This window comes from Wolffia australiana, chromosome 14 (assembly GCF_029677425.1).
Source record: "Wolffia australiana isolate 7733 chromosome 14, ASM2967742v1".
Classification (NCBI taxonomy): domain Eukaryota; kingdom Viridiplantae; phylum Streptophyta; class Magnoliopsida; order Alismatales; family Araceae; genus Wolffia; species Wolffia australiana.
Window position 1 is genome coordinate 14,169,120 of NC_135848.1, and position 71,293 is coordinate 14,240,412.

Genomic DNA, 71,293 nt, shown 5'->3' on the forward strand with positions numbered 1-71,293 from the left:
AGCTCCTAGAGAAAGCACCTAGACACCAGATAGTCTTGAAAGCACCTGCAAGAAGGTGTCGTCTACCCATTCCATCCATCATATCAGTCGAGTCGATCCGATTCGTTCTTATCTATAGATAATGCAAGAGAGAACTTCTGACCTCGCGGAGGGAGAGAGATTCTAACCCCCCGTATTCCTATCAATACTTTGGTTTTCAAGACCGACTCTTTCAACCACTCAGACATCCATCCCTTCGCGCTTCGCCCGTCCTATCTATCTGCGCGCCGGCAGGTAGGGGCAACTCTATGTGATTCGCTACGCTTGCGTACTCCCCACCCCACTTATGTTAAAACATAACCTGCCGGTTAGCGACTTCGGTAGTACGAATTGCAACGCTTTGCTTATTTCTATATGATAATATGCACCGTCCATCGGTTGCTGCGCTCCCTGCAATAACAAGAGAGTGAAGAACGAATGATCCTCCAAGATGGAATCCAACTCAAGCGAGTGAGTGAAAGGTTCTTATTTCTCAGAATGAAATAAACGCTAATTCTCTTTATCTCAAAGAAAAAAGATATATCTCTTTTACTAAGGTTCTGTTAAGGAATTAATAGTTTAGTTCAGATTTTTCTAGTAAAAAAAAGGGAGGGGACTCTTTATTTCATAACCTGATCGAAGCATATCCAATGGTCATTGGTTCTGCAAGAACTTATGTCTTTACTTCTGGAAGAATGTTTATTCACTTTGCCCCTTCGCTCGCGTTGTCACTTCTGCTCATAAATCGCTCCTAAGCGCCTAAGGCGCGAGTTTAGGAGCGGGGATTTTATTCAGAAGTCAAGTGTTAGAAGGTTCTGAGGCGCGAAAGCAGGAGCGACGAAGGTGCGAGTTTACGAGCGGGTTACAAAGTCAATGAAGATGAATGTTACGAAGTCAATTCTGATTTAGATTCATCATAAGAAGGTGATGCTAATCAACATTATCCAGCGGATAAACAATGAAATGTTCTGTAAAGAATGATTTTTTTTCATTCCCGAGGAATCTTACCAGGTTATCTGAAGGATAATGGTCCGGAACAATAGTATTATAGGAGTGGATACACTACTCACTTTAAATACAAGAAGCCGAGTAGGTGAAGTGGAGAGAAAAAAAGTATTGAACTAATCTTTCTGGGGATATCCATTTTCGTGGAGATATCCATTTTCCTGGAGAGACAGATAAGATATCCGCGACATCGGCATCTTGATACCACAGGGAATGGGAAAAATTCATTCTAAGGTTCTGAGGTTATCCAACATTATGAAGTTAAAGAAGAAGTCAAATAAATAAAATAAAATTTTCTCTATGTCATTATTTTTCCACAGGATCTTTTGCGTATATATATAGTATGCCTATTTTTGTATATAGAGTATTCCTATTTTTTCTGGTTCTAGGACCAGTAGGTGGCTCTAGGGATCGACTCGGTTCTCTCAAATTGTTTATCATAATTAAAAAAAGTCACGAAGAAGTTTTATTTATAGCAATAGTAATTAGTAATTACCTTTTTTCAAGATCTACTCACTTGGTAATATAGATTTTTTCACTCAAAAATTGACAACTCATGTTTATATATAAAGTGATATCCCCACGGAAAATGCTTACGAAAGGATCGCTTGGGTTTATGAAAGGGTTGCTTGGATTTCTCGCTCCGCACCCGCTCATAAACTCGCGCCTTTACTTTGTAACTCTTCATTAAGCCGAGTTTTCTTTCTTATTTCTTTTATATATATATTATAGAATATTATGATTTCTAAAACTGCGCGTTACCTTGGATTGAAAGAATTTCCCACACGCTCTGTTCGAACCATTTATTTCTGATAAATTAGAACCTTTCATTGTACTCTTGTTATAATAGCAAAACATGTGTTAAATTATTATAGACTGGTCGTGTCGATTCTTTTGAGCTGGAAATACCCAGAAATTCCTTCACTATTTCGGACACAACTGGTACATTCCACACTTTGACTCCGCCATCTTACCATTGGCCATTGACCTCCTTTGCTTTGGATTTTGGATCGACCCCACTCTTATATTTTCGACCCGAACCGAAGAGGTTCTGCAGGAAATAAAAAAAAGAGAAAGGCACGAGTTTACGAGCGGGAGCGAAAGGATAAACACGAATAATTATAAAATAAGAAATAATTAACTAATACAACTTTTCTAACTAGCGTTTTTGGTCTAATCATAGTACTTTATGTATTTTATATTATTAATTTTTTGTTTCTTTGACCCAATTTTATATTTATATTCTACCAAATAAATTCGATCTTAGACCCTGGGGCCCTTATACTCTTTATCATTTTTCCTATCCTAAACAACTGAAAAGAAGGGGGGGGGGTGGGGGAAATTACTCACATAGAATTCTTTGTATCTCTTCATTTCTTCTTCCATATCAATAACAATAAATAGAATTTAAAAATGTTTGACCTGAAATTCCGATGGCGCGAGAGCGGGAGCGACGAAGGTTCTGCAAGAAAAACCTGATAAAAATCCAAACCTTAGAATAATCAGCAGAAGCAGGGAATGTTATTATATAACATAACCTGTGTTTCCTTCTTTATTGTAATACATGTATGATTAGATGCTGGAACTGAATAAAGGATCCCTTGCAACATTTATAATATAACTAAAATGTCTATGTACCACTAGTAGATGGGATTTTGCTTGCCCCTAAAAAAAAGACCCCACCAGAACCAAATCATTATTTATTTTTGATCATATCAAGTATATAGTTTATAGTATATTCAACAAAAAAGCCAAAATGGCAATCTTCTTCAATGGAAGAAATAACGATGTGGAAAACAAGAAAGGAATCTCTACAATGACACTGTAAAAAGGGGAATGTAGCGCTGCTTGGTAGCGCATTTTGTTTGGGTAAAAATGCAGGAGCAGGAGCTCGTAAACACACAACTACCAACGGTTCATTGGTGCGGCAGAAGAATGTTCCCACAAGTGGGGTGCAAGATCAAGTAATTTAGGCAATGAGATCCAACATGCATCTGATATTGATCTGTTAGCCCATTTCACAAAAAACCTATGTTGACCACCTTCTGGAGTAGACATAAGTTGGTCAGTGATAATATAATCAATTTGCTCTTTCTCACTTAGACGGAGTTTGTGTCACTGTGAAGAAAAAGGGAAGGCTCAATCAACTAAGAATATTGGACAATCTGTTATACTCAATTAAATCAGACACATTGAATGTGGAACTCATACCCCAATCCTCCGATAGATCAATAACATATGCATTTGTCCCTAGATACTTCAAAAATTTTAAAGGTCCAACTCCTCACTAATGAAGTTTATAATATAACGTAGGCATCCTTGCTGGATTTAGCCATATCATTTCAAGATCACCCTCTTGGAATTCTTTAAAACAATGATGGGAATCTGCTAATTTCTTATGAATCTCATTTGATAAAGATAATTTCTTTTCAATCTCAAGATGTAAGGCATGACTATGTTGTATATATGATTCTGCAGAAAAGATGTTTGATCATGAATGATTTTTGGATTTATATCTATTGGTTTGCGAGGTTTAAAACCGTTTCTCAATTTCAAAAGGAGTTCATAGATTGATTTACAGAGCTGTTATATGCAAATTCAACACGAGAAAGTAAAGAATCCCAAGTACCATGATGTTCATGCAGAAGACACCGAAGAAGATTTCCAAGACTCTGATTAACAAATTCAGTTTGAGCTTCGGATTGAGGGTGAAAAGCAGATGTAAAATTTAATTTGCTGCCCATGTGATGCCACAACATCTTCCAAAAATAACTTATTAATTTAACTTCACGATCAGAAACAATGGTTTTAGGAATACCATGGAGACCGACAATTTCATCAAAAAAAATATGAGCGATGTGTGTGGCATCTGAAGTTTTGCGACATACAAGATATTTTGGTGAAAAAGGCAATCACAAGTTTACCATTGGTATTGTACATATGTTGATGGCAACCTTGTGATATGGCACTCTGGGAAGCATAAGGTGGTAGCTTACTATAGTGCTGAGTACAAGTATTGCGCCATGACTAAGACATCACAAGAGCTGGTCTGGCTCAATTCACTCCTCAAAGGCGTTGACATGTCATCTCCTGCTACATCGCCTATGATAATCAGGATGCCATCTTCATCATTGAAATCATATGTTACATGAGCTGATGGAGCACATTGAGATCGACTGTCATTACATCTCAGATAAGGTAATCTCAGGAGTATTCTCTACTTTGGATGTTAGCTCATCATCACATCAACTTGAAGCTGTCTTCACAATGAGATGTGAAGTAAGTTAGACATGTTTAACTTTTACTCTCCCAATTTCAGCGATCATAAGAATAGGCCCACCAAGCGCACTAGGCCCTTCATGGACTTATTCAACCCACATCCCTGTTATTTCTCCACTACATTCATTGTTCTATCTCTCTCTCTTCTCCTCATTTATATATAATGACATGTAATCCTCTGTCATTCTTTTCATAAACATAAAAGGTAAAACCAATCATTTTCGTTTCATCATGAATTGAACTTCAGAAAAAACCATGAAAATTATCACAGGTATTTGAAATCATCTTATTACAATTATTGGAAATATTTAAGCGTATTCAGAAATATTCAAGATCTATTAAAATAACACATTAATGTGTATATAAATATCTAAGGTTGGTAGATAAGTCAAGGTTGACCATCAAATTTCACTAGTCAGATGTTGTCTGATCAACAGAAATAATTCGTCAATGACATATCATTGCATCATATAAATATTTAGTATCAATTTGATGATTAGGCCCATTAAAGGGATGGTCAAATATTTGATGTCTTCATATACATAAATGTAATTATCCAAAGCATGTGTGAGCTGCAGAGTTTAAACCATCTATATGCGTGCTCTCTATATACCATGTTGAATGTTAACATCAAACACTAAAAAAATTAAATCAATTTTTTCTACATTGGTCTTATGAGGTCAATCAAAATATTTAAGGTAATAAAGGAAAATTTTATAACCATGAATAATATCAATCCATAAATAAAAAATGAGATTAATTAAGGATTAAGGCCTAGTGTAGTTCAGCGTATTTCAATGCAGTGCTCTCTATATGCATGTGTCATGAAATTAATAACAATACATTAGATAATTTTAAACTCATTGGATGAGGGTTAACTTGTCATTATCCACTTTGAACATTCATCAAAACACATACTTCATTGAAATGCACTGAACTGCACTAGGCTTTAATCCTTAATTAATCTCATTTTTTATTTATGGATTGATATTAATCATGGTTATAACATTTTCCTTTATTTGTCCAAATTTTAACTTAAATATTTTTGATTGACCTCATAAGACCAATGTAGAAAACATTGATGTAACTGTTTTAGTGCTTGATGCTCTTGAATCCACATGGCACTCTTCATATTACCACACAATGTTAACATTCAACATGCCCAAAGAGTCAATTAGTTCAACATTAATAGCTAGGGATAATAACCTGGAAAATTAAGATTATAATTACACGTGAATACCTGTTAACATTCAACATGCCCAAAGAGTCAATTAGTTCAACATTAATAGCTAGGGATAATAACCTGGAAAATTAAGATTATAATTACACGTGAATACCTATGTCATGGTTCTCTAAATTGATGCATTTTTCATTTCTTCCCAAATTTTACTTTTTGCATTATCCTTGTTCATGGCTCTCAGAATTATAGTGCAATGTAATTAGCTAGTTTGCGCCATATTATGAAATTTTATTTTTATGGCACTCTTCACCATGGGGCATCTGATGTTCAAAGGGGAACGCCGCAGGTCAATGATGATGTTGACATCTTGAAGAAAAAAGTGAATAGTTATAGTGATGTAGAGGATATAATTCATGGAGCTAGAGAGCTATATTCTATTTGAAATGACAAGAAATCTCCACGCTATCAACTTTAGAGTGGAAAATCTATAGTCTGACATAAATATTTGCAAATTACAATGTACATTATAATTATTAAGTTTTATACTTCATATCTTCTCAACAAATACATTAAAAAATGTTTAAAATAAAATTTTATGTCCGTGAATGTTTACCATCAACAGAAGTGTCATTGAACTTATGTGACTTTCATGTCTCAGTTCTATCCGTTCACGAAATTCAGTCAAATGATAAAAAAACCTTTAAACTAAACTATCCCCGATTCATTAGGGTTTTATTCAACACTAATCAATATTATGCTAATGGTGAAATTTTGTGGCAATGATTTAAATCGCAGATAGAACTTAAATATTCATTTAAATTAAAATATATACCATAGTAAAACATTTTATTTAATGAGACAATGGGCTTAATGAGAAAATTAGAATTATTCAATGGGGTTCATGGGCTGATCAGATTGAATCTATGGATCAATTTCTTATCAGTCTACCATATTGATTGACCAATATGATGGTTCTGCATCACCTTTGGATCAACCGATCCAATCTTCAAACAAGATTTTAATTCGATCGGATTACTTGAGCCAATCTCGAACCAGCAGATTTGATGCATTGCAGAGAGAAGATGCAGACACTGGATCGTATGGTGTAAAGGTAGATAAAGATAGAGAGATGATGATGAATAGAGAGAGAGAGAAAAGAGAGCGAGGGCATAAAGTGACATAAAGAGAAGACAAGTGCGAGATCTTACAGCAAAATCTGCCAAAAACAACAAAAAGATGTATTAATAAATATCAATTATGTGAAGAAAACATTGATAAACTTTCCCTTCTATGAATAATAATAAAAGTATTGTCAGATGTGAACGGCCGCCTCACCTTACCACTTCCTTTGCAGGTTACACATGATCGAGAAGCTGAGCACTTGCTGCAATAAGCCCATTTCTTTGGCAACCTTGACCATCCATAAGCATCATTTAACTTTTATTCATACAATTGATTGTAGAAACTTGTAGAAAAGTAAGTTTCTCACCCAGCTGTGTAACGGGTGGCTGCGTTTGCAGCCGACAACCTTGCTTTCTCTGCGCTCTCTTCGGAGAGTTTTTTTAGCACGAATCCTTCTCCTTTGCACTGAGAGCACACGCCGGACCCGCCACAGTCTTCACATGTGGCAAATGATATCTGACCACCAAAACATAGGAGTTTAATGAAATAATGCCTCGACATTAAGGAATTCACATCTTTGGGATACAGATAATTAGAGCTTACATTCTTGGTTTGGGAAGCGTCAGGAGATTTGCTGAGAAAGACGGCGGCTGCACCCACGGCCATGGCTGCTGCAATGGCTGTTACGGCTGTTTCTGGTATTGCTTTTATAACCAGGGATTCCTCTCGTTTACTTCGTGGGCATGGTCTGACGGGATAACTGATTGGATGCCAATTTTTCTCTTTGACTCGGTTAACGGAAATATCTGCAGAAAAGCAAGCCAAACCCTCATTTCACTGAAGAAAGAAAAAGAAAATAAAAATGACAAATAAATTTTTATGATAACTAAATAACATAAAGATCTCAGACTCAGCGGTTTAATTTTTTTGGTTAGTACTTTTCAGACAACAATTCATATTTTAGAGTCGACCTTCAACTTCTGGAAGGTTTTTCGGACCTTCTCCACGACTGGTTCATATTCCAATGATGAATTTCTGGCGCACTAGTGAATGATACTTACAAAACCCCTTTAAATGCAAGGGAGAATCTGTATCCAGAATCCACACTGAGTGCTTGGATAGAACATGCCTTCTATAGAATAAGGACACGGAATCTGAAAGACTCAGTTAGACTGACACAAAGGGCGTCAAGCTGGCAGAGTGGAAGTGTACAGAACCAGGCTCATGGATGGAAAAATACATAGACTGAATAAAGGGATAAGAATAGGTAACAACAGCCAATGGAACTTTATCATGTAAATACACCTATAATAAAAATCTCATCCTCTGTCACCAAAGACAAAGGGACTACATCCCAAGACATATCTTAAGGACACCCTCCAAAGAAACCTCTTTAGACCTCTCACTGGAACTCCCTCACAACTCTCTTTCTTTCATAACGCTTACTGATTAAGCCAAGAGAAATAATCAAGGTTTACCTATCTAATAAGCTGTGATCACCATGGTAGAGGCTGTTGAAGCCAGACAGAAGAAGTCACAAAGATAGCCGGACATTCTCAGCCTTGTCATTGCCGCAACGGTAGAGAGGGAGAGAGAGAAAGAAGACAGCAAGAAGAGCCAAAAGACAAGTCTATGAGCTGATACTTTAAGACATATTTGAAGTGTGTTATTGATGTGTTCTATTTTTTTATACAAGATTATCTCCAAATCTGTATAGGGAATCATCTTCCAAATGAGGGCACATTGGAGTTATTTGAGATTTTCACAGTCAAAAGAGAGCTTCTGATGGCAAGGCACTGTTCTTGTGGATAAGTTTTTCTTCCCCATCAGTATGTATATGATGAATTAAGCCCTTTGAACTCAATTAGATGAGAAACCGTATTGTTAGAAGTCAGAAGCTCATTTCCAAGTATGTCTTTCTTCTTTATTTTTCATTTTACCCTCCGTTTTTTGTTTACTTTTACATCCAACATAAATTCTATTTTTTCATGACCATACTAAAGCACTCGGATTCCAATCTTATGAAAAAACCACTTTGTACTTTGTAAAGGGATGTTGGCCCTAACTAAGAAACAAGGCATTTTTACACTCATGTCTTCTCTTCTCTTCCTCCCACCTGTTGCCCTAAAACTTCTCCATATCAGATTGGCCAGAGTTGATGGTGCATTGAGGAGCTGACGCTGCACTGTGTCAACACACCCCAACAGAATGGGATGGGTGAAAGGAAGAATCATAATCTACTGGGGGTTACTCAGGCCCTGAGGCTTCAAAGTCGTGTTCCTATTTTCTATAGGGTGAGGCCCACCCACTGGTACACATTGGAGTAATCAATGGGACACTAAAATGTAATTTTCTGGGTTATTCACTGAAATAGAAAGGACATCTGTGCTTTGATCCTCTCGAAAGCAAGTACGATGTTACTAAAGACATCAGTTTTGATGAACGAAAGTAATACTATGGACCTTCAGATGTTGAGTGCACTGGGGATGTGAGAGACAATGGGCAAGACCGCCTGCCTCATCAGGAATCCTTAGATATAGTCTTACTTAACCGCCCATATCGTAGGAATGCATCTCACACTACAATTCCCTACCTATTGAGGGGGAGAGTGGGTCTGCTGTCATGGCCACATCATTAAGCCAAGCTTCCCATGGAGAAGGGGCTGTCATGTCCAACCAGAACTCTCCTCAGACGACGTCCGGGTCCATGGCCCGTTATGGACAAGTCTATTACCAGAAGAAGTTGCACTTACACAATCCACCCTATACTCACCCCTTATCCAATTTCTGGAGGGAAATCTCACTACCCTATTCACCACCACATCTCACCACGTCACTTGTCTGTTCAAAAGTAGGGTCCATCGAGATCCCTATCGAATATCTGAGGCCGAGCAGGATCCAAATTGGGAGTCGCAATGTACACATGGATAAACGCATTGACTTTGAATGCGACATAATCACTTATCCCCTTGCCCTCTGGAAAGAAACCTGTGGGCTATCGCTGGATATTCATTGTTAAGTATCAACCGGATGGGAACACAGAGGTATGAAGGCCCCATAGTAGCCTGATATAGATGGAGGAAAACCAACAAATTCCACGCTATGTCGATCCGTGAATCGACAATGTAGCTTGATTAACCAAAATGAAACTGAAGGAATACATCAAAGTTGATGAACAAGAGCTAGAAAAAGAGACGATAAGAGATCCTGTCGGATCTCTTCCCCAACTGGCCGCTGGGAATTCCCTTCCGACTGCTCCAGCTCTCGCTCCACGATGGCTTGAGAAAATGAACAATGTCCTCTTTGCCCCTTCTCTGCGGTATTATTTATAGCCTCTTGTTTTCAATTTTCTTCTGTTGCTCCTTTTCCCGCGTATTGGTACTGCCGTCTTCTATATGCCTTACTAAAATACTTATCATAGCCTAAAGATTTACGCAACAATATGGAATTGTCTACTGGTAAACATTTTCCCCAGAAGCCAAGTCAAATACTGTTGGCATACTAATCTCCCAGGAAGCCATCGACCGTTGGGATCTTCACCAGGCGGAAGTTAAGAATTCCATTCACACGAGCATCAAGAGGAACACATATATAAATGCATACCCCACCCCATCCCCCCAATTCAAGAATGCAGAAACCATCACCTCGTAAGAAAATTTAACAAAGCCTTGTAAGGCCTAAAAAAATCACCAAGAGCCTGGGTCGGCAAACTCACCAAAACTATGAAATCCATAAATTATTTGTAAATCCAGCCTAGGTTGGTCTTAATGGAGATCATACCCTTTTTATAGAACATACTCCACAGGTCATAGACTTTTTTTTTTGAAATATCAGGTCATAGACTTATTACTCATGTATGTTGATGATATGATCCAGACATGGAATAATCAAGAAGAAAGTCAGAAGGTGGACTCTCCCAGGATTTCGAGATGAAGTGGTTGGGCTAAATACAATACTTTTGAGGCCTACTCACCAAATAGGATTGTTTTATCACAGCTGTTTGTTGGATTTATTGAAGGACACGGGTTTCTAGGCTGTACACCATCCCCTACAGTTGACTAAGACTGTAAGCTGGGCCTTGGTCAAGACAGTAACCCTGGTGACTAAGGGAGATTCTGAGACCCATGTAAACTAGTCTATTTGAATTACATAAGGCATGATATCTCCCATGCCATGGGGCTGGGCTGGTCAGTTAATTTATGCAGGATTTCAAGGAATTACATGAATGTGCGTGTTGCATAACCAAATACCTGAAGGGTACACCAGGACTCAGAATAGTTTTTAAATCTACAGGTAATAATTTTTTGAAAAGACCTACAGGTAACACTAATCTTCAAATCCCTTTACTGATGCTGATTATGTAGGTAAATATTATCGACAGAAGATCCACTTCAAGCTACTGTGCCTTCCTTTGGGGTAATATCATCTTCTGGAAAAGCAAGAAGCAGCCTGTGGTGTTGCGATCTAGTGCTGAAGCAGAGCTTCGTGCATCTGTGAATCCTTATGGATCAAACACTTGCTGGAGAAACTCAAGATATCTTGTGTGGTCGTAATCACAAAGCTCATCATGTTGATGCGTGAGAATCAGTCTGCCATCAAAATTGCTTACAATCCAGTCCAGCATGCCCAAACCAAAGCATGTGGACGTTGGCTGTCACTTCAGCACGCAGAAACTAGAGAACGGCATCAAATTTAACACACTTGTCAACTCAATGGATCAATGTGAGGATTTTCTGATGTTGAAGAAATTTGTCATCAAACTAGGAATGATAAATATTCATCCCCAGCTTGAGGGGGAAGGGGGGGTTTAGAATTTATAGCCCCCTCAATTTTTATTTATTTTTATGCCCATGGAAACAACTATTTCTTTCATGACTCTTCTAAAGCACTCGGATTCGGATCTTAAGATCCCATCCCAGTATGTACTTTATAAATGGCAGTTTTACATTTATGTCGCTTGACTTCTCTTCCTCCCGCCTGGTGCCCAAAACCTTCTCCATGTCAGATTTGCCGCAGCTGAGAGTGCATTGACCTGACAGAGATTCCATCACTTGCTGCATGGAATCCAGTTTATACACCCAAAAATGTATGAAGCTCCCTTTCTCAATGTCCAAGTATAGAATGCTAACCATAAGGTAAAGGGTTTTCATCGGAATTCTAGGCTGCATTTTTCATTCTAATTTGGTGGCGTCAAATTTGACCCACAATTGAAAGAGTCTGGTCACAACGTAAACCGGACAAGGTTTCGTCCAAAGGTCCAAACTTTACTTTTGCTAAAAGGAGAAGCTAATCACGTTATTCAAGAATTGGATAGAAGGAAATAATTTCAGGAGCTAGCTACCAAGATGCATAGCACAACGACTGGACAGTTTCCCTTTCTCTTTTCACAGAATCAATCGCTAGTCCAATGAACCTCCGATCCTTGTAATCCGAGGTACCTGATGAGATCCGCTTTTACCGTTTAACATCTTATTGACACTATGAATGAAGTTACAGACGTGACGGTTTCTGACATTTGAACTTTGTGGAAAACCTGTCCCCCCGGGCAAATCAGCCGTCTTTCCAAAATCAAGAATTCCAAGAAAGAACTACAGAATTATCTCAGCCCGTACAAAAAATCAATAGTAAAGAAACATCGGCCAAATCGACGAGTACAACTTCAAATTGAGAGACGACAAGAAGATTTTTTCCTCGCATCGAACGAAAATGATTACCACTTTGTATAGAACAGCTCGAGGCCGTCGCTGCAGAAGCAATCCTCATCGCCATATCTAATATGGCGATTCAAGCCTGCTTCCCGCGTCTTAGCTACTCTCTGTACAAAATAACGAAAAACGAAACCCCTGGCATAGGATTATAGCCAAAGGAGGTATGATGGTCCGCCATTATCATATAACTTAACGTGGTTTTACAATAGGATATCAGATACATTCTCTACCTCTATTAGGCTTGTAGATAAACGATGACGTTGACGGACGGACGACGAAATTTCGACGAAAATATCAGCAGAGTCTCTGATACTGGCCTTGTCAACGTTGACGGGACGGGACGGTTGAGAATTATTCCAGGGAGGAAAGACAATCTCGTCCAGGGCCTCAGACGTTAGACGAGACAGAACTTTGTCTGTGGAAAGGACGAAAAAACCGGCCCGTCCTCACGCAGTTGACAGGAAGATGGACAAATGTAGTAAATTTTCATCTATGACTTCTTTATTCAATGTTAAAATTTATATGAATCTCGTTATTTGAACGGATGACGGGACGTCATCCGTCCCGTTATTCGAACGGACGACGGGGATTAGGTTAGGAGTATGTTAGGAAGGGTTGTCCCGCGGGACAGTGGAACGATTCCGCGACTGTTGAGTGGGGGAGGCTGGCTCTTTGTGAGAGAGCCATGGCTGAAATATAGCTTCTTCTGACGGCAGTCCGTTCAGATCCAGATCAGGTCTCTCTCTGCTTGCTCGATCTTCGCCTCGCTCTTCAGAAAGCTTCGTGATCGATCAGATCGAGCGTTCTAGTTTGCGCTTCTGGCGGATTTGCTGGTTCTTCTCGCAGATTGTTCCAGTTCTTCGATGTTAACCGAGAATTTTCAGGATTCTGGTGCTTGAATCGTCGCTTCGTGATGTATCGCGCGTAGTGCAGAAGATGGACTCGTTGCCTTCTCAGCCGAGAAGGCTGGCATCGTCTTCGAAGGCTGAGTCTGCGAGATTTACTCACCGGGATTCAATCTCAGTAGGACGAACAAATTCCACGTCGAGTGTTGATTCTCCTTCATATTCTGGAAGTCTTGATGGTATTGGAAGCCAGAGCTTGGCGTCGATCCTCAACAATCCTCATGCTGGACGTTCCGATGCTTCGTGGTCTACTTGGTGGCCGTCTGTTCCAAGCATTGCGCCAGACCTGCCTCCGTCTATCGTTCCTAGCACTTCCATTCCTGAGGTTAATTCGGCGGAATTTCAGCCATACCTACTATCAATATCCGAATCTTATGCAAAATTTGAGGATGTTAGAAATCATAGTAGCAAAGAGGACGCGAATGGTTCAGCGATCAAAGGCCAGGGTGAAGCTCTCGTTAATTGTCTGAGGGAAGTTCCTTCGCTATTCTTTAAAGAAGATTTTGCACTGGAGGATGGTGCTACATTCAAAGCAGCCTGCCCTTTCTCCCCAATTGGCCTGGAGAATTCGGCCCTTCAGGAGAAACTGTCACATTACCTGGATGTGGTTGAACTTCATCTTGTAAAGGAGATTTCTCTTCGGTCTGATTCCTTCTTTGAGGCTCAGGGCCAGCTTCAGGGCTTGCATGGGGAGATTTTGGAGGCTTGCATGAGGATAAGGGGACTGAAGGAGACCATTAAGATATTGAATATTGATCTTGTAGATCCGGCAAGGCAGGTTCAGGAACTTAATGCAACTCGAAATAACCTTCTGGTTCTGCAACAAAAGCTCACTGTCATACTGTACGTTAGCCAGTCACTTGCGGCATTGAAACTGGTAGTGTTCTGTTTTCCATCTCCTGCTGTCTTTCACATATTTTATTTCTCATTCAGGTTTCTTCATTCACACATGGTGGTAGTTTTAGTTCATAGGCGGTGTATCGTTGATGTAAAATTGATGAGTTAAAAGTACTCTTAACATATCCTAATTGGTGCATGGATTGTTTTTTTTCTTGTCACAGCTTGTGTCATCTGCAGATTGTGCTGGTGCCCTAGACGTCATTGATGACTTGCAAAACTTGCAGGTACGTTAGGACTGCTGTCGTTGGACAAAATTTTTTCTCCTTGTGAAAGTGAGAATGCATTGGTGAAAGTCTGGAGGATTTACAATGAAAAAATTATAAAGCTGGAGTGATGAGCAATTTGCTATTTTATGATAACTTTTTGTATTTTTCCGTTTCCTTCAGCCCTGGCCTGTAACTAACACAATAAATAGTCCTTAAGAACCGAGGATGATATGAACGGTACTATATTTATAGACATTTCATCTACCCTTTCCATGGATCTCATAGCCATATTTTTTTCTCGCGCAACTTTTATCATATTTTAAAACTTTTATCATATTTTTTTCTCGCGCAACTTATAGCCATATTCCTATTCAACAATGGTTTTCTTTTATGGGCTTAAAGCTGATTTTACCTAATGCATTCTAGTACTTTTAGATGATACTTGTTCTTTCCAAGCATTTCGGTAGTCTAACCTGCCAGAGTCCAAAAGCTGCAAGTAGAAGATAGGCATGCCCATCTAATTCAAAGTCCTTCACTTCACGTCTATATGATTTGTTCCAATTTTTTAAAGTTTTAAAGTTATAAGGATTTGTGTACCACAAGGCCTTTTGTTTATACTCGTGCCTCATCTGTTAATTCAGCACCCTTTGCTCCAAATTCTGGGTGTCCAGAAAATATGGAGGATATCTGATTCAAGATTGTTACTGGATTACATGTGTTAGATGTCCCGTTTAAGCATTCATGCTCAGGAATTATGTCTATGGAGACTGGATTACAAAATAATATGAAAGAAAATAAATAGGGAATAAAATAATATGAAAGACTCTACCAACCCTGCAAAAACTTGATTCAACTTCTGCAACTAGGGTGTATAAATTTGATGCAGCTAACACACATGCTGTCATCTAAACATTGGAAACTAGGCCATGAGACCTCCAAGTGTAATATCTGCCATTCGCACTGATGTTTGTACAGAAGTCTTGATCATAAATATTGTGTCAACTATTGGTTGATCGGACTAGAGGGATAGAAGGCAGGAAAACGGGAGGAGCCTGCCATCCCGGGAGCAGGGAATAAATCCCCAGAAAATAATTTGAAATAGTTCAATATCATTCACAATCTATCTGCCTTAAAATTGGCAGATAAACTGTTGCATTTTTTCATGAAACCCCGTAAGAAAATAGGGACGTAGCAAGCTAAAAATTTGCTTGAATATTTCGTCTAATCAGTTTTCTGTCTTCTATTATAAGTTTGGTGAAGTTTGGTAAAGTTTCTCAGGAATTCCCTGTATCCTGAATAAAAAAATCTGCAGATCCACTTTCCAATTTTGTAATGACACTAAAACAATCAGAGGTTCACGAGGTCAAAGATGAAAGTAACAAAGATGAACAGCTAAAAGTGGTGAAGGTTGACACTCCCTTTGAAGTTGGTCCATCGATAATGTCCTTCCCAACTTGGATTGTTGCTTGTGATGAAGCACTTAGTAAGTGCTACTTCTTACTGGAGGATATTTAAATGATGTCTCTATCAATATTTTCTTCAATAAAATGCATATCATCCTCATGCGTTGGGTTCCATTGTTTGCGCTGGGTTATGTGCAGTCTAAATGGCAAGTTTACTGATGCAATATAATAGCATGTGGCTTTAGGAATGGACTCTTCATTCTTTCAATGTACCCCTGATCTGTGGTGCTTCTCCAATACCTCCTGTCATGGCCCAGGATTCTACCTCATCTCTAGACCTTGCCAAAACCTTTTGTATTTCTTTTTTTTTTTTTGAATAATATAGAAGATCACCCAACTTGGTGTTCCTCTGTACACACGGACGTGGAAGGGTCTAGGCCAAAAAGCATAAGCCCATCCTTCCCCCCATATCCATCACCTCATCCAGGACCAAACCAACAAAAAACCAGTCTCTCTATATCATTTATAGCCCTTTCCACCGACATTGCCACCCCCTTGAAGACGACCTCGTTGCGGTGAGACCATATCGCCCAAAGCACCGGGAATCTCAGCCCCCGCTCCTTGTCAATCCCATGCTGGCGCCGCGGCAGTGTGGCTCATAACTGCGAGCTCGACGTAACCTCTGCCAGCCCTTGGCTAGCCCATAGCGCCCGAGCAAGCCGACAATGGAAGAAAAGATGCTCGCACTCCTCTTCCTCCTCCGTACACACAAGGCATAGTGAAGATTCAGCCGGAAAAAACCTTCACCATCTCACGCGGGCCATTGTCCGCTTCCTGGCTAGCAACAATGCAAACACCCTGACCTTTAAAGGAATCTTTTGCCTCCAGATTGAGTGACATGCCCTTAAAATGATTGGGTCCTCATAGTGGTGTGGTCTCAAACTCTGGTAAACACCTCGGCTGGAGAACGAACCCGATGCCCATACCCACCCATCTGTCATCCCCTCCATTGGCCTCCAGTTGTTCAGAGTTTGCTGAAGGCTTAAAAAATCCTCCACCCGCTGACTAGATAAGATGGCCGCAAAAGTTGGACACCACACTCCATCCCAACACTCTTCTACCAAGGCATGCCGGTGACGGGCAAGGGCATATAGGCGATGGAACAGATCACGGAGTCGTCCATGCGACGACCAATTGTCCATCCAAAACTTAAAACCGGCGCCATTCCCCAATTGGGCCTGGAAAAACTCCCTGACCAATGGCCACACCTTCCTCAGCCCTCTCCAAAAAACCGACTCCCCCCTCACACTACGCATCAACTTCTCCCAATCCAAATTGGATCCGTATCTGTCCCTCACCACCTCCTTAATCAAGTCATCCTCCGGTCCCACGATCCGTCTAACCCATTTCGTCAATAGCGCCGCATTCAGTGTATTTAGGTCAGGCACCGCAAGTCCCCCCTGTTTAGTTGGCGTGCAGATGTCATTCGATGAAACCAGCGCCATGACACGTCCTTCCCCTGCATTTGCCCCCTTCCAAAAAAATCTCCGCATGATCCCGCTCAAGCGTTTCTCAACACCCACCCACCGGGATTTTAAATTACGGATAAATAAAAAGTTGGAATTGCTGATAATACCGATCGCAGCAGCACTAGTCTCCCCCCTCGCGACAAGACTCTTTGCTTCCAATCCTCCAACCGTCTCTCCACCTTCTCCACCTTCTCCACCACTGGTTGCCAGTCTGCTTGTTGTAGGCTATCAACAGATAGGGGTAGCCCCAGGTATATCATAGGCAATGAACCCACTCGCGTTTCAAGCACACTGGCACACTGGGTCTCCTCCTCCATCGATAGGCCGAAACCCACAAATTCTGATTTTCCTCTGTTGATGTGCAGTCCCGAACAATCTGTGAACACCCGCAAGAGTGCCGCCAGATTCTTGGCCTCCTCTACCGATCCCTCGATGAAGAACAGTGTATCATCGGCATACTATAACAGAGGGATGCCCAATGGCTGGCTCGGCGTCTGAAAACCTCTAATACAACCCCTTCCACATACCAAAGAAGTACTTATGGCTAGTACATCAGCTGCCAGAACAAAAAGCATCGGCGCTAGTGGACACCCTTGTCTGAGCCCTCTCTGCGGTCTGATCCACCCCCCTTCTGGGCGTCCATTTACCAACACGGCAAACGACTGAGACGTCGCGCATCGCTTCACCCATTTGATCCATTCCTCCCGGAAACCCCGCCTTCGTAGCGCTGCATATAGGAACCACCAATCCAAAGAATCATATGCCTTCGCAAAATCTACCATCTACATGAACCCCTTGGTCCCATTCTTCTTCCACGAAGCAATAATCTCCCCTGCCATGACTGCACAGTCACTAAGCTGTCTCCCCGGAACAAAAGCAGACTGAAACGGCCCAACTAAGTCCCCAAGTACCCCTTGTAATCGATTAGCCAGTACCTTTGCCACAATGAGATATATGGAGTTGGATAACGATATGGGCCAGTAATCACCTATATTCTCTGCTCCTTGCCGCTTCGGTAGTAAGAATAAGAAGGATTTGTTTATCCTTTCCATATTTGCTCGAGGGTTCCTGAGCTCCCTCAATGTGGCGATCACATCATCTTTAACCTCACTCCAGAATTCCTTGTAGAAAAACATCGGTATGCCGTCCGGTCCTGGGGCGCCTTCGCCATTCAGCCCTGCCATAGCTGCCCGAACCTCCTCCTTATCAAAAGGCCGCACCAGACCATCTCTCTGCCCTTGCGTTAACTGAGACGCCCCTTGGCCCGTCCACCGCCAACTGTTCCGACCCCCCCGCCGTGACATCGACCAAAAGTGCTCCGCCATTGCTCGACCCACTGCCTGTGTCCCTGTAACCCTTTGCGATCCGACCTTCACTGATAATATCTGATTCACTCTCCGTCGTCCATTTGCTACAAGGTGGAAAAACCTCGTGTTTGCATCCCCCTCCTTTAACCATAGCTACCGGGACCTTTGTCTCCAATCCATTTCCTCCTTCCTATCCTCCTCTGCCACCACACTTCTCCAAAACCTTATGTATTTCATTTGAAGGATGTCCAGGATATGCTTCTTCTAAATATGAAAATCCCATTGCTTGAGTAGGCTACTGTCATGCCGAAACATATTATGGCCTCGCCAGAGCTTTGATCTCAAACTGCTCAGAGAGATCACTTCCTAGGTCCTCAATCTCTTGATGGTCGCTCCCAGTCATGATTGCATCATCAAAAATAATAATAATAATGGGACTAACCCGAAGTCTAAATGCTTTGTAAAAAATTCACGGTGTCATAGGTTTCTTTGCTGGTAAAAATTAGTCAAAACAGCAACCTAGGGATTGAGTCCACAATATGTCTGCTTCGTGCTCCAGAATATGGTTCTTGACTTCACAAAGTCTCCGTGAGATGAGTCCGTTTAGAGCTCTTCAACAAGACCCCGTGAAGGAAGGTGCTCTTATGATCATATCTTGCTTTTCACATACAGAAATCACAATTCTGACCATATCTCGCTCTTTCATGGGAACGTTTCAAATTATTCCACCATTAGATTAGGTGAAGTCCTTTGCCTCATGTCTTGCGTTGTTGTGTTTCACTGGAAAAGTAGCTTCACCAAGTCCCTGATTATTGGTTATTAATGGTTCTGTTAGAATCCCAGTTTAGGGTCATATTGGCTATAATTTACGCTGACTCAAAAACGAGTATTTTTTATCTCTGATTGGGGATTGGTAGGAGAGAGAGAAAGAGAGATAGCTAGATTGATAGATAGAGAGGGAGAGAGAGATTCAGAGGCAGAGAGGGAGAGACAGTAGAGAGGAGAGTTGGGCGTCAATGTGCAATGGAGTGGCCTTCATTGGTGGAGAGAGAGGGGTCAATGGTGGGACAGGCTTCGCTGTAAGAGGATCAGGTATTACTGGATGTCACCAAGAAAGAAATTTCACAACATTCATGTTGTCTTCCTGAAGAGTGGACCACAAGTATTTTAAAAGGAAAACTCATCAAAAGGAAAAAATACAATTGAAGGGTTGGGGTTTGCATCAGCCTTCATCTCTACTACACTGCATTTCTCATCTTTTTATATACCAATCATTGCTTTATTGATTTTTTCTGGTAGTCCATGGAGTCAAGATTACAAAGGAAGGATGCAGATAGTTGTGAATGTGCAAAAGGATAACCTGTCGGGTTCACCTGTCTTTATTTGGCTCATTCTGTTCTGTAGTGTGATGGGTTCTGCAAGCTAATAGGGAGATTGGTCTCTGGTATATTTGACAATCGATGTCCACACTGCTTCTTCCTCTAGAATATGAGCTAAACGCAAGAGCAAGACAAACCCACGGATGCACTGATCAGTGCAAATGGTGGCAGACTGATTTGACTTCGACAGAGCTTGAATTGAAGCTGACTCTGACAGATCTTTAGATTGTCAGTGCTACATCTGGATATTCCTCTCTCTGATTACTACCTAGGGCTTTCCTGAATTTCCTGAACATTCCTTTGTTAGTCAGTGTGGAATTATCCATTACACGTCCACTGAGCATATGACTATGAATCCGTGAATGCGACCTTTGCCCCTCAGATAGATCATTGAGACCTTATCAAACTCATAGACCCAGGGGAATTGTGTTTTCCATTAAACTAGTGATAACGGTCACAGTGCCCCTAGAGGCTTTGCCAGGGCCAGCTCATTCGGCCACCTGCAGAAACCCTAGCGAAGGGAAGGAGGAGAACGAACCTGTTTAGAAAGTTTTTGTAGAAACTCATCTAATGCGCTTCCTCAATTATATTGTGAGTGGCATCATCTGAGTCAGGACTCTTTTCCGTTTAGCACATTATCAAATGAAGATGCATATTATTATTATAATCTAAGCATTTCTTTCTTCAAAAAAAAAAAGAATCAAACCATTTAAATAAGCATTGAACATGATTAGAACAGTTTATTGTGAAGTCATTTCTAACAGATTTTTTGTCACTGTCTGTTTAGGCATTGTATAATCGGGCTTCTTGTTTCTTGCTGGGAGATATATCATGTCCATTTGCATAGTTGATCTCCACAGTCCTAGTTTCTAACTTCTGTTGAATATTACTGAGTGCACGTGCATATAATGGACCATTATATCTTGGGACTTCTTGTGGTTGTATGACGCTTCTTTAGTTTTGTCCAGTCTTCAAAGCCACCAGAGTTGGAAAATTCTAGATTTCCGGGAATCCTTTGTTGAGAATGGTGGATTTTTTCCATATCTATACTATTTTCAAAAAATATATGTATTATTTGTTGAGAATTGTTTTTTTTCAGAAAAAAATGAATCAAAGCTTGAATTGATGAAACTTGACCATCACTGCTGCATAAAAATAGAGCTTTTCTCACTTTATAGTGTGAAAAATCATTACGAGAGATAAAAATATCAATACGAGAGATATCACTGTATACTGTGCTTCATTCAAATTTAGAATGTTCATTTGCATCTATTTGTATGTCGTATTACTTAATGAATCATGTGGTGTCAGTATTTGTGTCTCAAATCTTTGACATATCTTCTTTTACATGCAGAACAGTGACGACCTTGCTGGTCTCCATTGCTTTCGTCATCTTCATAATCAGTTGTCATCATCCATAGATTCAATAAACAGGTGGGCTTCACAGCAAAAGTGAAAGTGGACATCTTCTTAATGTGATAATTAAGTTGAAAGATCTCTCTTACATTTTTCAGAAACACCAGACACAATGTGATTAGAAATACATAGTCTTTCTGAGTTTGAAATTCCTAGTAGAGGAAATTTGACATTTTGGTTTTAACACTCAGTGAAACAAGATCATTAACTGCGTGAAACAGGCTAGCTAAATGTATGATGTCATGGTTCACTTAGCATCAAATGATTTGGGGAAGGGAGATTAGCTGGATACATTTTCCACTCCGTGTTTTTTTTGTTTCTTGCTGACTACCACAATGAATGTATACTTGATAATGCAAGGGAAAGTTTAAATAAATCTGGAATAAGAGATAAGAAATAATTATCAAGATTGCCATTTGTTTAGTTATCTAGTTTTCTGGAAGGATTTCTGTAATTCGTTCTGATATCTCTGCATTTTTATCATGGATATCATGTAGTTTTATGTTCTGCTGAAACAAAGCCTGTTATGTTCTCAAAGTCGCTAATGTGTGTTTTTCAATGACGTTACTTGAGGCTCAATAGTTCATGGGAATTGATGATCTCTTTCTACCGGTCTTTTTTTTAGCAAATGCTTTCTTATTCATAATGATTCTCATCTTTGTCGTGTGGATAGAGAATATAGATTGAGGAATTTGGTTCAATGTGACAGAGAATAAATGGTAACACCATGAGACCTTGCGGACTGACTTATATTTGTATTTGTTGATATTTTATGGCTCTGCTTGATATTCCATGATTATTTGGGATGTGCTGATTTTTCTTGAAATAATCATGGAATGATTATTGTATTACCAGATCAAGCAATTCTCATTTTTTGTATTACCAGATCCAGCAATTCTCATTTTTGTATTACCAGATCTAACAATTCTCATTTTTTCACTTTCTCTTGCATTTGGTTCGGCTGAAGTACAATTTGGAATCCGGTTCACATCTCTATTCTTTTCTCAAATTTCTGCCAATGTTTTTTGTTGAATGAGATTCTTTTTATATCCTTTTTTTCTTTCTTTTCTTTCCTTTATACCCTATTTCTCCTTCCTTGTCTCTCCTCCTATAAATGTACCTTCTTGCAAGAAACTATATAGAGAAGTTTATTTTTCCTTCCACAATTTCTCTCTCCTCGAAGCTCCCTTCCCCCTTGGAGCTTCTACATGGTATCAGAGCTGGAATCCCCAGCTTCATGTCGCAGATCTCTTCACGATCTTTATGTCACAGATCTTCGACGCAAAAAATTTGCATCGCAGATCTTGTTCCTTCAACGAATCATCGTCGATTCTTCAAATCTTCAGCGTTCTCGGCATTCTCAGCGCCGACTCTCAAGTCTTCGGCGCTCTCAGCGACGACTCTTCAAATCGCCGGCGTTCTCGCCGTTTGGTGTTCTCGTCGTCGATTTTTCAAAGATCCTCGGCGCCGACGATCCAGATAGTCGTCGATTCTTCAATTCTTTGGCATTTCCAGCGTCGGCATCTCCAGATCTCGGCGTCTCCAGATCTTGGTGTTGGCGTGAGCAGCCTCCACGTTCCTTGGCAGATCCGTTCATTCAGCTTTGGCATCTCCAGATCTCGGCGTCTCCAGATCTTGGTGTTGGTGTGAGCAGCCTCCAAGTTCCTTGGCAGATCCGTTCATTCAGGCAACTGCGGTCATAAAACCTGTTTGACCCACATTATTTGTGGAATCCTTGGCGTCAGCGTCTCCAGATCTGGATCCTCTGCATCGTGAGACATCTTCATCATTCCAGGCAGGGGAATCAACGCCATTCTGTCATTCAGAATTTGTGATCATGGCCTCTACCGACTCCTCTACTTCTACTGCCATTCAGCCACCGGGACTTACTCCTCAGTCATCTGAATTGAACGCTTGGCACTACTTGCCACGTATGCCTACTGAGTTCAGATTCACTGGATTAAATCTTCTCCAATGGCGCCAATATGTTCAAATTACCTTGAAAGGGAAGCTTATGAAGCACCTTGTTGAAGAGCTGCCGTCTCCCACAGCTCCTCATTACGAACACTGACTTGATGTTGAAGGTGTGGTTCACAGGTGGCTACTTGACAGTATCAGTCCATCGTATGCAGCTGAGTTTTTATCTCTTAACTCTGCCAAGGAAATATGGGATGCCGCTCAAGAATCTCACTCGAAGCGAAACAATCTGGCAGTTATCTATGAACTTGTGACTCAATCCACTAATTTGGTCCAGGGGCAGCGACCTGTTCGTGCTTACCACCTGGAATTATCGTCTCTCTGGGCTGAGTTGGACCACTACATGCCACCCGACCCTCACTCAGTCGATCGCGGGTATGTTCTCCAGCTCCGGGTGTTTAAATTCCTCATGGGATTAAATCCAGAGTACGAGTCTTTGCGTGGGCAACTTCTTCACCGCAAGAAGGTCCCTACCTTGAAAGAAGCCCTTGTGGCCGTTCAAATGGAGGAAACTCGTCTTGGAATATTCCACTCTGAGCCTGTTTCTGTGATGGCGGTTCAGCAGCTGGGAAACCCACGACCTACATCTGCTCGGGGTGGATTGCCTCATATGCCCTCTCTTAATATGAAGCCACTTCACATGCATCCCATGGTATCAAAAGTGGCGCCCACTGTGGGAGGTTCACATATTGATTCTTCTCTTGTCTGCAACTATTGCAAGAAAAGAGGTCATACCAAGGAGACTTGCTACAAGTTACTGAGGAAAAATGCACATCAAAGTCACTTGGTGACTCATATTTCGTCTGCCGGCGGGCCATCCATGACTACTCCTATGTCTCTTCTAGAGCCACCTCAACCAATTGTCGAAGCCACATCTTCACTAGGAGACCAGCTTCAACGTGATGAGATTGACCAGCTCCGGCAGCTCCTACAGTCAAAATTGATGGACTCTACCTCCCTCGTTCATCAAGGTACACCTTTCTCCTCTTCCACTATGCAATGGATAGTTGACTCAGGTGCCACAGCCCATATGACTCCTATATCCCAATGTTTCCTTACCTACGCCCCTTCTCCTAGTTCTCATACAGTTAGCACTGCCTCCGGAGACTTCCTTCCCATGGCCGGAGTGGGATCTGTCCAAATCTCCCCCAATCTCACTCTCACCCATGTTCTTCATGTCCCTCGTCTTACCCTGAGTCTCCTCTCCCTCCATCATCTCGTTCAAGACCTTGGTCAAAATGTATTTTTTACCCCTAATTCTTGCTTCTATCGTGATAAGGTGTCGGGGCAGATGACTACACATGCTGAGGAACGAGGGGGCCTTTACATCCTTCACCGTTCTCCATCCATCTCTCCTTTGGCCCCTGCCATCGGCGTGGCTCTCTCCACCGCGGCGCCGGACCCCCTTTGGCTCCTTCACCGTCGCTTGGGACATCCTTCCTTCTCTACTTTGAAATTCATGTTCCCTTGTTTGTTTCATGGACGTCCTGTGGACGGGTTTGTTTGTGAACCATGTCGGTTAGCTAAACATACTCGGACGACATATCCTCTTTCTGATCCCTCTTCTCGTTCCTCCTCTCCTTTCTCACTCATTCATAGCGATATATGGGGACCTGCTCCTGTTCATAGTGCGTCGGGCGCCCGATGGTTAGTGATCTTCGTCGATGACTTTACCCGTGTTACATGGGCCTATCTCCTAAAGCACAAATCAGACCTTTCCCAAACTATAATTTCATTCTATTCCCTTATCCAAAATCAGTTTGCTACCTCCCTCAAACGCTTCCGCTCCGATAATGCCCGTGATTACGTCAACTCCACCATCTCTACCTTCTTCACCTCTCACGGCATTGTTCATGAAACATCCTGTCCATACACACCCCAACAAAATGGCCTTGCAGAATGCAAATTTCGTCACATCTTTGACACCACACGCTCTCTTCTTCTTCACATGAACATGCCAAAATATTTTTGGGGGGAAGCCTCTCTCACCGCAATCCATCTCGTCAACCGACTTCCCTCTCGAGTTCTATCCCACCTTTCCCCACTTGACGCTCTCCATAAGGCCTATCCCATGGTTTCCCTGAAAACTAATCTCACTCCCCGTGTCTTTGTCTGCATCTGTTACGTAACTAACCATCATCCTTCTCGAGACAAACTTGATGCTAAAGCACTCTGATGTGTCTTTGTTGGTTACTCCTCTCACCATAAGGGTTATAAATGCTACCACCCTTCTACTCAACGCTTCATTGTCAGTAAAGACGTCACATTTGATGAGTCCACTCCATTTTATCCCTTTGAATCATCTTCCACCACTTCCTCTTCTACTTCACTTGATGAGTCCCTTGATTTCCTGGTTCCACTTACGTCTCCATCCTTGTCTCCTTCCCCTGACTGTCCATCCAATCCAACCTCCTTGGCTCCTCCACAAAGATTTGATGGGACCACGTATCATCGCCGTCCACGCCCTACTCTCATTGTCTCCACACCACAACCTACAACACCAACCCCCCCTTCATCCAATGACGACCTCCCTATTGCCCTCCGGAAAGCCCCTCGCTCATGCACTTCCTCCCCCTTGTACCCTTTGGCCAATTACCTTTCCTCCCACCGGCTCTCCTCGACTTACCGTGCCCTTCTCACCCGACTTGATTCCATCATCATACCGAAGACTATGGTTGAAGCATTAGTTTCCCCTGAATGGCGACGTGCTATGGAAGAGGAGTTGGCTGCCTTGGATAAAAATCAGACATGGGATCTTGTTCCTTTACCTCCGGGGAAGCATTTAGTTGGCTGTCGGTGGGTTTATACAGTCAAACACCAGTCCGATGGCTCCCTTGAGCAGTATAAAGCCCGTCTTGTAGCTAAAGGCTATACTCAACAATTTGGTGTTGACTATCTGGAGACATTTGCCCCAGTTGCAAAAATGAATACTGTGCGTCTTCTTATAGCACTTGCGGCTCATCATGACTGGCCTCTTCAACAGTTTGACGTCAAAAATGCCTTTCTTCATGGTGATCTCCATGAAGAGGTTTATATGGCCCTGCCTCCCGGTTATGCGGCTCCTTCTTCGACGCTTCCCTTGGTATGTCGCCTCAAGAAATCTCTTTATGGTTTAAAGCAGTCTCCTCGCGCTTGGTTTGGTCGCTTCACGCACCCCATGAAATTATTTGTCTACTCCCAGTGCAATGGAGTCCATACGCTGTTCTACCGTCATTCCACGTCCGGGGAAGTCACCCTACTTCTTGTGTACGTGGATGACATTATTATTACAGGGAATGATTCGCAGGCAGCGGCACAATTGGCATCTCATCTTGCCAGGGAATTCGATATTAAACATCTTGGCTTACTTCGCTACTTCCTCGGAATTGAAGTGGCATATTCTGCAGCTGGCATTTTCCTTTGCCAGCGGAAATATGTTGTTGATCTTCTTCAAGAACTTGGTAAGGAAGACTCACAACCTCTACCTACTCCTGTTGAAGCGAATCATCGATTATCCCTGGCAGAGCATGAGGAGGTTGTTGATCAAGGAAAGTATCAAAGATTAGTGGGTAAACTGATATATCTCACTCACACTCGCCCTGATATTGCTTATACTGTGGGCGTGTTGAGTCAATTTATGCACTGTCCGAAGGTGTGTCATATGCATGCTGTCAATCGTGTACTTCGCTATCTCAAAGGTACTGTTGGACTTGACCTTCAGTTCAAGCGTAAAGGTGGTCTTCAACTGGATGTCTACACCGATGCTGATTATGCTGGTTCTCACGTTGATCGTCGCTCAACAACAGGCTACTGTACTTTTCTTGGTGGCAATCTTATTACATGGCGCAGTAAGAAGCAAGTTATTGTCTCTCGATCCAGGGCTGAAGCTGAATTTCGTGCCCTGGCACAAGGTCTCTGCGAGGCATTATGGATCACTAATCTCCTTACAGAGCTGAAACTATCGTGCCCTCAGCCAACTCAATTGTTTTGTGATAATAAGTCGGCTATCAACATCGCCCATGATCCAATGCAACACGACCGCACTAAACATGGAAGTTGATCGACACTTTATAAAAGAGAAGCTGGAGACAGGACACTTTTGCCTTTCATACATTCCATCTGCCCATCAACGAGCTGATATTCTCACCAAAGGACTATCTGCTCCACGTTTTCAGGAATTATGCGGCAAACTGGGAATGGATAACATCCACTCACCAGTTTGAGGGGGACTGTTGAATGAGATTCTTTTTATATCCTTTTTTTCTTTCTTTTCTTTCCTTTATACCCTATTTCTCCTTCCTTGTCTCTCCTCCTATAAATGTACCTTCTTGCAAGAAACTAAATAGAGAAGTTTATTTTTCCTTCCACAATTTCTCTCTCCTCGAAGCTCCCTTCCTCCTTGGAGCTTCGATTACCAGATCCAGCAATTCTCATTTTTGTATTACCAGATCTAACAATTCTCATTTTTTCACTTTCTCTTGCATTTGGTTCGGCTGAAGTACAATTTGGAATCCGGTTCACATCTCTATTCTTTTCTCAAATTTCTGCCAATGTTTTTATTTGTTTGTAGCATTCTATCATCGGAGTTCCTGCGTGCTGCCATATATGATGTAAAGGGTATGCGCACAGCAGTTCTGATGAAAAGTACATCTGGTGTCAACAATCTTGCTGGTAGCGTACTCGAAGATGTATGTGCACCAATCTGCAACTTGTCTTTGACGATTATTCTTTTCTTTCTTTTGTTTTTCAATTTCAATTCTTCAGGCTGACTAGTTTTATTGACTTCATTTGTTTATTATGACAATATAACTTACTATCAGGTGAAATTTGATGATGAGGAGCTGTCCAATTTCCGTGATAGACTTCTCCCTTTGATTGTTGGTCTACTTAGAATTGTGAGTACCTTTAATTTACTACTGCCCTTTTCTTATTGCCCATTTGATATTTATTCAGAAACACCTCAAGTTATTATAAATTTGGCGTCTTTAATATTTGGTTAACAATTGTCTTATGTCGATTTAAGCTGTGAAGGACAAAAGACTACGTGGTTCTTGTAATCCTATCATTTCTGATAGGAGTATTATCTTTTCGCATTTTTTTTGAAGAAAATAGGTCAGACCACCCGGAACTGGTGGCCCACCTGTTACCATTATAAAGACGATGTTATGTACACAACATATACAGACATGGCCACTAAGGCCTTCACTTTACCCCCCTAACCCCCAAAAAGATATAAACACCTCAACGTCAGGGTTGACGCTCTCTACCGAAGCCTTCACTCCCTCGAACACCACTTCATTTCGGTGCAGCCATACCGCCCAGAGAACTGCTAGTATTCTCCTCCATTCTGCTCTCCTCCGGTGTCTACCAGTCGTGAATGATGCCCAGATATCGGTGTCTGAGGACATATCCACCCCGGAAATCTGCTGCGATGCCCATACTCCCCGGGCAATAGGACATGTGAAGAACAGGTGTGAGCTGTCTTCCTCGCCCCCGCTGCACAGAGGACAAAGGACAGACTCCGTCGGTGCCCATCTACGACGATAGACCAGCGTGACCAATCTTCGCTTCCTCAGCAACCAACGGAAAAGTCTCACTTTTAGGCGGAGCTTTTGCTTCATTATTATATGGCATGTATTACTGGGTGTTATGTCGTCCCTCACTTCCCCTTGGATTTTCAAGTATGCGTCCTTTGCTGAGAAAGGCGGCCCCCTCCAAACCCACCAGTCCCGAGAATCTCCCAAGGGGCTGAGAGGTAGGAGGATCTCTTGCATCCTCAACAACTCTGCGAACCAAAAATCTGATAGTGTCCCAGAGAGGTTTACATTCACTGACTGTGACGTTGGGGTTCCTTGCCAGAGCAAATAATCTTGGAAACTGCACCTTCAAAGGGCCGTGCTTTGACCAGTTATCGATCAGGAAACGGAAGCCTTCCCCGTCCCCCAACTTGTGGTCAAATAATTCTCGGTTGTGAGGGATGGTTTGACGCAGGCTACGCCAAAAAGGGGACTCCCCCCTCCTTCGCGCTCACCCCCTCTCCCAATCCATTGCCGGGCCATATATGTCTCTTAGCACATTGAAGACCAGCCCCTCTGCCGATGACATAATCCGTTCAACCCATTTGGAGAGCAATGCCAGGTTCATGGAGTCCAAGTGGAGAATTCCCAGTCCTTGTTTCACAGGCCTACAGACCACGTCCCATGCGACCAGGGGTATCCCTCCTTGACCCCCTTCTCCATTCTCTCCCTAAAAAGACCGTTTCATTAGTCCTTCAAGACATTTTGCCACACCTAACGGCACCTTAAACACCAAAAGATAGAAAATAGGGATTGCTGAGAGCATCTATCTCAAAAGCACCAGGTGACCCCCTCGTGATAGCACCCTGGCTTGCCATCCCTCTAACCTCCGCTCCACCTTATCTATCACTGGTTGCCATTCTGCGGTTAAGATCCTCCTTCCCGTGAGAGGGAGCCCCAAATAACTCATCGGTAGCGAACCTCGGGGTGTGCCTAGCGCGCAAGCGCATTGTACCTCTTCCTCCGAAGATAGGCCGAACCCCACGAACGCTGACTTTTCTTTGTTGAGACGTAGGCCCGAGAAGTTTGCAAATAGCCCCAGCAGGGACGATATGGTAACAGAAATAAATGCGATCGATTATGTCTTTCCAGGCCAAAATTGGCCCTCCGGAACTTGTCCAAGGTATCCATCACGTCTGGGCCTACAACTTCCCGGAATTCGCTAAAGAAGAAGACAGGGAAGCCGTGAGGGCCCGGAGCTCCTTCTCCATTCAAGCCATTGATCGCCGTCCTCACCTCCTTCTCAAGAAAAGGCTTCACTAGCTCATCTTGTTGTGCTTGTGATATCCTGGACACACTTCTACCCTCCCATCTCCCCTGGTTGCGGCCTCCCCGCTCAGTTTCCGTTTTGAAATGAGCTGCTAGTGCTTCTCCCACCGCTTGTGCCCCCACGAACTCTTGGTCCCCCACTTGGTGTGATTCAACCTCCGCCTTCCATTTGCCACCATATGAAAGAACTGAGTGTTGGCATCTCCATCCTTCAACCAAAGCTGCCGCGACCGTTGCCTCCGATCCATCTCGAGCTTCTTATCTTCTTCCTCCACCACCTCTCGACATGCTTTTTTTCCTTTGACTTCGTTGTCTACCAGGCATTTTGTATCTTCTATGGCGTCTAACTGTTGGACCCATGATAGGGCTTCATCTCTTCGTTGGTGTCTTCCTTCTCGTATCTTTTTCTTCCCCCCGATGAAGTGTTGACACAGACCCGCCAGCTTGGTGGCCAGCCTCATCATGGCTGAGCCCTGTGCAGAGTAACCCGTCCACCATGCTATCAACTCCTTTTTGAATCCCTTCTCACGTAGCCACAATCTGTCCAATTTAAAATAAATGGGCATATTCTGCCCAACATTATCCTGCCACCACTCCTCGCCTCCCTTTGTCCCGTAATCCTTGTATATTCCACGATATACACTTCATTGATAAGCCGATGGTTGCCCCCCCTGCACCCTCTCCGGAGTTACCTCCAACACCTCTGCCAACTCAAACATCGTCAGGTGTGTGCCATGGACTTCCGCTGTCGCAGTGTCCCCTATGTGGCTTGGGGACTCTACAGTATCTTTTCCTTTGGTTCCTTGACCCCTTGGTGCGGCCCCATTTGACTTTCGACGAGATGCCATCTTCTTATATCTTCCGTCCGCGATCAGCATAGCCTACCGTTATGCCCGGGCACCACCCTACCATCCGCCTCCGTCAACGCCAATTTCCCCCTTGGGTAACCACTCCCTTAAACCCGCAGAGATCGTCATTAGTTATCTGTCTCACCCTCTTCCTTCTGGATTTTGATCCTCTCGGTCTTCTTGGTCTTTATCCTTCGTGGTTAAAGACGGCGGGATGGCCGATGATATGCCTTCTCCCTGGACATGTACCCCACTTACACCTTCATGTACTGTTTCCTCCATGGATGCTATGTCCGCTGCTACTCTCGTGAGGGAGTCACCCTCCCCCCCGACCACATCCTGATGAGCATCCCGTCCCCTGAATACTCCTGGTGCGGCTGGAGGGGTCTTGGGTCTTATTCTTGCCTTGAATGCCCTCATGTATCCATGTACCCTGACCGCTTCGGTTAGCGCCTCCCCATCTATCACTTCGACGTCTAGTAGCACCACATTTGGATCCCCGAATTCCAACCCCGTTGAGATGATGTTCTTTAGTTGTCCGAAAGGGGCGACCAAATTTGCCAATGTCACCTCTTGACGGTGCACCAATGGGACCCCATGCACCTCCACTACTATCCTCATCTTTTTAACTCTGTCAGCCCCATCGAAAGGGAGTACTCGCCGCCACCACACCTCCATGGTATCGGTGACCCATTGCTTCCATCCGCATACCGCGACATACGCGGATACTGAAGCCCCTCGAAGGAGCAAAATGTGTGTATCTATCCTTTGCACCTCCGCCTTGTCCAACTGGGGGAATTGCTGCCATAAGCCGACGCAAACGTTCGTGATATCAGGATTGTCCCAAACACATCGCCCACCAAGCACTTTCGGAGGATGTTGGTACATGCATCCCCCCTTTCTGTTTCAACTACGGCCGTTTGTTGACCTGGGCTTCGGACTGGTTGTCTCATTTGTGCCTGGCGACTGCTACCTTCTCCTTCATCTTGACGGCACTCAGATTGGCGGTGCCCTGTCCTTCTGCACAGGCGGCACCACCGGATCCCGGCAGAAATGCACGTAGTGGCCCGACATTAAGCATCTGAAGCATACGTTCCTCTCTCCGGATGGCCTCTGATAGACAGAGTTATGTTGACCCCTCTTTGCTCGACAGGATCTCACCTCCACCCATCCATCATCTTCACCTTCCACGTTGGCCTTGACTTTGTGTACATCCGGCTACGTTTCTTGCCGGCTTGCTCCATGTGTGCCTCTACCTGCTACTACAGGGTCCTCTTGAGCTGCCCCCACTTTGGTTGTGTGCTCGAGGGGATGGTGCTCTCTTGCAGGGATCCTCCTCCGCTCCCTTTCTTGCGGTGTGGGGCCTCCGTCCACCTGTCCCTTATGGGTGATGTTGCCACCCCGTTACTTTGGCCCTTCCCCAAGATGCTCATGCATGGGCCTCTTTCCACTCTCCTCATTCATTCTCGTCGTGCCAACGTTGCGCGCTTGCCCATCCCAGAGGAGTGTATTTTGTTCCGGGTCTGCTGTGACTTGGGACGTTCTCTGCTTCGTGTCCGTCTGGTCAGCCTGTCCTCCCTTCACCATCTCACTCCAAGTGGAGGCGCGTAGGACCCTTTCACAATAGATGCCGTGGGGCCCTCCATGATCTCTATGGAGCCGTCCGTCGGGATGCTACTGCTTCGATTGAATGTCAGAAATCCAAGCAGCTCTTTGCGAGGATTCCTGGGCGCTGTGGCGGTGCTCCTCCAACCGGATTTCGCCACCTGGATAATCCCGTCGGTATCTTGCTCCTTCTAGGTCACGGGTTGACCTTCCGTGCAGGTTGGGGGGAAGCCGCACACCTGAGTGGCTGAAAGGCTGAGGCTCGATGCGTCGCCCTCCACTGCGTCGCAAAGGCCGTCGAACACCACCACGATGGTTGTCCCTTTCAGAAGATTCCCTTCGGAAGCCTTCTCGGTATGATTTTCCCCCCAAGGGAGCGCGTCAGGCCCCCCTTTTGGCACGGCCGCGCTGAGCAGCGACGTGTCTTTTCCCTTGGAGGCGCTTGTATCGGTCGAAGTGGTCGTGCTGATCCTCGTCGCTCCAATCGTCAACGAAAATTTGGGCTTCGCAGTACCATCGACGCGTCCCGCCATCCCGGCGCTCGTATCACCCGAAACTGCGCCTCGGTCTGCGCGCCTCATCTATGGCTGCCCCTGGAATGCAACAGGAAGAAGCGCACGGCAGCGCCACCGAGCCTCCGATGAACAGAACCAAACTCTATAATCAACCAACTGATAAGAACCAGGTCCACGACCGTTGGGTTCCCGACATAGTCCGAACTCACTCCCGCTCCCAGGGTTCCACTCCTGGCGCTGTTGGCCTCTGTTAGTGTGGACTTCTTCCCTATTATGTACTCTCTCTCCTACTTACTCTCCTAGGGTATAAATACCCTCTATGTACCCCTTTGGGTCCTGGATGTCATGATCTTCTTCCTCCTTCAATCTAGGATCTTCTCCTCTCCCTCAACCCTTCTAGGGTTTCACATGGTATCAGAGCCCTTGGGCATCTGAGTATAGGGCTTGACATCACCCTAATCCCGGCGGAACTCCGGTGAACCAAAGCCCTGTTCGAATCTGCAGGAAGGGAAACCCTAACTTCCTGCAGAATCGACCCTGGTTCCACCGACGACCACCGTTTTTGCCGAAGACCGTCTCCCACCGCGGAACCGCCGCCCGAGCCGCCAGATCCGAGCGGACCAGCCGCCCGAGCAGCAGCCCAGCGGACCAGCCGCCCGAGCCGCCAGTTCCGCGCGGACCAGCCGCCCGAGCAGCCGATCCGAGCGGACCAGCCGCCCGAGCCGCCAGCTCCGAGCGGACCAGCCGCCCGAGCAGCCAGCCCCGAGCGGACCAGCCGCCCGAGCCGCCAGCCCTGCACGGTCCAGCAGCCCGAGCGGACCAGTCGCTTCCGCGCGGACCAGCCGCCCGAGCAGCCGATCCGAGCGGACCAGCCGCCCGAGCTGCTAGCCCCGAGCGGACCAGCCGCCCGAGCCGCCAGCCCCGAGCGGACCAGCCGCCCGAGCCGCCAGCCCTGCACGGTCCCGCAGCCCGAGCAGCCGATCCGAGCGGACCAGCCGCCCGAGCCGCCAGACCCGAGAGGACCAGCCGCCCGAGCAGCCAGACCTGCACGGTCCAGCAGCCCGAGCAGCCCCGACCGCGGAACTGCCTGAGCAGCCAGCCCCGAGCGGACCCCTGACAGTCAACTGCCTGCCTGATGGCGGACGACAGTGTTGACCCTCCCGTCTCCGGCAATGCCAGCACCACAGTGGCCCCGCTAGTGCCGACGCCTGCTAGTGATTTTTCCGACGCTGATTTTCAGCGGGAACCGCTGTCGCACAAGGTGGTCCATCCTCTCCCGATGGTCCCGGAGTCGACCCTTCTCCGCGGCCCGAACATCCTTAACTGGCGTCGGTACATCGAGACCACCCTCAAGGCGCGCCAATTGTTCAAACACTGCATAGCCGGACCGCTACCGCCGACCCATCCACACTTCGCGGCATGGGAAGCCGAGGAAAATTTTATCATGGGCTGGCTGTACATTCACACTCTTGCTCCCGAGTTCCGTGACAAGTTCCCGCACCGGACGACTGTGAAGGGTTTTTGGGACCAGGCCGCTGCCTACTGTGGCCGTGATGGCGACAACTGGCGCCTGTTTAGCCTTGTCCAGCGCGCCCAAAACCTCCGTCAAGGCCAATTGTCCATTTCGGACTATGCCTTGGCCCACAAGAAGCTGTGGGAGGAAGTTGACTACTACCTGCCAACGGATGACCCGGCTTCCGTGTCCTATCAGAATACACTCCGCATCCGGCTCCTGGGATGCCTAACCGGCCTCAACAAAGAATACGATGACATTCGCCGTCGCGCCTCCATCGACGCCGAAGGACTCCCGTCAATCGATGATCTCGCCAAGGAACTCCAGGAGGAGGAAAGTCACTTCCAGCTGCAGCAGGCTTCCGTCGAGCCCTCTCCCGACTCGACGGCTCTTCTCACTCGCCATCGACTTCCTCCTCCACTTCCTCTTCCGCCTCTACTTCCGATCCGCCGCCTCCGCAGTGGTATGCAACTACTGCAACAAGCCCGCCACCGCAGTCGTTTCTGCCGCGCCGCAAGTTAGATAACGAAGAAGAAGGCAGCCGACCGAAGGCCATGGTCGCAGCCACTCCGTCCTCCACGCCACCCATGGATCAGCTTCAGGCTGATGTGGCCCTTCTCCGCGAGCAGCTGGCCGCCATGCAGTCCCAGTCTTCCGCCCATTTTGGCGGTTTCGTGCGCATCTCCTCTCCGGTGTCTGATCAGTGGTACTGTGGTCATACGGCTCTCCACTCACCTCTGGTCTCGGATACAACCTGGGTGCTTGATTCGGGGGCTACCGATCACATGACCCCGGTCAACGACCGGTTTGTATCCTACGAGGGGCATAGTGGGAGTCGTGACGGTTCTCACGGCCGGTGGTGGACGCCTCCGCGTGGCTGGTATCGGGCAGTCTATGTTGACGGCCCGGTGTTGTCCGCAACGCCCTTCACGCCCCCGACCTGCGAGCCGTCCTCATGTCACCGCAGCGCCTGGTTGATTCAGTTTTTGTTCGTTTCACCTCCAACCTGACGGCATGTTCCTTTCTGACAAGGGGGCGGACTACAGCCATTAGACGCGAATGGGCTGCTGCTGGTGGACGGCGGGGGCCGCTCGCAGTGCTTCTTGGTACCTCGTAGCCTCCGTCCGGTTGACGAGCAGCGCCGTGCACGGCTCCAGTTGGCTCATCAGCGCCTGGGTCATCCTCCGTTTTCCACTTTGAAGCGTTTATTTCCGTCGTTGTGTACTGGACTAGACCTACAGACCGTTGTTTGCGAAGCTTGTCAGTTGGCCAAGCATCGACGATCCACGTTTTCTCCGTCTGTGTCCCACAGCTCGACGCCGTTTTTCCGCGTTCATAGTGATGTTTGGGGACCGGCCCCACAGGCGAGCCTAAAGGGCCATCGCTATTTTTTGATTCTCGTCGATGAGGCGACCCGCTACACGTGGACCTACCTGCTGGCGGCGAAATCTGAGGTTCCTGCCTCCGTCCGTCACTTCTGTGCCGTCGTCCAGACTCAGTTCGGCCGCGGCATTCAGCGATTCCGGTCCGACAACGCCCGCGATTTCGTCAATGCCGATCTCGCCTCCTACTTTGCCGAACGGGGTATTCTTCATGAATCCTCGTGTGTGGCGACCCCGGAGCAGAACGGCATGGCTGAGCGTCGCATTGGCTATGTCACCTCCACGGCCCGGACACTCTTGCTGAACTACCAGGTACCCTGGTCGTATTGGGGTGATGCGGTGTTAACGAGCACGCAACTCGTCAACCGCATTCCCTCCGATATCTTGGGGTTCCACAGTCCCCTTGATCGGATGATTGAGGCCTTCCCCGGCGTGCCTCTTCGGACCGGCCTGCTCCCTCGCGTCTTCGGCTGCACTGCCTATGTTTATGACACGTCTCCTTCCCGCACGAAGCTCGACGCTCGTGCCCTCCGGTGCGTGTTTGTGGGTTATGCCTCCCTTCAAAAAGGCTACCGGTGTTATCACCCACCTTCTCGGAGGTATTTCATCTCGGCAAACGTCACCTTTGCCGAACATGAGTCCTATTTCGGTGACCCCTCATCCCGCCTCTCGTTGGATGAGGCTCTTGCGGCTCCCCACTTAGAGCCGTTTCCTATTGCGGGGCCCACTGCTCCCTTGCCCTCCTCCATTGTTTCTCCCCCACTTGATCGGCCTTCCATTCCAGTGGCTTCTTCTCCTACGGGGTCGTCGGAGCACTCCTCCACTTCCCCCTTGCCCCTTCCGGCATCCTTGCCACCCTCGCCTACCCCGTTAGCGGTTCCGCCACTACCGCCGACACCTCCCTCCCCCGCGGCTCCCCTCTCCCCCGGTGTGTCGTCATCCACACCTCTTGGGGAGTCGCCCTCTCTCCCTCTTGCGGATTCTTCTCCATTCCCCGAGGAGTCTCCGTCTCCACTCGCTTCCGCTCTACCATCGGACGATCCTTCCCTGTCTCCTCCCGATGATGACGATCAGTTGGGATGGCCTATCGCCTTCGGAAGGGGGTACGCGAGTGCACCCGCACTCGCGCTATCCCCTGTCCCACTATATCTCCTTCGACCGGCTGAGTACTTCCTACCGGCTGTTTCTCTCGCATCGAAGTCGGACCCCATTCCACGCCGCCTAGCCGATGCTATCGCTTCTCCTCATTGGAAAGCGGCGATGGACGAGAGATGCAGTCCTGCTCAAGAACCACACTTGGGATGTTGTCCCACTCCCTCCTGGCAAGCGGGCGGTGGGTTGCAAGTGGATTCACACCAAGAAACATCATGCTGATGGCACCCTCGAGCGCTACAAGTCGCGTCTCGTGGCCCGAGGGTTCACTCAGTCCTACGGCGTGGACTACTTCGAGACATTCTCACCCGTGGCGAAGATGGACACCGTCCGTCTTATCTTGGCAGTGGCTGCTCACTTCCACTGGGGTATCCGACAGTTCGACGTGAAGCACGCTTTTCCCCATGGCGGCTTGACGGAAGACGTTCACACGCAGCCCCCTCCGGAGTATGTCCTCCGCCCTCCTGGCACCGTCTGCCGACTGCGGAAGTCTCTTTATGGACTCAAGCAGTCTCCGCGGATGTGGTTCGGACGGTTCTCTTCCGTGATGAAGACCGAGGGCTACACCCAGAGCAACGGCGATGCGTCGCTGTTCTTCCGCCATTCTCCCGCCGGCGTCTCCATCCTGGCTGTATATGTTGATATTCTTATCACCGGCCCGAATCTGCAGAGGCGACTCGCCTTGGTATTGCTCTGGCCAAGGAGTTCGAGGTTAAGGCCCTTGGGCCTCTCCGCTACTTCCTCGGCCTTGAGGTGGCATACGCCCCCCGGGGCATCTTTGTGTCTCAGCAGAAGTACGCCGTTGACTTGCTGGCCCTTGCGGGCATGACGGAGTGTGCGCCAGTGAGTACTCCCATTGACCCAAACGTGAAATTGGGTGCAGGGGACGACTCGCCTGTGGTGAATTCCTTCCAGTATCAGCAGCTGGTGGGAAACTCCTCTATTTGACGACACCAGACCGGATATCAGCTTCGCCACAATCTTCTCAGCCAGTTTATGCACTCACCGCGGGAGATCCATCGCCAGGCAGCATATCGGGTACTTGCGTACCTTAAAGGTTGCCCCGGGAAGGGATTGCTCTTCCCACGGAGTACGGATCGGACAGTGAAGGTGTACACCGACGCTGATTTCGCCGGTTCGATTGTGGATTATCGCTCCACGACTGGGTACTGCATTTTTCTGTTTGGCAGTCTTGTCACGTGGAAGAGCAGCAAGCAGGACAAGGTGTCCCGCTCCAGTGCTGAAGCCGAGTACCGGGCACTCGCCGATGGGGCCTCTGAGGGCCAATGGATCTACGGCATTCTCCATGACCTTCGGGTGGAGTACTCCGGCCCGATCCATTTCTACTGCGACAACAAGTCGGCGATTGCGTTGGCCCAGAACCCTGGCCAGCAGGGAAAGATCAAGCACATGGAGCGCAACCGCTACTTCTTCAAGGAGCGGATGGACGAAGGCATCTTCGACCTTGACTTTGTTGCCTCCGCGGATCAAGCCGCGGATGTCCTCACCAAAGGACTGTCCCGGCCCCTGCTTCAACGTGCGGTGTCCAAGCTCGGCATGGACGACATCCATACTTCGCTTGCGGGGGGGTGTTAGTGTGGACTTCTTCCCTATTATGTACTCTCTCTCCTACTTACTCTCCTAGGGTATAAATACCCTCTATGTACCCCTTTGGGTCCTGGATGTCATGATCTTCTTCCTCCTTCAATCTAGGATCTTCTCCTCTCCCTCAACCCTTCTAGGGTTTCACAGCCTCCGCTCCTGGTCCAGCTAGGGCTCCCGGCATTCCACCGTCCAATGCCATTGGCCTCTGCTCCCGCTCCAGCTAGGGCTCCCGATGCTCCACCGTCCGACCATATTTCTTTTCACATTTTAGATAGTGATTATCATCTTTGGTTCAAAAGTCAATTATCCGGATTATGCTGTCACTAAAGAAACCTTAACCAAAACAGAGCTGTTGTGGCTGGATAAGAGAGAGAGGCGATCAACAATATCATCTTAGAAGTCCACTGAGAGGTTGTCACCTGCAAAACTAGCAAACTTTATTTGAGATAAGAAAAAGGTCTGCTTCAGGTAAAAAAACTAGAAGAAATATAACCTTTATGTTGTGTGGATTCAACCAAAGACAAGAAAGCCATGAGGAGAACTACTTTTACGTCCACCTCACATGCACAAAAGTTCTGGTTCTGTGGCATCGGAGTTTCTTATCACCTTGGAGCGTCCATATCTCCTGCAATCTCGAAGTGAAGACGAGCTTGGGCTCCACGATGTGAGATCAGAGTAGAGGGCGGGAAGAGAGAAAATTTTGGGAGAAAAAACACTTCAACTTCATTGTTACGGGCGAATACCCTTATGATATGTTCAAGGGGTTGGGATCTGAATGTCCGAACCTGATAGCCTTACAACAGTCACATTTATTAACCGTTGCATTGGATACAAATACAAATATACATCAAGTATGGTAAAGGTGTAAATGCTAACATCTAACACTTGGTGTATGGAACCTTTTCATCAATGATAGGTGAAGACGCCAGGCATGGTGAATGAATGATGTATTTCACGAACTCAGAGGGTTCCCGTTTGGATACAAAAGGTTTTATAGAGGAGGGATAGGGTTATTGGGCATGCCCAATAATTAAGATTGACGATTCTTCTGAGTACTTGGATGTAGTAAGAAGTTGAAAAACAACAACGAAAAAACTTATCTTCCATATGCGATTACACAGTATTTAAACTGCCGCTCATAATCGGCTAGTTCAACGGCTAGTAACGGCTAGTTTGACTAGCCGTTACTTACCCGATAATGGGCCTACCTGATATGGGCTAATAACCCGATCGGGTACTAGGACTTTTTGCTTATACAAAAACTCGATATTTTTACATTTATTCAACAAAGATAAAAGATTTATTTTGAATAAATAATTAGGATAAAACTAAATGATAAGATATATGTAGAGAAAGAGAGAGAGAGGAGCTGCTTCAACTTTTGGAGCTAAAGCAATCTCATATAATGTGTACAAGAAATTTTCAATATTAATTTACTGAGATCAGTAGAAACTTTGCAGTGGCTTTGACACTGTGACACTTCTTCAAATGATTCAGGCCATGTCGTTCTATGCCTAATTCTTTTAAAAGACATTTGATCATACCCTCCATAATTGATCTCATTTTGCTCCTTGATTCATTCCTCCTATTTTTAGTTATTTCTTGCATGAGTTATATTTTTTCTTCATTCATTGACCTTTTGGTATATCCTTCCTTGACATTCAATAAACAAATGTTTACAATGTTTATTTCAGGAAAAACTTCCCTCTGTCTTGAGGGTTTACCGGGAGAACCTTATCACTTCTATGAAAACAGACATTAAAGATACAGTAGCTGAATTAATTCCAGTTCTAAGTTGCCGTTCTTTGGATTCAGAATTAGTGGGGACGGAGCGAACGGCTGATGCAGACAGTATGACTGTTCATTGAATTTGTACTTTTATGTATAAGTCATATTATGCTGCGTACGTATACTATGCATAATTGTATATTGAATTTTTTAATAGGTGGATCATCATTGGCGAGTAGGTTAAGAAATCTTTCATGTGAAAGCTTTGTAACACTTTTGACAGCTATTTTTAGAATTGTTCTGGTGAGTCTTCCCCATATTGAAATTATATTTTGCTTTTATTTTTGGAAAGTATCATTTTTCATTGATAAACCTTCAAAACTGTGTAATTATCTCTTAATCCTTTTTCCTTCGCGAACATTCATGCACAAATTTTAAGAGAAAAGCTCCCCTCAATTATTCTCTATCATACTTTGGTTAATAAAGATGATGGAACTTTTTTTAATGGAATGAATTTCATTTAATGTTACTTTACTTGTTTGATGGTTTCCCTATCGGAGCAATCTCACCGTGTAGTGAATGCAGGCTCACTTAATGACAGCAGCTGAAGTTAAAAAAGTGATCGAGTGGATCTTTGCCAGTGCTGATGGCTATGCTCCTGATGCTATTGTTTCTCAAGCAACTGTTTCCGATACTTTGATTGGTCACAGCAACAAAGTGTTTTCTTCACATTCTTCACTTAGCACTTCTAAAAGTCCGTTGTTTTATGGGAAATCCAGTGAAAGAACTAGTACGGCCAAAAGCTTTCGGTAATGCCAACTATGTGATCTAGACCAATTTAGTTATATTTCGTTGCATTTTATTGTGTTTGTTTCCCTTCCCTTATACGTTTCGATCAATCGTTATTTTTATCCTTGACTTAAATCCATTCTGGGCTTCAACTATTTGAGCTTCATGATATTGTGTTAGCACAATGGCCCCTGAGATGGTAGCCTTGTGAGTCTACCAAAGGAGGAGGTACTGGGTGGCCGATTGCTAAGACAACCACCAAGAGGAGCTTCAGGAAACTCCTACTAGTTTCTTTCCTTAAGAAATCAGTATAGATATGACCTAGAGGAGGGCGTTGGGGAACTCTCTTTATTCTGTTAAAGAGGAGAAATCCAACTAATTGTATGGGAGATCCTGCCAGTTCTGTCTGTAGACCGATCTCAGTAAATCCGGCTCTTCCTCATCTTTCTCATGGATCTTCATTTGAGTATTGCGAGAGGCTTGTTATTGTTCAAACCCTTCCTCATAGGCATGGGCCAGTCCCCCCCTCCCCACCCCCCCCCCCCAATCACTTTGTAGCCCACCTGTAAACTCGCCTATTGGATTAGTCATCTTGAAGATAACCTTGGATTAGTATGGAGATACTAAATTGGACATATTTGGTTCTACTCCCCAAGCAGCATGGTGCGGAACGAGTCGAGGACTTCAGACCAATCTCCTTGTCTAACTCCATATACATTATCATTGCAAAGGTCTTGGCAAACTTATTGAGAGAGGTGATTGGGGAACTTGTAGGACCCTCCCAATCAGCTTTCATACAGGGCAGATTACTGGTCGGCAGTGCCGTAGCTTCAGGGGAGTGTCTAGTGACATGGAAATGAGACGGAACTAAATGTCTCATGTGGAAGGTTGATTTTGCCAAGGCATATGACATGCTCGACTGGGGATTCCTCTGGGCATCAATGAAAAGGAGAGGCTTCCCGAAAGAATGGGTAACATGGATGAAAAGATGCATCACAACATATTCCTTCTCAGTGTTGGTGAATGGAAGGCGGGTGTATACAACCGAAAAGGGGGGTGAGGCAAGGGTGACCACTCGCACTCCTACTTTTTGTGCTAGCAGTAGATGCACTCACCACATGCACTAATCTAGCATGTACACACGGTGTTCTGAAGGGTTATCAAACCACTAGTGTCAGTTTGGATAGACCAAGATAGACCTGTAAGTTTCTACTGGGAGGATCACAAGACTCGTTGGGTGATCATCCCTTTTAATGTTCCAAAAAAAGCATTTGAGCACAGTCCAAACCTGTGTTCTAGATGCACCTTAAGTTCACAAACAGTCTCATAGTTATGGCGACCCTGGGTAAGTAATTCTTTTGTTCACCCTTCATGAACAAAAGAACTCATCCTGTGCTACTCCCTCCATATGTAAAAGTATTAATCTTATTCACTGCTTTTGAGAGGTGGAATTGAGCCAGAAAACTCTATCTCAATTACACAAAGGGGTTCCATATTCTTATATTAGTAGAGGGAAGCCTTAGTACAAATTTACAATACTAATCTCCAATACTCACCCACAAACTTAACAATTGGTAGCCATTCGAAACTTGGAGTTAAAGCAGAGATAGGAAATAACAAACGAAAGGATAAGCTCTCAACTAGCCAATGGAGAGTTATCGAAGAAATAGGGTGGCTGATGAAGGCATCAATCTGTTGAAGGTGTCGCCCTTGTGGAACAGTTATCTTGAAGAAATATCTGCAGGGATGCCACAGGCCGTCACAAAGGCTAAGTACCAATGAAGCACTGCAAGGAATCACGAAAAGCCACGTAGACGCTGCTTGAGAGCCACAAAAACATTGAAAGAATGCCAGGGGGACGTCTATGAAGCTCTCCAAGGAGGCCAGAGAGCATCACAAAGATGCATAAGGCACCATGGGGACGCTGACAATGCACCATAGGGGCACCCATGAAGTATTGTGAAGTGCCAAAGGACACTGATAAAGCCACCAAGAAAAAGACGCAGGGAAAGCCTCCAGCGTGGCAAGGTACTGAGGAAGCAGAAGTGTTGAAGTTATGTGGAGATACTGACATGCTAGAATGCTGATGTGGCTGAACACTGGTGTGTACTGAAAAGTTGACATGGCATAGAGTGGATGATGTGGTAGTCAATCGCATGGCAAGTGAAGATGACAGTGCAGAAAAGATGACGTGGCAGAAGGTGATGACAGGGTAGTGGTGCCCATGTGGTGACATTAGAGTTGATGTAGCGCTGGAGCTGATGTTGCACTTAAGCTAATGTGGTAGGAGACTGTCATTGAGGTAGCACTGATGACCCGGATTGCGCCTCGAGACCCATTGCCAAGAAAGGCAAAATGGGACACCTTAGAAGCCATTTCCTGGATAGTTGAAGATGCTATCATGCCCTCTGTATCGCTGGAGTCAAAAGGATGCCACCTCCAGGTGAAAAATAAGCTGCATCACTTTGTGGCATTTCATTGAACATGTGATGAGCAGGGAAGGACGCCACATGGATGATGATGGCTGGTGATATTCGTACAATGTAGGCCAGTCAAAGCAGATGTCGGCGGCATGCCTGGGCAGACAGCTGGGGTTTTGTATGCATGTGGATAAGTGTGCAGATGTTCACAAGTTAGGACTTCTGATGACAGCAACCATGAATAGAGGGGAGTGTTGCTAGGGTTTTGAACTGCAGCACTGATGGTCAAGTACCTCGTGAGGTCTGCTAAGGAGAGAAGGTCAGCAAGGAAGGTCTCACAAAGTCCCATGTGGAGTGCACAGACGGGGCGGGATGGTGATTTCAACCATGCATGAAAAAATCATCTTGAATGGGAGATCGGAAGTAAGACAGCACATAGAATTATTCCCCGGTCTTTGGACAGGTTTTTTTTCTACGGGACAAAAAAAACCGTCCCGTCCAGGGCTTTGGACGGCTGACGATTGGAAGTGAACAAAAAACCCCATTTTATTTATTACAATTATTTTTTTTAGTTAATTAACTTATTTTATTGAGTGTAATTTATTTTGAGGGATAATTAATTTTTTTGCCAAGTGAAAGTCAAGAGCAGAGGCCAAGCAGGAGACAAGAGGGAGCCGAGTGGGAGCCAAGATCAGAGGCCGAACGTGAGCCAAAACCAGAGGCCGAGTGTTCTTAAGGGTGACCTATTTTTTGATGTCCCAGATGTCAGAAAGGATGAGAATGTCTAGGACGAGACTATCTAGGGTGGGGTATTTGGACAGAAGTGGAACAATGCTAAACCTGACTCAATTACGCAAGGGGGGTTTTCTATCCTTATTTGCTGGAAGTGATAGTTTTTGTCATAATTGGCCGGTGTATCGGATATAGGGTTCTCATCTTCTCTATAAATAAGGAAATTGAGACTATCAAAAAGGAGGCTTAGTACTGCAAATGAGCCTTTGGCAGTTTCTAGCACTATCTATTTTACTTATAAACTATGGGTATAAACCATGGATATCCTAGACTATTTTCACGGTGTTATCCTACACCTTTGTACAGATTGCATGTGAACTATACGTCCAACATGGATATCTCTATAGAAAGATTACACATGATCAATGGACTTCCTCACTGACGCATCTCGAAATTTCCCCAAAATATGCCTGCACACTTCTCTAAACCATTTGTTTCTAAGGGAACCTTATATTGGTTTCTATCCATAAATTTCTCTGTTTCAATTTGTAAACGTAATATTTACATTTTTTGCTCTGCGTTATAGATTTATTTGAAATATTTGGTAATTTGTTATGATTGTATGGGTACCTGTAGCGCTGATACACTGAGAGAAAACACAGAAGCCTTATTTGCAGTATGTGATGCTGCTCATGGGAGGTGGGCCAAACTTCTGAGCGTCCGGGCTCTTCTCCATCCGAGGTTAAAACTCCAAGAATTTCTCAGTGTTTACAATATTACACAGGCATTCATTGCAACAACTGAAAAGGTACATGGGTTATTTGCTGTATTTGATGGCCTCCATTTCTACGGGTCTTTTCTAATCCTACTTTTATTCAAGTAGATTGGAGGCCGGATGGGCTATAGCATTAGGGGAACTGTGCAATCCCAGTCAAAGGCCTTCTTTGATTTTCAGCATGAGTCCCGGGTAAGAAGATAAAACTGAATTTATCAATTATTTTGCTGCCCTCTAATCTGTTCGTTTTCATAAGCAGAAGGCAAAGATTAAGGCCATTCTTGATCAAGAGACGTGGGTCTCTGTAGATGTCCCCGAAGAATTTCAAGCCATTATCAATTCATTTTCTTCTGAAGCTTCTAATATTGCCCATGCAAGTAATGGCATGAATATGGCTCCAAGTTGCAACGATCAGTTTCAAGTCCCTAATATTTCAACGGAAGGGGAGTCTGAGAAAACAGACGATCAACCAGTAAAGTTGGATAGACCTTCATCAAGAAATCAAGAAAACAAAATTGATGAACTAAGTGCTCGGAATAATGATGTCAATACCAATGAGCAAGGAAAATATGCCAATCAAACTATTATATACAGGGGAACAGGGTACCATATGGTGAATTGGTAAGTCTTCTCAACAATTCTTACTTTACCTGAAAGTATGTAATTACACACTTAAATTGTACGATGATCCTCAATAGGATATCAGGACAGTTTGGGACAGGCCATGTCCTCGTCCTTGTTCAGAGACTTTTCATCCTGTCCCAAACCGTTCTGCCTCCCACATGAAGAGACACTAGAGAACGTTAAGCTCACAAAATCACAAAACATATGTCTGGATGGTAGGGTGAGGTTAAGATGCTAAACTTTGCCTATAATTTGTGTATGGTATGGTAAACTTAAGAGCTTAAGATCTTTCATCTTGTCTATCATCTGGATCTAGGACATAACTTTCTTATCTTGGTACTAATTCACTGTCCAGTCGTCTTCCATGCAATTTAATCACAATTAATGCTTGTCATCTTCAGTGCAATTTAACTAGAACCTATCAGAAGAAGCTACAGGAAGACAGGCTGACATACGAATATGTGAGTAAGATGGTCCTGTTGAGAGCCGATTAATACAAACCAATGGCTGGAGTTGTTTCCTAATTGGTTTCAAAAACTCACTTTAAGAATTAGTTTAGGAGGGTTATGCATGGCTATGTCTGGGACAGTGGTGCAATTCTGCGTACTAGAAGGGGAGGAGCTTCATCAGGCTTATCCAGGCAACTGTTCCTCATGTTTCTTGAGACATGACTTTCTCAAGCGCTTGATCTTCTCTATTCTTCATTCCATAACTTCAATTAGCTATTGCATTTATCATTCTTCTGTCACAATCCATTTCTTCTCCTCACATCTAAGTAGATCATGTATAGATCTCTATCACTGATATCAGAGTGGAGAACCCTGTTGCGCTTACACACGAATGGAGAATGTCATAATTGATCAATGACTTTCATCAAAGATATTGGTGCATAGTCAACACCAACTTGAAGAAATGAACTTTCAAATCAAAGGCATCAGTCTGACCTCACTTTCCCAAACAGCTGCAAAAGCCAAACCTCATTATGCACATATTCCAGTTAGAGAATGTCAGCAAGACACAAGTCTGAAACTTGGAAAGGGAGATTTACCTAAATTTTTGGGCGAAAATGCACAATGGGAGTTAAATGCCATCTATCTTTTATTTCGTTTGAATCTGGTTTCTGATTCCATAAAGACCCCCTTTGTTTCTTTGCATCTTGAAGCGCCGGCATTAGATTGGTTCATCTATATTGAGAATATTTTGGTGTTGAGTGATGTGTTATGTTTGGACAACTCTTTGAGTGCTGTCATGTTTTTCATCTAGAGCTTTGACGGAAACTATTTTCACAACGTCAAAATGGAACTGTGTCAAAATTTCGTGCAGAATTTGAACATCTTGCAGTGTATTTGACTCACTTGTCTCCCAGCTGTCGAGGAGAGTGCCTAAATCAACAGGTTTAAGCCAGAAATTTGACCAGAGCTCAATAAATAAATGCCATACGGTATTCATGTACTCAAGGATATCTGTAGAAGAAGAAATTAATTTGAATACCCTCTTACAGGCCCTGCCAGGGATATTTTTTACTAAACAGATGATTATTCATCTTTTAACCGGTCACAGACAGGAAGACAAGCCCTGGCCCAGTATCCCAGAGCCAACCTTAGGCATTTAGTAATTCCGATTTGGATGTGGGGGACCCCATAAAGAAGAAGATTAGATCTGAAATCTGGTTACTCCAAGTGAGAATGTGATACAGGCCTACCTCAGACTTACCAGAGGACCAAGCATCGGCGGTCGACCAAGAACTAATTGGTCAACGGAATAGGCTATAAATAACCTACCGGGGGAAGCGGGAAGGGGATCTTGAAAATTCTGTTGCAGAAGCTGCGGCCTGGAGAGCAGGAGCTGCCCGATCCAGAGGGAGGGAGTGTCACATCCAACTTTCCCTAGTTCGATCTTTCTTTCCATTTCCATCTTGCCACTCTTAATTCTACTATTGCTCTTGCTTCTCTTGAATTCTACAACTGGACGCTGATTTCTCTGAAGTTGATTGTTGAAATCTTGAGCATTTCGCTATCTGACAACTTGTCGAGGTTTGGAGTTGTATCAGAATGCACCCAAAGATGTTCATATAACTGCCTTCAAAACGTATAAAGGACATTTTGATATTAATGCACCCCAAGTGAGAATGCCATTTGTGTTTAAGTATCTCTCAATCAACTTTTCTAGCTCTTATTGCCTTTTCAAGCGACATTTACAAAAATTTGTCGTGGTGTTTTTTGATGCCATCATGGTTTACAGTGAGACAGAAGAGCAGGGTGGGAGAGAACTCCCCTGATTCAAAAATGGAGAGATTGACTTTGCCGGAGAGCCAAATAACATCTCTTGATCCTTCTTGACTCCTTCCTAAAGGGAGGGCTGCTCTGTTTAAAGGAAATCCAAAATTTTCAAGACTAAAATGCCCTTGTGGGCTAAAATGATGAGCCTACCCTAGATAGGATGAGGATCGTATCATTGAGTACAGGCTGACATCCATAGATGCATGTTAGAGGGCTCGTGCTGAGAGCCTGTGAATACAGACCATTATCAGGATCATTTCAAGAATTAGTTTTCAACAGTTGATTAGCAATGGGAGGGCCATGTGCGGCTGTGGCTGGGATGGAGTGATGCGGCATATCTGAAGAGAAGGAGCATCATGAGTTTTCTGCAGGAGCCTGTTCCTCTTGTTTCTTGATACCCTACTTTCTCAATATCTTGTTCTTCATCGTTTTTTTTCTGGTCCTTCGCTCCGCTGTTGCATTGATTATTCTTCTATCACAGTCCATTAGATTCTCCACAGGTTAAAGTAGATCAGATATAGATCTCTTTCACTTTGCAATAATGGTTTCTGCTGATATAGAGCTAAGTCATTGTTCATTTTTTTTGTTATTTTAGGCTAATTCCTTTGCTCCCTCATTTTCTTCAGTGGGTTGATCTTGTTGAAGACTTTATCAGAATACATTGAAATCAGTAAATGCTTGCCAGCATTATCAGCAGAGGTTGCCCATCGTATTGTAGAAATCCTTAAATTCTTCAATACGCGGACTTGCCAGCTGGTTCTCGGAGCTGGGGCTATGCAGGTTTTCTTCTCTACTTTCAAATCATTTTATGGCTTTCTTAGTACGCATTGTGACAGATTATGACTCTGTTTTTCTGGTGAATAGATGCCATTTGTGTTCATGTGAAGATGATTTTTACTGCATAACTATTGATGTATTTATAATGCAGTTAGTTATTTACTATTCGTTTGGACGTACTTATCACGATTTTCTTGTTGGTCATTATCTCTTGAATGGGGTTTTATAATTACTTGATCGTCGACTATCAATTTGTCTTTAATTCAGAAATTTTGAATTTTTAAGAATCAGTCAATTTTTTGATTTCTTTGACAGACTGATATTAACTTAATGAACGTTCTTATCACCATGGGCCCAAGGTATCTGCTCTGATTCAAATCCTCATGCTCATACTGCAAGGCTATTAAAAATGGTAGGATGTTATGTATTTCATTTAAAACTGTATCCTTCTGTCTAGCTGCCTATTTTAGGGAGATGTATGTAAGAAAAGCGTGTAATTCTATTCCAAAAACTTGCATTCTAAGGTGGAAAGGTATTCCCCTCTCGCTACTGTCTCTTCTCTCCCTTCTCTAGTTTCTCAAATTTCAACATGGTTCAGAGCTAGTTTAATGGAGGAGAAAGGAGAAGAAGATGGAATGGTACCAAGTGCATTTCAACAAAGGCAGTGCCACCCTTTCGCCGTAAGGTTGTTGGCACATGGTGGTAAGATGGCAGTCGCACTGTTGCAGAGCAAGCTGCACCGCCAGAATACAGGCATATCACGATAACATTTCGGATATAGAAGATCCGAGATTTATAGTGGCATTAACACAAAAATAAACCAGTAGATATACTGGTCTTCAAGAAGTAGATGTATTCATGTACTCGAAAATCATTCAATCATCAAAAGTTTGAATCATGAAAGCTTTTTATTAGAGCTTCGGGATGCAGATTATGCTGTGCAGATGAGCCTTCTTTCTGGCTTCTCACCATTTAAGTGTTGATCCACTGGAAAAGGAATAATTCAGCCATGACCAACTGGATGATGTGCTCCAAGGGCATCTCTTTATGGTTATTCATATAGATTGCATACTCATTGAGCGAAACTTACAACACCTCAACCATTTCTCGTGATTTGGACGGAAGATGGAAATTAAAAGCTATCCCACAAGGTCTCCATATCTACTTTAGTCTACGAATGACCATCCACTTCAACTCTAATTTTGTTTTCAGCACCAATCGTTGGTGTGAGGGTTAGGAAAGATTTTCATGCAGAAGCAAGCATTCCTTTCAAGAGATATAGTGCTTCTCTACCTTTCAATTCAACCATGATCAAGAAATATGATACGCAGCTGTATCGAATTGGTAAAAAATACTGTAAATGAGGACTTACAGAATAGTCTCGATGTTGCTCCTCGTTTTGCAAGAATATCCCACGTCGTCTTCAAACTTCATTCCTTCAAGAACTCTGGAGAGATCCCTCGCCGAATGCAGCTCTGATCCTTCCAGAACTCTCGCTCAAGAAAAGCCCAAAATACTCTGTGCCCCTTCTGGTTCCTGTCACCTTTACTAAACTAGCAATCAAGAACCAGGTGGTTATTTTGCCAGCTCAGCGCCAGCTGGCCCACTATCTTTCTGGCCTCATCTCTTTCTTCTTTCATACATTCTTATGGGGATCGTATCAAAATACCTCACTTCAATGCCAGGTACTTTGTGAACAATCTGAACAACACAAAGTAGGGAGGATCAGGTAATGAATTGCTGGAGGTAGAGATCGAAGAGAGCTGGAAGAATAAAACTTAATATTTCACATTACCTCAAAATAGGGTTGCGATACATGATGTATTGCAAAGTTTTAAAAAGTGATGAACTGGTAAACCAGTAGACCTGTTAATCAAACACATCATACATAAGAGGGCTGAGAGTGGGCAACTGGAAAAGATGTCAATAGTTAGGATAGAAGGCATTTCAAAACTTTGCCATTCACATCATTCCAGCCCCATTGGATAAAAGTTATTGTGTCAGGAGTCAAGACATTGCCCTTGCTCTCACACTTTTTAGAATTGAAATATTTTTTTTAATTTGAAAATCATTTATAATTTATCAAATGATGAGAATTGTGCATGTTGAGTTTCTTCCAGGTCTGACTAAATCTTGATTTTCTGTGTATGCCTAGTTTAGATGCAGAAATATGGCAATAATGATTTCAATCTTTATGGCAACTTTTGAGTTCCTGATGTTTTTGTTAGCTAACAGTTGACTAGCACTATTTACATTTATATGCTGTGTATTTTCTATTTCTTTGTACTCTCTTTCTATTTACAATATGGCCTTTTATAGTTGGCCCATATTAATATCCCTATATAAGGATATGTGGGTATAGTTAGGTTTTAGTTAAGTTTTATGTTTTTTCCTCTTCCACTTCTCGTCTAGGGCTCCAGACCTCTGAATCTCACAGTCATAATCCTTCTTTTGCCTCTCCTTTAGGGTTTTGAGCATTTGAATTTCTTTTTTGATTGTTTGTTTTCTTGAGAATAAGATATTCACTTGTTTGGTGTAATCCCTTGAACTTATTTTCCAATTCTTTGGTATAAACCAAATGTAACACAATGCTTCAATCGAACTTAGAGTCTCAAATGTCTGATGGATGAGAAGGAAGAGAGGTGAGAAGGGAGAACGGTGACGGGAGGAAGGCGAGGACGATCCGAAGGGGTGACGGAACGCCCTGAACAGTCGTTGCTTGCAGCTAGGGGTGACCTGCAAGCGGAGGGAGAGATGAGTACGACTGAATGAAGAGGAAGGGGAACGGATCGGGTGGGGAGAGAGAGAGAGAGGCTCACTTTGGGTACTTTCTTCTTGCCCTAACCCAGAGGGACTTGACGGTTTAAGTAACTCTTCAGGGATCTGGGCCCCAGTCTTCCGTTTGAGTCCCTTGTTGGGCCTTACGCGGACATAGACCCGACATGGAATCATGTCATTCTTCCATTAACTTCACAAACTTTAACGCAGAAGGCTCTTTTTGGTTATTATTATCTCTGTTTCTGATTCAATTGGCTTGTTTTTTTATTCCGAGAATCAAATATCTTTTGTTTTTTCTCGCTAACTACTTTCCATGCAATATCTAATGCAGGTTTCAGGGTTAAAATCTATAACTTCGAAACATTTGGCACTGGTGAGCCAAGTCATTAGTTTTGTTTCAGTAATCATGCCAGGTGACTCCTGAAAATCTCGATTTACCTGAAAACTTTGTCTATCTCAGATAAATGATCTGTTCATTTGGTAGATAAGGCATTTAGTGTTATTAACTTTTATGATTTTTTCATTTGTATGTATCACTTATCAGTCGATTTGCTTCATTAGAAGCGCGTAACTCTTTTATAAAAGGAAAAAGGAAGATCACCCAACATCGGTGATCAACCTGATACTACAACAATATAAAAAAGCATTAACAACCATTCAAGTCCTTTGAAACCAGCATGAAACAAACATTCCACTTTCTGACCAACATCTGTCAAGCCGTCCTCTACTTGAAAAGAAATCTCAAATAGGATGTAGGCAGATGACCTATAGCTCCACAAGGAGCCTTCCCCATCCTGTCTCCCTCCTTAATATTCTACCTTAGATAGAGGCCCATGAGGCCTCCTTTGAAGTAAGATCTACCCATGAAATCTTCTGACTGGCCCAAACCACCCAAGCCAATGGGCTCTCAAAGAACAGATAAGAGCAATCTTCTTCATCCCCTATGTACAGAGCACACTCAACCTAAGTGTCTGAGAAGAGCCTCTTCCTATAGGCTCATGTCACAAGCCTCCGCCTAAGTAGCATCCAAACAAAAATATGCACATTTAAGGGAACCTTCTTCTTTCGTATGAACCTGCACTTGCGAGTGGTTGTTGACTCTTCCTCAATTGTCTGTCTCTATTCTTCGCATAGGGACCCCAAACGGAAAATTTGTGGCCTTCCCACTCCCCCATCATGCACACCATTTAAGGGTCTAATGCACATTAAAGAATGCTGCATGGGCAAAATTCTCCTCCATTTGGTCTGGCAGAGAACCTTCAAAAATCAGTTTCCAAGTTCCGTCCTAACAATCCCTAACCATGGTCTGAGAGTCCTGTGTAAGGGCAAAAAGCCATGGAAAATCCGCTCTTAAAATGTGTGTTACCAACTAGTCGTCCAAGCAAAGATGAAATAATGAGCCATCCCTAGTTTGATGTAGAAGAAATCCTCAACTCAGGGTAAGATGTGCCACAAATCCTGGCCTGCCACCCCCCCAGCCTCGTCTCCACTTTTTAGATCACTGGCTGGCACTATGTGGTTCTAAACTGACCCTTGTTGGTGGCAGACCGAGGAGTAACATGGGAAGTGCCGTAATTGGTATCCCAAGGCCTGAGAGCATAGAACCACCTCCTCTTGCAATAACCTAAACCCTCTGAAAGCTGATTTGGTGTGGTTAATTTGGAGAACCAAAAAATATGCAAATAGACCCAACAGCTGGAAATGTTTCTAGCTTCCTCCATAGAGCCCACCATAAAGAATGTGATGTCATCAGCGTACTGCAGTAATGTAATACTCTTTGGGGAGCTCATCTAAAAACCCCTCAACAGGCTGTGTGAGAAGACTTTAGTCATCCATGTAGCAAGGGCATCCACCACATGGACGCACAGTACCAGTGAGAAGGGTCGCATTGTCTGACCCCCCCTAAGCAGATGAATCCACCCCCCTCCAAGCACTTATAAACCAAAACCGAGAAAGAGTGAGCCGTAACACATCTTTTAACCTGACCCAACGATTTAGCAAGAAAGCCCCTCTTCATAGAAGACCACAAGAACTCCTAGTCTAGGGAATCATAATCCTGTGGAAAGTCTACTTCCACATGAGACCCCTTGCAAAATCATAAGCTTTTGTGGCTACAATCTCGCTTGCCATGATGGCGCCATCCACCGACTGGCTTCCCACAATGAAGTTTGAGTTAAAAGGTCCAACGAAATCCCCAATCACCATCCATAACCTATTTGTTAGAACCTTCAGAATGATGAAATGGGCTGAAAATCTCCAACTCTAAATGCCCCTTGGCATTTTGGCAGAAGAAATACGTGTGTTTTTTTTTCATTCTCTCCGTGCCATACTTACCTCTCCTGAACTTCTTTAAGGTGGCCATCACCTCTGTATCAACTAACTCCCACAACTAAATGAAGAAAAACACATGAAAGCCATCCGGTTCCAAAGCCCTTGCTTTAGTTAACCCCTTAATGGTCGCCTGAACCTCATCTGCTGAGACGGAGCTCAACAGCTCCATTTGCTGCTTTTGTGTCACCCTGGCAGGGCACACTACTTCCACTGGCTTCATTCCCCTCACCTAGAAAAAGTCTAGAACTGGTCTGCCAGAGCTGGAGCTACTGCCTGTGTCCCAGCATACTCCTGCTTTTGCACCGGCAGCCTCAATATTTGGTTTTATTTCCTCCTCCCAAGTGCATTGAGATGGAAGGATCTATGTGTTAGCATCACCCTCTCTCAGACAAAGATGAATAGATTTTTGTCTCCAGTTTACCTCCTTCCTATTTTCCTCAGCAACCACATCCGGAAACTCCCTACTTTACCTGGCCTCATCTTCCAGTAAGTTCTTACTCTCCTCCATATCATTGATCTGCTTTTTTCTTGATAAGGTATTTATCCTGGTGTTCTTTTCCTCACAAAATTGCTTCCTGAGTTCAATGAGGTGCCTTCATAGTAGGGAGAACTCATAACCGGCATGCCTTCTGGTTCCTTCGGCAAACTGCAATATAAGCTATTTCGTAAGAAATTTCTTAAACCAGTTTATTAGAAGCATTTGTGAACGTGGATTTTCTTTATCATATCATAAATTTGTGTTTTGAGAATAGAAAGCCCTTGGCTCAGTTCACTATCTACGAGGGAAACAAAAAAACAAATCATTTTTTGGGTCCACGTATAGTTCATTTTTCTAAAACTGTCGCCTAAGTGATTTATCTTTACATTTTTCCTTTCTTATTTAGTTTATTTCAATTCTGGTTTATTTTGATGCAGATCTCAAGAATGTAATCTTTGCGAATGTCCCAGAGGTTCGTATGGCAGTCCTGTTCGCTGAATTTGACAAAGTAACCCAGGTACATAGAAAAACGTCTTATTCTGATTTCTGATCAAATCATATTCTAATGCTTTTATATTGTGCGTTTATCATCATGCACCTGTTATTCGTGCCTAGTGTAGCATGAGGATAGGAACTAGAGTCAATCAAACATTTTGTTGCATTTATTGGACAAAAGAATTTGAGGATGCTGGATTTAAAGACTAATAAAGGATTATTTACTCTATTGCTCAATAACATTTATTTGTTGCATTCATATTCCGAACAAATTTGAGAATGGTGGATTGAGAGACTGATTAAGGTTTATTTACTGCACTGTTTAATAAACTTTGATCCTTATTGATCAATATCTTATCTGTAATGTTTCAAACTCATCTTGTCCTCGACTTCAATCCATTGACTTAATTGACTGAATTTCAGGATTACGTAGTTCACCGTGACGAAATTCACAGCAAACTTGTTCAGATAATGAGGGAAAGATTGCTTGCTAATATTCGCAAGCTGCCTCAAATTGTTGAAACTTGGAACGCACCAGAGGATAAGGATGAGCAGCCCAGTATTTTTGCTCGCTCTGTTACCAAGGTCCCCTCCGCTATTTAAAACCATCCTATTTCTCTCAATATTTTCATCCAATTTTCCCCTTCATTGAAAATAACATTCTCCATCGCAGATCTTTCCTTTTCTTCATACAATTATATTCTACTATTGTATACGTTATGTCATTACCTGAAATTTTATTTATCTAACGCTTTTTAGACAGATGAACCCATTCAGTAATGATTGATTTAGCCGGTTCAACTCTCCATGAAGTACGATGAAGATTTTCATATTTATCTGCCATAAAAAGTTCACATCGTTGGCCAATAAGAGTAAACGAATATCTGAAACTGATAGAAGAGTTGTGAAAAATATATTGATGGGAATCCTTTTGAGATATTGATTTCATGTACTAATGGAGACAAAAATATATTGATGCTTTATTTTTTTCCAGAAAATATTCTATCCAAACGAAGTCATAAACATCTCAGTTTTCGGAATGGCATTGTTGAAAGAGGGAAACAAGCATTTTAAAATAAATGGAATAAAATAAATTTATGAAATCAAAATATTTTCTTATCTAACTTTACTCTCGATTTTATACGTCCAGGAAGTCTCATATCTTCATCGTATACTGTCTCAAATTTTGCTTGAAGCGGATGTACGGACGATCTTCAGGTAATTACCCTTCTCTCTCAACAGATGATCTGGCATTTACATCTTAATGATGAACATACCATGTGATAAGCAATGATTATTGTTGTGCTTTACTTTTTCCGGCAGATTCCTCTGCCAGTTTTTCGTTGACTTTTATGGATTCCCTCTTTTGAACTTTAAGTTTTTTCTGGTTTAGAGGGAATCCAAGAGAATGAAAACTTTCTTGCTATGATGGACGGATCAGAGACATGATCGCAGGATATGTGGATAGAGGGAGAGAATGAGGTGGACAGTTAAGGAAATTAAGAGAGATAAGACTGATTGATTATTGACGGGGAGAAAGATATTGATAGATGAAGAGAGAGATTGTGAGAGATGGATAGGTGGGAAGAGAGATCAGAAGGACCTTGCTAAAGTCCTTAACTATATCTCGCTATCTAATTCTCTCTTTCTCTGTCTTTCTCTCTCTTTCTATCTCTCTTCGCACGTATCCATCTCTCACGATCTATATCTCTTCATCTATCATATCTACCTCTCTTCCCACCTATCCATCTCTCACTATCATTTCCATATCTCCTCCCCCTTTTCCATCTCTCCATCTATCATTGCTATCTCTCTTTCCACTCTTCCATCTCTTCATGTATCATTTCTATCTCTCTTCATATATCATTCATATCTCTCTTCCCAGTTTTCTATCTGTCACTATCTCTCTCTTCATCTATCATTTCTGTCTCTCTTTCCACTCTTCCATCTCTTCATCTATCATTTCTATCTCTCTTCGTATATCATTCATATCTCTCTTCCCAGTTTTCTATCTGTCACTATCTCTCTCTTCATCTATCATTTCTGTCTCTCTTCCCTCCTTTCCATCTCTAATTATCTCTCTCTATTCATCTGTCATTTCTATGTCTTCCCTCTTTTCCATCTCTCTCTTCATCCATCATTTATATCTCTCTTCCCACCTTTCTATCTCTCTTTATCTATTATTTCTATCTCTTCCTACTTTTCCATCTCTCTCTCTCTCTCCATCTATCGTTTCTATCTCTCTTCCCACTTATCCATCTCTCTTCATCTATCAAGCTCTTTCAAAAGACAGAAAGACGGAGGAAGAGACGGAATCAGATAGCGAGAGATAGATGAGGAGAGAGAAAGAGAGATGGCAAATGACTGATGGAAAGAGGAATGATATATCTTCCTTCTTTTCCATCTCTACCCGTAGTCCGTACACTTGTGGAGTTCTTTTGAATAGAATTGACAGTTTTTCCGCTGAAATAGGGAAGCTCAAGAACATGAGAATTTCCATTTTATGAAAGACAGATGTGAGAGATATGATAGAGGGAGAGGTCAACACTTAGAGAGAAAGACGGCTTCTGAGGAAGAAACAGAAAGAGAGAGAAGAGAGCTGTAGAATGAGAAAATAAATAGTAAAGAAGAAATAAAAAGAGAGGGAAAGGTGGGATGTTTGAGAGATATAGAGGTAGTTAGAGAGAGAAAATTGAGCTCGCGAGTTTTAAAAAAAAAAAGAAAGTCGGATTATATTCTTTAAAAAGGTGGATTAATCTCACTCCACATTGCAGGCAAGTAGTGCAGATATTCCATGTAAACATCTCGGAAGCGTTCTCAAACCTGACTATCAGCACCCCTCAAGCCAAGAACAGGTACAACCCAGCTTAATTAATTTCCTTCATTATTCCCTCAATTTCCTCCTATTTTCTATCCATTTATTGATCCGGCAAGAATAACAACGGATCGTCAAGATAGATTATCAAATTCAATTACTGCTGTCCATCAGGTTGGCCCGAGACGTCGAGCTCATCCTCGGGTGCATCCACAAATTGCCAACTGGGGACCGCGGCCTTCTTGACGAGTTCCAAGAACACGTGTTCGGATCCGGCCAAGATCCGCGACCCGACTAAGTCGCAATATATATTTTTGGTAATTCTCACCTGGCCTGGGTATTGTTTTCAGGAAATTATGGATTTACCTTGGCCTGTTAATAATATTTTTTCCAGGGGTTTAGATTCAGAGGTCCTCCACCCACCGAAGGACTCAAGAAAAAAACAAATTTATTTTGAATATATTTAGAAGTTTGTGCAGAGAGTCTGGTGGTGAGTTGAGAGAGAGAGAGAGATGGATAGTCTGGAGGTAGGTTGAGAGAGAGAGAGAGATAAAGTCTGGTGGTGGGACTAGAGAGAGAGAGATAGAGTCTGGTGGTAGGTTGAGAGAGAGATATATATATAAAGTCTGGTGGTGGGACTAGAGAGAGAGATAGAGTCTGGTGGTGGGTTGAGAAAGGGAGAGAGATAGAGTCTGGTGGTGGGTTGAGAGAGAGAGAGATAGAGTCTGATGGTGGGTTGAGAGATAGAGAGAGATATAGAGTCTGGCGGTGGGTTGAGAGATAGAGAGAGATATAGAGTCTGGCGGTGGGTTGAGAGAGAGAGATATAGAGTCTGGTGGTGGGTTAAGAAAGAGAGAGCGAGATATAGAGTATGGTGGTGGGTTGAAAGAGAGAGAGATTGAGTCTGATGGTATTGAGAAAGAGAGAGAGATAAGAGTCTCGTGGTGGGTTGAGAGAGAGAGATGTAGAGTCTGGTGGTGGGTTGTGAGAGAGAGAGAGAGAGAGATAAAGTCTGGTGGTGGGTTGAGAGAGAGAGAGAGATAGAGTCTGATGGTGGATTAAGAGAGAGAGATAGATACTGGTGATCGGTTGAGAGAGAGACAGATGGAGAGAGTTTAGTGGTCATTAAGAGAGAAAAAAAAGAGAGTTTGGCGGGTTGCCTGAATAGGAAAGTTCGACAAAAGGGTGGTTGAAGCTTAAGCTGGGGAGGAAAAAGGTCAAGATGGCACGTGGTGGTGCCCACACGTCAGCCCTACTCTCTGGTGTAGAGAGAGAGATAGATAGATACCTTAATGTAAGATGGAAAGAGAGATACATAGACAAATACATAATGATTTGTAGGAAAACGGACAGAGAGAGGTAAATGTATGAATAACTAGATGAAAAAAGTTGGACAGATACATAGGCAAGAATGTAGATATGTATGGGCAAAAGATAACTTCAACTGATGCGTAAATGAATCGATAAATTTGTAGAGAGAGAGAGAGATGCATAAAGAGAGGGATAGAGGGAGAGAGGTCCATATAGATATGCATGTGAACATGTAGCATCATTTATCTACGGTTCATTCATCGATATAAACGTGTATATAGATTAAAGATAGATGAATGGATGCATGTCGATGGACAGAGTTATATGGGTAGCCGGCAGACAGATTCATAAATACTAAACATAAGTACACATGTCCCTTTGTAATATAAAAGTAAAGAGATTGCTAAATGAATAGATATGTCTTGGGGGAAAGATATGCGTATATATTCAAGATAGACGTAGAAAGATAGTACACATAAATAGTATAGAAAGATGTATCACGTGGATGCAAATCAATCAAACAATCGTAGAATTAATCTATCTGTCCATCAATGGGCAAAACCTGGATAGACATAACTTTACATGTATACACGGATAAGTCGATACACAGATAGAGCTGTGGATAGTATATAGAGATACATATATATTTAATGGGTCGTAGGGAAATGCATGGAAATATATGTACACATACATGAGTGTGTATATAGGTGAGTAGATTTTAAAATTAAAATAAATACATAAAGAGAGAAATTCATAGATATTTAAAAAAGGACGTAGTTTAGAGAGATAGATCACATGGATGGAGGGACCTTTATCAATATATCTTTCCAAATTAGCTTTTAAAATTATAAGAACTACACAGAGAGAGAGATATACGTAGATAGTTGAAGGAGCGTATTATAGAGATATAGATAACATTGATGGATATTAATCAATCTATCTTTCCAAGTTAGCTTTTAAAATTAAAAGAACTACTCAGAGAGAGAGAGAGAGAGAGAGAGAGAGAGATACGCAGATAGTTAAAGGAGCATAGCATATAGAGATAGATGACATGGACGAACGGATATTTATGAATCTATCTCTGCAAATTAGCTTTAAAATTTCAAGAACTACACAGAGAGAGAGAGAGAGAGATAAACGTAGATAGTTAAAGGAGCATAGCATAGAGAGATAGATAACATGGACGAACGGATATTTATGAATCTATCTCTGCAAATTAGCTTTAAAATTTCAAGAACTACACAAAGAGAGAGAGAGATAGTTAAAGGAGCATAGCATAGAGAGATAGATAACAATGGTGAATGGATATTTATCAATCTATCTCTCCAAATTATCTCTAAAATTACAAAAACTACACGAAGAGAGAGAGAGAGAGATACGCAGATAGTTAAAGGAGCATAATATAGAGAGATAGATAACATGGGTGAACGGATATATTATCAATATATCTTTCCAAGTTACCAAATATCTGTCCAAGGATAGACAACACACGGACAGATATCTGTCAGATAATTCCAGGAGGGAACTCAGTTTCCGATTCGGTGGAGTCAGAGAGCAAACCAAATTTCCCATTTCCGCTGCTCTTTTCAACGTGGAAGGCGAGCTCGCAGCTCGCAAGGTCCAACCATGGCCGAACCGGGCTGGTATAAATGACGAGGAGGGAAGCGGAGAAGCGGAGAGAAAAGACTTGGCGGTGGGGAATGGCGGGGTTGGGCCGACTGCTGCAGAGGTTGCAGAAGAAGGGTGAAGAAGAGGGGAAGAAGAAGGGTTATTTTGTGGTGGTAGCGGCCAAGGGAGACGGCCCGAATCGCCGGTTTGCAGTGCCTCTTCGCTGCCTCTCTCACCCCACCTTTCTCGCCCTCCTCGCCATGGCTGAGGAGGAGTTTGGCTTCTCACAGAAGGGCGCCCTCGCCATCCCCTTACCCTCTTCAGACCTCGAGCAAATTCTCCAAAACCTCTGAGTTCTCTCTCTCTCTGCCCCTCTCTCTCTACCTCTCTCTCTCTCTCTCTGTTTCTCTCTCTCTATCTATATCTCTCTCTTTGTCTCTTTGTCTCTCTATCTGTGGCTCTCTCTATCTATCTCTCTATCTTTGCCTCTCCCTCTCTCTCTATCTCTGGTTCTCTATATCTCTCTCCCTCTCCCTCTCTCTCTGTCTCTCTCCCTCTCTATCTCTAGGCTCTCTATATCTCTCCGCTCTCTCTACCTCTCTCTCTCTCTCCCTCTCTGTCTCTCTCTCTCTCTATCTCTCTCTTTGTCTCTCTATCTGTGGCTCTCTCTATCTATCTCTCTATCTTTGCCTCTCCCTCTCTCTCTATCTCTGGTTCTCTATATCTCTCTCCCTCTCCCTCTCTCTCTGTCTCTCTCCCTCTCTATCTCTAGGCTCTCTATATCTCTCCGCTCTCTCTCTATCTCTCTCTGCCTCTCTACATCTCTCCGTGGGTCTTTCTTTATGGCTCTGTTATCTCTCTATTTCTATAATTCTCTCTCCATCTCTTACTTTTTATCTCCCTCTCTATTCATGTCTATTCTCTCTCTCTCCTCTTTCTTTTTTTTCTCTCTCTCTCTATTTATAACTCTATTTTCTCTATATTAATATGATTACAACTCCATATCTCTATACTATTCACTCTCTTCCACATTCACTTCTATATTTCTCTAGTTATTACTGGAGTTCTTTCACTCTACATCTCCACGATGCTTTGATGGATAGTGGCTGCAGCAGGCGAGGAATTTTGAGACCGAGTTGGCCGTTGTCTCTTTTTCCACTCGGATATTTGAAGGAATCGTCTGGTTGTAACCACATCCTTTGTATACTAGAAATTCGGTTTACGTTTACGTTTCTCTGGCTTTCATCTTCTCTTCTTTCCACCACTTTAGAGTTAGAAAGACAACACAGGAGAGTTAGAAAATAAGGGCTGTCAGCCCTTCTGCACCGTTTGAACAAAGAGAATCAAATTTGATGGACATTCTATTCATTTCTCTTCATTAACAACCAAGTAAAAACGTATGTAATTTGATGATAAGTATGGAGAGCAGAAGGAAGAATGCACCCACAAGAAGATGCAAAATATAAAATTCTCCAGAGATATATGTAGAGAGAAAAAGAATCTCCATCAGATCATAGAGGATGGCCCTAAGATTAAAGTCTGACGTTAGAGAGAGAGAGAGAGAGAGAGAGAGAGAGGAACCCAACAAACCAGACGGTCAGTCCAACTAAGAATAAATATAGAAAGAGCATGGCCCATTAAAAATAGCGGAAAAATAAGGGCGTGACAGAGAGAGAAGAGAGAGAGAGACAGACAGAGAACTAAACAAAGCAGGTCAACCCAACTAATTCTAAACATTGAAGAATACAATAAAAGACCCCATATTTAGAGCAAAAGTTAAGAGGGAGAGAGATACCACATTTAGAGTAAAAGTTAGAGAGAGAAATAGAGGGAGAGAGAGAAAACCACATATTTAAGGTAAAAGTTAGAGAGAGAGAGATTGATTCCACAGACAACTTAACAAAGTAGGTCAACCCAATAAATTCTAGATGTAGAAAGAACCTGACTATTTGAATAATACAGTAAAAGAGGGATCTCACATTTAAGGTAAAATATAAAGAGAGAGAGAGAGAGAGAGCTCCCACATTTAGGGTAAAAGTTAAAGAGAGAATCCCACATTAAGGGCAAAAAGGGAGAGACAGAGACAGAGACAGAGACAGAGAGCAGGTCAACCAAACTAATTCCAAGTATAGAAAGAAGCAGACTTAGGGAAGAACACAATAAAAGAGGGATCTCTCATTAAGGGTAAAGGTAAGAAAGAGAGGGGCAAAACGATGAACACAAGAAGAACATGGCCATCCAAGAATACAAGAAAAAGAAGGATCCACATTTAGGACAAAAGGTGTAGAGAGGAAGGAACTCAGTAGAGTACACGGGCAATCCCATAAATGGAAAATCAACAATCAAGAGATCTAAACCGCAAACAACAATTCAAAAAGAAGACAAAAGATAAAAGGACAAAATAAAAGATATAGGGAAAGAAGGCAGAACGGTAAGAAGAGTGAATCTTCCTTACTAGTCAATCTAGTCGGAAGCGCTTCTGACAGATTTGGCCTTGAGATGCTCCTTGAAGGCCATAATCCCGCCCTCCCACCGGGTCACAGCCCGCTTCTCGCACACCCAAATTTCCTTGGCCACCTGGTTTATGAGCCTGAAGTCGTGACTCACCAGCACCAATCCCCCGTCCCACTCGTTCAGCGCCTCTGCCAGCGAGTCAATCGTCTCAATGTCCAAGTGGTTTGTCGGCTCGTCCAACAGCAACATATGCGGCTGCCGCCACGCCAACCACGCGAAGATCACCCGGCTCCGCTGACCATCCGACAAGTTCTTCATCGGCATCACCTGCGCCTTCCCCGTCAACCCGAACCGTCCGATCGCCGCCCGCATCCGCTCCTCCTCAATCCCCGGGTATTCCTTCATCATGTACTGCAACGCCGACAGCGCCGTGTCCAGCTTCTCTGCCAGGTGCTGGTGGAACTGCGCGATCCGAAGGTGGTTGTGCCGCCTCACCATCCCGTCCAATGGCGCAAGATCGCCGGTCATCAGCTTCAGCAGTGTGCTCTTGCCCGCGCCGTTGGGGCCCACCAGGGCGATCCTCGAGTCAAGGTCAACACCAAAGTCGAGGTTCTTGTAGATGAGGTTGTCGGGGTCGTAGCCAAAGGTGACCTCCACGAACTGGAGGACAGGCGGCGGGAGTTTACCGACATCGGTGAAGCGGAAGACGAGGACGTGGTCCTTGACAACCTTCTCTGTGAGGCCGCCGCGTTCCATCTTGGCGAGGGTCTTCTCCTTGCTCTGGGCCTGGCGGGCCAGCTTCGCAGACCCGTGCCCGAATCGGGCAATGTACTCTTTCATGGCCGAGATCTGCTCCTGCTCCCACTTGTACTGTTTCATTTGGTTCTCTTCCAGTTCTGCCCTCGTCTGCACGTACTGATCGTAGTTACCTGTGTATGTCTTTAGTTTTTTGCTCTGCATGTGGATGATATTTGTGCACACGCCATTGAGAAAATCTTGCGAGTGCGACACCACCACCAGGATGCGGTCGAACTTCTTCAGCATTTCCTCCAGCCACACGCATGCTTCCAGGTCTGCAAGCAGTTCCTTTTAGATTTTTTGTTCCAAATTAAGTATTCAAAAATTTAAAAGGTTAACATAATTGAATGATGTGGTTTGCTTTAATTTTTTCCGCAATTTCTGTAGCAAGTGAACGATAAACAACAATTGTATGATAGTTCCTCTTTTTTTGGAAGTTTCTTTGATTAGATTGTCATTTTTTTCCTTGGAAGAAATTATTAGACGGTCGTCTGCATTAACGATCCGAGGGAAATTTCTCTTCTAAAGACTAAGTAACGATATCAAAAGTAAGAACCATTGGATTACATGAAACTTATTTAATCCTTATCAAATTAAAAACGAAATTTTCTTCTAAAAAAGATAATTTAGAACGATACGATCGACTTTCATCTATATTTGCCGAGTAAATAGAACAAATAAAAGAAGAGATCAAACCAAACTGGCATGATGGGACTTTTTATTTTAAATTTCGAATTATAGGGGCGGTATTTTCTGGTCAGTAAGGGGGCTTACCGAGATGGTTGGTGGGCTCATCAAGGAGGAGAATGGTTGGGTTCATGAATAAGGCCCGGGCAAGTGCAATCCTCATACGCCACCCTCCAGAGAAGTCACGGGTCTTCTTCGCTTGCATCTTCTTATCAAACCCAAGTCCGAATAAAATCTCAGCCGCACGCTTCTCTGCTGTTGCTGCATCTAACGCTTCCAAGCGCTCGTAGATGCGCTCTAAAGCTTCTCCACCGCCATCATCCTGAAGGAAGACAAGTCAACAAAGATCAGCGTCCTGCAGATAGGGTACTGCACGTCGTAAGATCGAGCAGATTGGATCGAAGATCTAGATCAACATCAATCATCAATAAGAAAAATAAGACAACACGTCAAAATTGATGCAAAATAGAAAAAAAATCTATGTGACAGGTGCTTAAAAATCAGGTGACAATGGCCCCAAAAGCCCCCCCTTTGACAAAGTTGCCGAAGCCCGTTTTAACTGATGGAATATGCTCCGATTGATCCAACGATTACATATCAATCTTTGATCCCATCAGAAGGTCGATCAATCCTCTCATAAATGGTCCGACTTTGATCAGATCATTAGGATCGGAACCTCAAACCAAGAGATTGTCATCTCATTCAAATTGAGCGGCACAATTACGGGTACTGTATCGGAAAAGAAAGTTGAGGGTCGGATATATTGGTTTTTTTATTAAATTCCAAATTAAATCACAGAAGATGAACTGTTAGTGGTAGCTTGGTGAAGGAAAACAACATGATTTTTCTCGTTAAGTTGTACTAAGTCGATACATTATGATAATTTCATCAATGATTTGAATATTAGATTATTTAATACCTGCGCAGCCAATATCTCGGCTTCCTTTTCCAGTTGAAGCCGTTCTTCATCACAGCAAATGACGGCTTCAAGGGAAGACATGTCAGAGGCTTCGATCTCCCGGGTCAGGTGGTAGATGTCCATATGCTCCGGAATGGGTAGCTCTCTACACCCTATCGAAGCAAGCAGCGTTGATTTCCCACATCCATTTAGGCCTAACAACCCATAACGCCTGCATTTATGTCAGAACACACAGCTTATGCAATTATTTCAAGTTTTAATTCTATCTATGGCTCAAATCAGATAAACTAACATACCTTCCATAGTTAAGCTCGATCTCAGAGTCTACTATGAGATCGTGTCCATGAAAGGTTAAAGACAACGATTCAATCTGCAAGACAATATACAATTAATGAACACAAGGGAATTCATCAAAAGAAAAATAACAGGAAACGACTGCATATTTAATGTGTCCTATTTTCTTTAATCATCGCAACTGGGTACAAGGAGCATTCGATCGTATACAAACAGACCAAATAGAGTTGATAGGAACTAATATCAACTTCCAAAAAAATAACAGCACTAGACAGGAATAAGGGAAAATTTTAGAAATAATTTTATAAGAAAACGTTAACAAAGAAAATTAGTGAAGAAATCGGTTGCAGAGCAAGAAAACAGCTAGTTGACTGTAAGAGACAAAAAAAAATCAATGTCAAAAGACAGAGACTACGAACAATTCAACACCCAAACTAAGATATATGTGCGGTATCATCGACTTACATGTATGTCTCGTGAGAGGGGATGTGAGCACAAAACACCCGTGCAGGTCCTGTCAGACAATTGAAGGGAAGCCACGTCGTTGGCCATCTTATCCATCCCATTGCTCGTCGACTCACCAGATTTCACAGAACCTGAAGAACTAGAGGACTTCCCTCCACGCTTGGCCGCCGCCGCCGCCTTCTTCGCCGCAGCCTTCTTCTTACTCGCGTCTGATCCCATCCTCCTTCGCACCGAGAACACGAAAAAACCCAACTATTTTCAAAAAAAGAATCAAAATTTAACCTAGATCTATCAATTAGGAAAACAAAATCAAAAAGTCCGCTCCTCCTACCTCAAGTTGAAGCGAGTCTTTCGATTGATGTACAAAACGAACTACGATCAATTCCTGCACCCAAGGAAAACGAAATAATTCAGTACGATTCACAGAACCCACGAGCCAAAAAATCCGAAAAAAAATCAATAACCGCAGCGTACCCTAGATCTATCTAACAACAAGGATAACAAATCAACAAGGTCGCTCCTCCTCCTAATCGAGATTTACGGACGAAGAACGATCAATTCCCAGCAATCTTCTTGGAGGAGCGACCTACTCTCGAACCCCAAGCTCACAAAGAAGAAGAGGGTTGGAGAGATGGAGGGCTCTTCCTCTTCTCGAGCCCCGGTATTTATATGTGCAGAAAGGCGGCTTCTTGCAAGCACGAGCATATTCCTCTCCCTCCACGTGTCTTTTCAGCAAACATCCTGACCGTTAAAACAATGCACCCTGATTTCACCTTATTTACTTACTGGCACGATAAAAACCACTAGAAATTAGATTTTGGCGTGCAAGCCAATTGTATTATCATGTGTATTTTATGTTCGTTGAGGTAAAGGTATATCCATTCGTGTCATTCTCGCGAGATGCTTATAATGTAGTACTTGAATGCATGCAATAACTAGGTGAATTACGGCGAGGTCGTAGTGCAGTCATCACTAGTTTTTAGAAAAATATTTTAGATATTTATATTCTTAGGATGATTGAGAAGCAGATCAAAATATTTCAAAATGTTGAAATAATACTATCTAATATCTCTCATATGATGAGTATACTGATCATGTAATCATTATTGTGGAGGGAGTAATGATATATAGTGTGTGCTCTTTAGAAAAATAGTTCAGTTATGATGGTTTGAAGTCGTTCACATTCCTAGCATCTAGAAGTATCCACATGATCACTTGGCGCTTGGATCTCCACTTCTTCATCTCTCTTTGAAAATCATGAATATCTTCTCACCATCAAGACACTCTCATTGGTTGATTGGAGAAGAGAGTAGAGTGTAGAAAGGAGTGTAGAGTGTAGAAGACACTCTCACCATGAAGACATCTCTCTCAATTCTGGATGGCCTGGGTGATTGAAATGATTGTCCCTTCCCTATTTATATTGTGCTCAAGTTTTTTTCTCAGAACTCATAAAGTAAAATATATCCACCAATGCCCTTATGATATTATTTGTGTGACTCTCTAGGCCCATGTATCATTCTAGTTAATAACTTTAGTGGCCTAATTATAATTATTGACCAACCTTATTAATTAACTATATCTTAATATATATATATATATATATATTAATTACTTAAGAGTCGATTTAACACAATCGATAGGTTAAGTTCTAGCTCGTGGGGTGCCAAGCTACACTTCTTACTCTTGAAGATACCAAGTAGTATTAAAATTCTCTCATGGAACATTTATCCTCATTGGTTACCGTACATGTATAACCCATCATCCGCACGAGACTCTCAAATGACTTAGGGTATGGATGATCCCCAAACCCTAATCCATCATTCAATTAGTACTGATGTGTGACGGAAATCATGGGAGAATGCCTTCTCCAATATACTCACTACCCTACCTAGAGATTTTATACATTATCTTCCTTCAGTCAATCTCATCTAATACGAGGGCAGATGATCACGTCTTGATCACTTAATCACCTCTGTGAGCTTCTCACTACATCCGAGCTATGACTTTTTTGAATTACATGATTAAAGGCTCATAAGTTCGTAGTCAAAATATAGTAGTCCATTCACGAGATGTCCTTAGTGTCTCAGGCCAGTAGATCACTTATACAACCATACCATTGATGGGGGACCATCCAGCCTTACAAGCATATCGTCTATGTTTTCTTTCGTGTTCCCTTGTATCCGTTTTCTTTTTTTCCCCCTTATTGGGCCCTCCCTTTAAACTTATGGGCCTTCTCTTCTTTTCTAAGGAAGAAGCCCATCTTTCCCCTATAAGAGGGGAGGGGTGTCCATCGTAAGAAGAGAGTCTTGTTGAATTTTTGGAAAAAAAAGGAAGAGTCAGTCCCATCCTTGAGAGAGCCAAGTGAAAAAAAGAATTGTCGAAATGTAGTCCTTTGTGATCTTTGGTTTAGTTTAGGAGTTATTTTTTTAGAGTTTTTCGAGAGATTTTAAAGTTGGGGTTATTTATGAAATTGCCACTACGAGAGGGGAGAGCTAGGGTTTCGACTTTGAGTCCGCCAGAGCGCCGCCGCCGCCTTGGTCGCCGCCAATGCCGGGCCACCGCCCGCCAGTTTACCACGCCCTTAGCGCGATACGCTGCAAACCCGCGGTCACAGCCGCCTGACCCGCGGCCGCCGCCGCGAGTAGCAGCCATAGCCGAGAGCAGTGGCCGCAGCCACCGAAGCGGCTGCAGCCGTCGCAACGACCGCATACCACGGCCGCAGCCGTAGACCCGCGGCCGCCGCCACGAGCCGCGGTCGCAGCCGAGGGCAGTGGCCGCAACCGCCTAACCCGCGGGTGCCGTTGTGAGTAGCGGCCGTAGCTGCGAGTTGTGGTCGTAGCCCCGCGGCCGCAGCTGCAGGTAGCGGCTGTAGCCGCAAGCCGTAGCCGCAGCCGAGAGCAGTGGCCGCAGCCCCGCGGCTACAGCCGCCTGACCGCGGCCGTCGCTGCAAGTAGCGGCCGTAGCCGCGAGCTGTGGCCGCAGCGCCGAGCAAGCGGCCGCAGCCGCAGCCGCCAGAAATGGCCGCAGCCGCCCGTCGCGATCGCGCAGGCGCAGCGGTGCGAGTGACCGCAGCCGCGGGCGAGCGCGATCGCTGGAGCAGGCCACAGCTGCCAGAGCGACCGCAGCCGCCGGAGTGGCCGCGACCACTGGAGCTGCCCCAATAGTGGGGTCGTGCAACCGCACCACCGCGCAGTCTTGCAGCCGCGCAACTGCGAGGACAAGCCATCCCTGTGCATAGACGTATCGTCACAATCCCCGTCACTGCGCTCACCTCCGAGCCATTGTCGCGCCTACATGCGCTGCCGCGTCAGTATCACCGTGCTTGCCCCTAAGCCGTCACGGCGCCTATCTGCGCCTCGTCCGTCCTCATCACAACGTTCGTCTCTGAGCCCATCGTCGCGCATAGTGGTGCCTTCGTCCTCGAAACTGCGCTCGCCTCTGAGCCATCCCGTCACATAGCCGCACTATCACAGCCCTTGTCGCCGCCTCTCTGCCGCCGCCGCTCACCGATGCCGCCACCTGCCGTTGAACAGAACTCGTATCAACAATGCCAGATTGCGCCGCCGCTCGCCACCGCCGCTACCGCACCGCCGTCGATCAGAACTCGTATCAACAACGCTGGATTGCACCACCGCCGCTGCCGCTCGCCATCGGTGTCATCGTCCGTCACATGCACCCGCCTCATGCCGCTGCGCCGTCCGTCACATGCAGCCACCTCATGCCGTTGCGCCGTCCATCACATGCAACCGCTTCATGCTGCTGCGTCGTCCGTCACATACAGCCGCCTCATGCCGCTGCATCGTCCGTCACATGCAGCCGCCTCATGCCGCTACGCCATCCGTCACATGCAGCCGCCTCATGCCGCTGCACCATCGGCCATCACATACCCACCACTCCGGTCTCCTAGCGAAGCTTCAGGGGAGATGATCGCCGAATGACACGCCGCCGCTCGTGTACCACTACGAGGCACATTCCGCAACAGGATATACAGCCGCCGCTCTCCACCACCGATGCCTATCTTTGTCGACCGATAGCAGATTGAAGATGGGTTCACTCCGCCATCACCATCGAAGTGTCCGACCCGTGCGGCCGTTTTCGTCGCACTGTCCTGCACTCCTTGTGGTGTAAACACGAGCCGCTCGATCCCGGCAGGTCGTGTTGCATCAACCATGAATCAACTTGATTGATGTTTAGGTATAATACCATTCAGGGATTCAAAACAAGTTAATTTAGTGAACTCCTCTAAATAGCATCCATTATTAGTCCTTAGTGTTGCCACATTAATAGTCATAGGATCAGCTATACTTATCGTATAACTAGGATCACCAAGCATTATTATGTTTGGATAATTTGAGGTCCCTCTCAACTATCCATTGAATAGGAATATTTAGAATACATGTTTAAAGACTAGTGATCACTATATTGTGATATCATCATAATTCACTATATCATTGCAAGTATTCATGGACTTCATTATAATCATCACATTGGAATAACAACAATCATAATATTTTATCCAATGAATTTAAATAAACATGGTGGTGTGATTAGGTTGACGGCCACATAATATCCATCAAGTATGTGCTTTTTAGGAAAATAGTAAACTCATGATGGTGTACCTAAACATTTAACAGGTTGGTTCATGTCATGATTATATAAGTGGTCATTAGATCTAAGACATCATTGACATGTTATCGATGGATGGCTATATTTTGACTACTATTTTTGATTTCCTAATCAAGGGATTCCAAAAGTCTTAGCTTAGACATAAAAAAAACACATGAAGGTGATTAAATTATCAAGATAGGAGATGCATTATATCTTCGGGCATGCTATTGGAGAGACAAGAGAAGGTGTTATCATCTGATTTCTATTATGTATTAGTACTAATTAGAATGCGAGATTATGTTTTGATATTTAACCATACCCAAACTCATTTAGGGGTCTAATAAATGAAGC

General features: G+C 43.9%; 3 protein-coding genes across 7 annotated transcripts; 1 reads left to right on the forward strand and 2 right to left on the reverse strand.

Moving 5' to 3' along the window:
* Positions 1-6,527: 6,527 nt before the first annotated feature.
* LOC144712408 (uncharacterized) lies at positions 6,528-12,457 on the reverse strand. Of its 2 annotated transcripts, none has more exons than XM_078586664.1 (5): positions 12,318-12,457; positions 7,208-7,410; positions 6,972-7,120; positions 6,818-6,883; positions 6,528-6,698 (listed from the first exon to the last, which is right to left on the reverse strand). In XM_078586664.1, exons 1-4 carry the CDS (start codon positions 12,370-12,372, stop codon positions 6,838-6,840), a joined length of 453 nt encoding a protein of 150 aa, XP_078442790.1. In that variant the 5' UTR covers positions 12,373-12,457; the 3' UTR covers positions 6,528-6,698; positions 6,818-6,837. The 2 variants fall into 2 exon arrangements, with proteins under 2 accessions (XP_078442790.1, XP_078442789.1); XM_078586663.1 differs by having other exon boundaries at positions 6,818-6,893.
* Positions 12,458-12,982: 525 nt separating this feature from the next.
* On the forward strand, positions 12,983-58,205 carry VPS54. Of its 3 annotated transcripts, XM_078586297.1 has the most exons (18): positions 12,984-14,093; positions 14,278-14,340; positions 21,295-21,374; positions 27,883-28,000; positions 28,133-28,207; positions 40,472-40,628; positions 40,723-40,808; positions 41,091-41,314; positions 45,083-45,254; positions 45,330-45,413; positions 45,481-45,842; positions 48,751-48,904; positions 52,011-52,092; positions 54,926-55,005; positions 55,407-55,568; positions 56,134-56,201; positions 57,758-57,838; positions 57,973-58,205. In XM_078586297.1, exons 1-18 carry the CDS (start codon positions 13,248-13,250, stop codon positions 58,094-58,096), a joined length of 3,018 nt encoding a protein of 1,005 aa, XP_078442423.1. In that variant the 5' UTR covers positions 12,984-13,247; the 3' UTR covers positions 58,097-58,205. The 3 variants fall into 3 exon arrangements, 2 of the variants coding, with proteins under 2 accessions (XP_078442424.1, XP_078442423.1); XR_013583733.1 differs by lacking the exons at positions 56,134-56,201; positions 57,758-57,838; positions 57,973-58,205 and having other exon boundaries at positions 12,983-14,093; positions 52,011-52,052; positions 55,407-55,546; XM_078586298.1 differs by lacking the exons at positions 54,926-55,005; positions 55,407-55,568; positions 56,134-56,201; positions 57,758-57,838; positions 57,973-58,205 and adding an exon at positions 49,217-49,313 and having other exon boundaries at positions 12,983-14,093.
* A 4,815-nt stretch (positions 58,206-63,020) lies between these two features.
* Positions 63,021-66,977, reverse strand: ABCF1 (ABC transporter family protein). 2 transcript variants are annotated; one of them, XM_078586299.1, is made up of 7 exons: positions 66,809-66,977; positions 66,666-66,719; positions 66,335-66,557; positions 65,872-65,945; positions 65,576-65,786; positions 64,744-64,978; positions 63,021-64,244 (listed from the first exon to the last, which is right to left on the reverse strand). In XM_078586299.1, exons 3-7 carry the CDS (start codon positions 66,551-66,553, stop codon positions 63,181-63,183), a joined length of 1,803 nt encoding a protein of 600 aa, XP_078442425.1. In that variant the 5' UTR covers positions 66,554-66,557; positions 66,666-66,719; positions 66,809-66,977; the 3' UTR covers positions 63,021-63,180. The 2 variants fall into 2 exon arrangements, with proteins under 2 accessions (XP_078442425.1, XP_078442426.1); XM_078586300.1 differs by having other exon boundaries at positions 66,335-66,586.
* Between the last annotated feature and the right edge of the window lie 4,316 nt (positions 66,978-71,293).

Excerpts from the sequence above, each read along its gene's own strand:
- LOC144712408 (XM_078586663.1), bottom strand. The coding sequence starts at position 12,372 with ATGGCGATGAGGATTGCTTCTGCAGCGACGGCCTCGAGCTGTTCTATA. Across the intron at positions 7,121-7,207 it reads ACGCTTCCCAAACCAAGAAT|ATATCATTTGCCACATGTGA; the intron begins GTAAGCTCTAAT and ends TTTGGTGGTCAG. Across the intron at positions 6,894-6,971 it reads GCCACCCGTTACACAGCTGG|GTTGCCAAAGAAATGGGCTT; the intron begins GTGAGAAACTTA and ends TGGATGGTCAAG.
- VPS54 (XM_078586297.1), top strand. The coding sequence starts at position 13,248 with ATGGACTCGTTGCCTTCTCAGCCGAGAAGGCTGGCATCGTCTTCGAAG. Across the intron at positions 14,341-21,294 it reads ATGACTTGCAAAACTTGCAG|AACAGTGACGACCTTGCTGG; the intron begins GTACGTTAGGAC and ends TTTTACATGCAG. Across the intron at positions 28,208-40,471 it reads TTGTTGGTCTACTTAGAATT|GAAAAACTTCCCTCTGTCTT; the intron begins GTGAGTACCTTT and ends TGTTTATTTCAG.
- ABCF1 (XM_078586299.1), bottom strand. The coding sequence starts at position 66,553 with ATGGGATCAGACGCGAGTAAGAAGAAGGCTGCGGCGAAGAAGGCGGCG. Across the intron at positions 64,979-65,575 it reads CCGAGATATTGGCTGCGCAG|GATGATGGCGGTGGAGAAGC; the intron begins GTATTAAATAAT and ends GTCTTCCTTCAG. Across the intron at positions 64,245-64,743 it reads TGAGCCCACCAACCATCTCG|ACCTGGAAGCATGCGTGTGG; the intron begins GTAAGCCCCCTT and ends AACTGCTTGCAG.